The sequence below is a fragment of the Saccopteryx leptura genome, chromosome 6 (genome assembly GCF_036850995.1).
Source record: "Saccopteryx leptura isolate mSacLep1 chromosome 6, mSacLep1_pri_phased_curated, whole genome shotgun sequence".
Taxonomy (NCBI): Eukaryota; Metazoa; Chordata; class Mammalia; order Chiroptera; family Emballonuridae; genus Saccopteryx; species Saccopteryx leptura.
This window is the reverse complement of record NC_089508.1, coordinates 95,056,249-95,128,337: the sequence shown is the minus strand read 5'-3', so window position 1 is coordinate 95,128,337 and position 72,089 is coordinate 95,056,249.

Here is a 72,089-nt window from a genome sequence, read left to right as displayed (position 1 = left end):
GAACTCACCTATCAGGTGCTCTTTTTTTTTTTTCTCTTTTTTACCAAGTGAGAAGAAAAAAGATAGATAGACTCTCACATGTTCCTCAACCAGGATCCACCCAGCAACCCATTTGGGGTTGATGCTCTGCCCATCTGGGGCCATACTCGCAACTAAGTTACTTTCAACACTTGAGGCGGAGGTTCCACGGACCCATCCTCAGCACCCTGGGCCAACACTCTCGAATCAATCGAGCCATGGCTGCAGGAGGGGGAAAGAGAGAGAGAAAGGGGAGTGGGAGGGGTGGGGAAACAGATGGTTGCTTGTCCTGTGTGCCCTGGCCAGGAATCAATCCTGGGACTTCCACGTGCCCGGCCAATGCTCTACACTAAGCCAACCAGCCAGGGCCTTGCTGCTCTTTTTTTTCTGGTCAGCTTCTTAAAACAACACAGTTATTATTCTTGAATTGTCTCTTCTATAATAGTTAGGAGTCCTTCCAGAAAAGTTTGAAGACCTTTGATAATTGATGCCATCTCTGGTCATTTTCTAACCTCAATCCTTGGCAGCTAGAACCATGCTAAAATCACAATTAGTAATTCAATATATGTTTACTGATATTCCTGTATAACAAAGGAAATTATATCTTATCCCATGCTTTCCATTTTATTTTATTTTCTAAAGAGCAAGTTCTTGACATTTGTACAGGATAAAAGCTGAAATCTTTACAACCAGGCAAATTTATTTCAGTTTTTTTTTCCTCTTATTCACTTTCTTTTCTCTTTCACCACTATTGGATTTCTTTTTACATCTACTTTTACAATCCCTTCCTGAGTGTGCCTACATATATAACAAGTCACCTGAGATGTGATGGCTGGGTGATAGGTAAGGCACGTTCACCAGCTAAAGTCTCACTCGTACATCATTGCACCCATGGCTCCAATTGGTTCCTCAGCATGGTGACAAAATACGAAAGACACAGGCTTTAGAGTGGTGAGCTGTGTTGTGCAATCCTGGGTTGCTGTTGTCATTATATATGTAACATAGCAGCTCCACTCTTACTTTCCAATAGTCAAAAGTCACAAACTTCATTATGTGAATTCTAAAGATCTGCTACATAATAAACATATAAGTTATTCTATAGGCCAATATTTATGACTTTTCTTTAGTCCAGTTTTGTCAAAAAAGACATTTGAATTCAGACTTGAAAAAACTGTCTTCTCCCCATAATTCCATTTTAAAAAAATTGTCCACAGTCAAGCTCTGTTTGAACTTTAGTATCAAGATTATGGTGGAGAAAGGAAAAGAAAATCATCTGGGATTGGTGCCAGATTTCCTGATCTAGTTTTGTCACCTACCTAAGGACAGACAGATGTTGATGAATTAGCTTACATATATCTAGCTATAAACATAATGCTCACATTATATGAACCTGGCACTTCTGCACTCTTACTGCTGTGACCTGGCAGAGACTCACTTGGCATTTATCACAGCCAGGTTTCTCAAAGAAGGATTATAATAGAAAATACGTTTTATTTGAACTAAGTTTAATCTCCAATTATATCTAATTTCATGATTGAGAAATGTTGCTTTTTTTGTGATTAGTTATGACCCAAGAAGATTTTCAAGCACATATTTGGACTTAGTGTGAAAATAACTCCAAAATTAACAGCTGGCAGAGCCCACCAAAGACCCAACATTCACGAGACATACGCTTCGATTCAGGCAGAACAGGTCATTACTATACGACAGCTTGGGATTTGTTGATGCCTCCTGGTATGAGGCAAGCAATATTTTTATGTTTCTGCATCAAACTCTATTCAAAGAAATTCATAGAGAAAAAAAATTTATTCCACTGTTTTTAAAATGCAAAATGCCTAACTGACAGCATGATTATCAGTTGAAGGCACAGAATATTTAGGCGTCAGGTTTTCTCAAGGGAAGATTGTGCAGCTTTGCGGAATTCTTACTCATTAAATGCTTGGTTCAAAAATAGGGCTTCCATCTTTAGAGTTCAGGTTTTATCTCGGAATATCTTGGCATCCCATAGGCAACAGCAAAAGTATTTACTGAGAACTGCTAACAGAAAAATAATTACAAAAGATGATGAGCCCAGCACATAATCTCCTGAAGAGATGGAACTAGATATTTTTGACAATGCCAAGTGGCATATTGAAGTAATTAAATAATTCTGTACCAAAAAGTTTCTAAATGAAGAAAAAAAAAAGAGCTTCGGATCGTTATGGTACAAATGAGCTCTTCATAGTATTGACAGTCTCCATTGAGTATTTTCATTTGCATGTGTAGACCTTACTTCTCTATATATATACCTCTATTTTACAGACCATTTTTCCTTTAAGACTTTCTTATTGTGATCTATAAGCAAGATTCTGTCCACATGAGCCAGAGTTCAGTCTACCTGAGTTGTTTTATTTCTGTTTGTTCCACATAAACTTTCTTTTAAGTGATTGTAGATTTACAGAAAAATTACAACAATAATACAGACTATGCCTATATACCATTCACCTAATCTTCCCTGATGTTAACATTTTACAAAACCATGGCACATTTGTGAAAATTAAGAAATTAATATCGGCACAATGCTATTAGCTAAATTACAGATTTTATTTCTATTTCACCAGTTTTTCCTTTAGTGTTCTCTGTTACAGAATTTAGACTAAGATATCACCGTCTATTTAGTTGTCATGTCTACTTAGCCTCCTTTGGGCTAGGACAATTTCTCAATCTTTCATTGTTTTTCAGGATCTTAACTCTTGCGAAGAGTACTGGACAGGGCCCTGGCCGGTAGGCTCAGCGGTAGAGCATCAGCCTAGCGTGCGGAGGACCCGGGTTCAATTCCCGGCCAGGGCACACAGGAGAAGCGCTCATTTGCTTCTCCACCCCTCCGCCGCACTTTCCTCTCTGTCTCTCCCTTCCCCTCCCGCAGCCAAGGCTCCATTGGAGCAAAGATGGCCCGGGCGCTGGGGATGGCTCTGTGGCCTCTGCCTCAGGCGCTAGAGTGGCTCTGGTCGCAACATGGAGACGCCCAGGATGGGCAGAGCATCACCCCCTGGTGGGCAGAGCATCGCCCCTGGTGGGCATGCCAGGTGGATCCCGGTCGGGCGCATGCGGGAGTCTGTCTGACTGTCTCTCCCTGTTTCCAGCTTCAGAAAAATGAAAAAAAAAAAAAAAAAAGAGTACTGGACAGGTATTTTGTAAATTGTCTCTCAATTTGGGTTATCTGATGTTTTCTCGTGATTAGATCAGATATTTTGTAAAATGTCTCTCAATTTGGGTTGTCTGATGTTTTCTCATGATTAGACTGAGGTTATGAGTTTTGCAGGAAAATACCACAGGGGTAAGGTACTATTCTCATAACATATATGAGCTGTTTTTGAACAAGAAATAAAATAGCATAAAGTTCTTACTTTATTCTCTAGCACTAAGATATAAGAGTTTACAAATAAATATTTTTTTTTTTTTTTTTTTTTTTACAAATAAATAATTTAAAAAGTTGTTTAAACACAAAAAAGTAACTGTTACCATGAAGTTTCAGGTTCTGAACCTGGGTCTGTTGGCTTTAAAGCTTTTTTCAAGTCTCTTTAAACAGAAATTTCAACCAAATGATCCCAGCACATTTGTTCGTTACCATCAGTTATTGAGATGTTAAAAGAATTTTGGTATTCATGATAAAGTACTAAAGGCTATACTTGATTAACTATATCTATAAATTGAAGTAAATTTAAGAATATCACCATTATAACCACACTGTTACTGACTCGCTTCTAATATGCTTCCATGAGTGGTATAAGAAGGTGGAGAGTTAGCAATAATATGACCATAAGAATGTCACACATGTATAGAGGTCTAACACATACACAAGCATTAGGATATCATCTGATAGATTCATTTCATTTTAAAAAATTGATAACTAATTTTTTAAACCAGTAATTTTCAAAATGCTTATCTTATACCTTTTAACAAAGATGTTTTAGTGTGCCCCTTACTTGGCCTGGGTTCTTCCAAAAAGAGTCTAAGACAATGATTTCTATGTAGAGACTTTATTTACAGAAATGATCCCACCAAGAACAAGAGTGGGAACTGGAAAAAAAAAAAAAGCAAAATAGGTTCAAAAGCCAATCCAACGGTGTACAATTGAACTAGTTACTATTAAAGGTCAATGAGGTCAATCATGTGAGTACCCTAAAGAAGTCATACAGAATACACTTTAGAATTGACCATCTGGGACATGGAAAAGGCAAATATTTATCCACTGGCTCCCAGTTCACATTGAGTCAAGTTATTTACACTTCCTGATTTGTATGTGCTTGAGAATGGCTAGACAGAAGTAGAGAAGGCCCAGGAAAACAGGAAAGATAGGTATAGAGTAACTGAAGTGTGAGGCTGACAGGTTATACCTGTGCACAGCTAGTTACCACACAACAGAATACAAAAGTGTGTGAGCCAGCCTGGCCTGTGCTGGCGCAGTGGGTAAAGTGTCAAGCTGGAATGCTGTGGTAGCTGGTTTGAAGCCTTGGGCTTGCCAGGTCAAAGCACATATGAGAAGCAATCAATGAACAGCTAAAGTAAAACAACTATGATTTGGTACTTTTTGTTTCTCTCCCTCCACTGAATCAAAAAATAAAATCTTAAAAAATAAATAGAGTGTGTGAACAAGCCTGCCACTAATGTGTACATATTTATATGTGCCATATTTCCCCACATATAAGATGCACCTTTTTTTCTGAAAAATTTGGGGTCTAAAAACTGGGTGCATCTTATACAGTGACTGTAGATTTTTTTTACTTGCATTTTCTGCTTTTTTGCACTTGTTTTGCACTCATTGTTGAAGACAGTGATTTGTCATCAGACATAGATGAGGACAAGCTAATAGATGGGAGTTTGATAGTGATGAGGAGTTGTATGAATTTTATGATGAATAAAACTTGAGTTTAATAACTTTATGTAATACATTTTATGTTTCAAATTTTGGGCCCCAAAATTAAGGTGTGTCTTATACATGGGATCGTCTTATACATGAGAAAATATGATAAATTCATGTGTTACTCTCAACCCATATGAAACATTAGTAAAGTTTTGTTTGTTTGTTTGTTTGTTTGTATTTTTCTGAAGCTGGAAACGGGGAGAGACAGTCAGACAGACTCCCGCATGCGCCCGACCGGGATCCACCCGGCACGCCCACCAGGGGCGACGCTCTGCCCACCAGGGGGCGATGCTCTGTCCCTCTGGGGCGTCGCTCTGCCGTGACCAGAGCCACTCTAGCGCCTGGGGTAGAGGCCAAGGAGCCATCCCCAGCGCCCGGGACATCTTTGCTCCAATGGAGCCTCGGCTGCGGGAGGGGAAGAGAGAGACAGAGAGGAAGGAGGGGGTGGGGTGGAGAAGCAAATGGGCGCTTCTCCTATGTGCCCTGGCCGGGAATCGAACCCGGGTCCCCCGCACGCCAGGCCGACGCTCTACCGCTGAGCCAACCGGCCGGGCCAGTAAAGTTTATTTTTCTCTGACTTTTTGGTACAAGTTAATATAGTTAGAAATCCTATTTCCTTCCAACAACCCAGTGAATGGTCTTGCTAACCTCTGTATTGTACATAGTACACTTTGGAGACCACTGATTTAGAATATGTAACATTCTCCTTGAATGATTTTAAGAAAGTTTTTCCTGGTTGCTTCAAGTAGGAAAACTGAAGTGGAAGAAATTGAAAACAGAAAGTTCAGTTATAAAGCTCAATTAAATTAGACTGTTGACTTCTTACCTCATATGACAGCAGTAACAATTAATTCTGCACCTCTAGTTAAAAATAATAAAGAATTTTTTTTTAAGGAAGCATTGCATAAGCATAGTCTATCCTTCAGTTTCCCTGCTCACAGTCTTCCCCATCCCAGCTGTGGCAACTCCTTTTTGCCTGTTGCTTACACCAAAAATCTGAGTCATCCATGATGTCTCTCTTTCTCTCACATCACATATACAGCTTATACTCTCAAAACAGTTGTTCTAAAATTTAAGCATGTATCAAACTTACCTGTGAAAGATGATTCATAAGACATGTGAAAAACAGATTGCTAGACCCCAACCTCAGAGTTTCTGATTCAGTAGGTCTAAGGTGAATCCAGAAATTTAAATTTCCAACAAGTTCCCAGGAAATGTACATTCTGTTGGTTCAGGTAGATGGTTGTGCAGGTTTGGCAAAGCCAATCTAGAGAGAAGAGCACACTTTGAAAACCACAGGCCTAGTAGAAAGAACATGGCTTTGGCATAAGACCCATGGGTTGAAAGAAGGTGAAGGGAATAAACTAAAAACATATATCTATAACACATAGACGCAGACAGCAGTCTGGTGATAGCCAGAGGGAGAGGGAGATGAGAACTAGGTGGAGGTGGGCAAAGGGGGGAAATAGGGACACAAAGAGACTTTGCTTGAGGCAGAGGGCACACAATGTGATGATGTGCAGATGTTTTATTGAAACTTATACATTTGAAACCTGTATGATTTTGCAAACCATTGTCATTCCAAAAAACTCAATTAACAAAAATAATAATAAATAAAAGTCACCTTCCCCATGTGCTATCATGAACTTCTCTGAGAATCAGCTGTAAAATGAGAATAATTCTCACTGCAGAAGGCTGTCATAAGAAGTAAGGAAGAGCTAACATTAACAAAGTGCTAAGTGTAGTATTAGGCACATCATAGGTTGCAATAAATTATTAGTAGTAAAAATAAAAGCACTAATATCACGGATTATTTCAGCAAATAATTTTAGAATAACAAAAAATTTACTATAACAAACAACAAAAATTTAGCAGAATAACAGATGTTTCTAGTGCAGGTACATTTTTTAAAACTTGAGGAAAATATAGGGCCCACACTAAAATACTGATTTTCATTATCTGTTAAGGATTACCTTAACTTATAGTTTCTCCTTACTTCCCTATGTGCCCTAGACTTTCTACTGTTGTTAGCTCTTGCATGGAAGTGAGCAGAGAGATGACCCTGTAGGCCTGATCCCCAATACATTGAGCCGAGCTCTGCAGCCCTGGGCCACCAGGAAGAATTTCCAGGGAATGGAACACCTCTGTTTGATCTTTCCCATGCTTTTACAAAGATGGGATAATAAAACCTGCCAACTGTCTATGCAGATCTAGTTAAATGTTTTGAATTTCAGAGTACAAAATATTCCAGATAGTCAGCATTATTTTCAACTCTACATTTTCTTTAAAATATCTGTATCCATCTTAAAATTATTTTTACCATATTGATTTGCTCATTTACATATGTAGGCTGCTTAAGTAATAGTTTAAATGTACATTTTAACAAATGCTATGAATCAGTGTCTAATTTGCACATTTTGTTAATTACCTGTGGTTTAGGATAATACATCCAAGATGTTCCCTATTACTCTGGATAATTAAGAGTTGACCTATTTTCAAATTTTTGCAGCTCAGATAGAATGAATTCCAGTCAGTTTTCTTTCCTAATAGAAGACTATCATTTATTTAAATAGTCTAACAGACATAATTGGAAAATGAAATCTTGGGATAAAAATTGACTTTCAAAAGTCATTGAATCCATCCCTATCCTTGGGTAAACTGTCAAACCTGCTAGATGAGAATGTAATTCATCTTCTACAGTATATTTGTAAAAATCTAGCCAAGAATGTGCACCAACCAACCTCAGGAACGACCTGTTACTCTTTCTTCACCATTTGAGCCCTTGACCTAAAGAAAGGTCAGTCATAGTAATTGACACTAATCAAATGTATATATAGTACATATATCCAGATACATCCAGACACATCATGTACACACTCACACTCAGAGGCTTGCCAGTGAAGATTTGTACAACATGGAATGTATTCCTCTCAAAAATTCTCTTCCTTGGGAAAAATTTAGTCTTTTTATGCCTAGAGCATGACCAAATGTTCCCTTATGATATTTTTCCCCACTTAAGACAGGAAAAAAAAGGTAACTTAACTTGTGAGTCATATTCCATATTGACAAGATTCAGGTGCATCCTCGCCATAGACTTTACTGGCGTGGCAATGGGTAATTATTTAAGATTTACAGAAGATATTTAAGAGCCCCTTCAGTTCTTTCTCAAGGTTGTTCTTTCAGTTTCTACAGCACTGTTTCCTGGGTTTTCTTACAAACCTCTTTCAACATTTAATCCTGGAATATGCCTATGGCTTCATTGACTTCTTCTTGTCGTCCATACCCAGAAGGCCTTCTGTATGTATAAGTTTACTTTCTAGAATGCAGAGGCCTTCTCTCATCTTCCTTCCTCTTGAACTAACTACACCTACTTGCCATCCTGTGTTTGCTCAATCTCCCATTTCGAAAACTAGTCCTGGCCTACATTCGAAGACCTTGCCTCAGAAGACCTGTGACTTAATATTAAGCTGCATATGGAGTGCTGATGCACTGAGTCTATCTTTCATTCCCCTAACTTACCCACAGTCTTGCCCATCTCAGTTGTGGCAACTCCTTTTTGTCTGTTGCAAAAATGAAAAATCTGAGTTACTCATGATGCCTCTCTTTCTCTCACATCATACATTCAACCTATACTCTCAAAATACTAAGTAATTTTCTTTATGTATTTTTTTTTGTATTTTTCTGAAGCTGGAAATGGGGAGAGACAGTCAGACAGACTCCCGCATGCGCCCGACCGGGATCCACCCGGCACGCCCACCAGGAGGCGACGCTCTGCCCACCAGGGGGCGATGCTCTGTCCCTCCGGGGCGTCGCTCTGCTGCGACCAGAGCCACTCTAGCACCTGGGACAGAGGCCAAGGAGCCATCCCCAGTGCCTGGGCCATCCTTGCTCCAATGGAGCTTCGGCTGCGGGAGGGGAAGAGAGAGACAGAGAGGAAGGAGAGGGGGATGGGTGGAGAAGCAGATGGGTGCCTCTCCAGTGTTCCCTGGCCGGGAATCAAACCTGGGACTTCTGCACGCCAGGCCGACACTCCACCACTGAGCCAACCGGCCAGGGCCAAAATACTAAATAATTTTAGTGGATTAAAAATATGAATACAGATTTCTACTATCCTTCTATGCAGGTCCCTTTGCAATGTGATTTTGCTGCTTCTCCCAAGAAGAGATAGTCTACTCTTCCTCCAGTCATATCTGACTGCCCTTGTGACTTGTTTTGAAAAATAAAATGTGGTAAAATGATATGATGTGACTTTCAGCCTCCACATTCCTCTACATTCCTTCTCCTGAAATACCACCTTGAAGCTACCACATAAGGAGGCTGTTGGATGAGAGGCCGAGGAGAGGAAAACCAAAGGATCTCTGGCATGTGAGAGAACCCATCATGGAATTTTGACCCAGCCAGCCTTCAGGGGAGTACAGCCACATGAGTAAGTTCAAAAGAAACCATCAAAGGAACCATCTGGCTAACCCACAGAATTATAAAAAATAATAAATTACTTTAAGCCACTACATTTTGGAGTATTTTACCCAACCAACCACTTCTCACCACCTGTATGTACTGCTGCCATTTTGAATGGAACCACCAACCAGAATTACTTCAGTAATATCTTACCTAACCTCCCTAACTTTGCCCTCAGCCCTTATAGTCTCTTATTAACAAAATATTCAAAGTGATCCCTTCAGAATACAAGCCAGATCATCTTACTCCTCTGTCAAATCTGCCAAACTCTCCTACTTTGCTCTGAGTGAAAACCCAGGTACTTATAATGCCCCCCATAGCCCTACATGGTTTAGTACAATCATTACCTCTCTGACCCCATCTCATTGTCTACTCTCCCTTTCCCACTCAGCTTCAGCCACACAGGCCCCCTTGTGTTCCTGAACACACTAGACATGCTCCTTTTGCCTACAGCACTCTCCTTCCAGTTATGCCCATGTCTAACTCGCTTACTTTCTTCAAATCTTTGCTCAAATATCACCTTTTCAATGAAGCCTACCCTGGCCACGTTATTGAAAATTACACTTAACATTTACCTCCTGCCCAGGACTCCTAATCACCCTACCCTTCCTGTATATTTTATCAACTTCTATAATTTTATAGAATTAACTTTTTCACTAGGTTATTGTCTATCTTCCTCTGAGAACGCAGAGATTTATGTCTATTTTGTTCACTGATTCCTGGCATAGAAAAGATACTGGATAAATATTAGTTGAATGAATAGTCATTATTTACAGAAAAAGTCATCAGGGCCTTTGATAACAAATTTTAACAAATTTTAGTGATTTTAGGAAACTCCACAAATGTTTTACTCCAATTTTAAAAATTATGCTTTTGCCATTTTGAAAAATGATATGGAAAACTTATACACTCAAATATAATATTGATCAAATTTTGGGTTAATTGAAACAGACTTGCATCTGTCATATTTTTTTTTCCTCTCCACACTTTCTGTCTACAGCCCCTCGGCTCAGGCAAGCCTCATCTCTGTCCAGTAAGATTCCCACAGACCTGCCCTGGTGCCCACTGTGCTGTGAGCTTAAGTGCTGTGGGTGACTGCTCAAGTCGTTCCTCATGGAAATGAAGGAGAAAGCCAAGAAGAAAGAAAAATCAATGAATAAGACATACCAGTAGTATCTGGAAACCAAAAGAAAACTGAATTCCCAGAATGATGGCAAAGAGAAATACCAAAAGCACCCAGCAGGAATGCACTCTACATTTCACTAGAAAACAAACAAAAAAGCAAAAGAACTAATTAACTGATAGATTTGACCACGTGGAACATTGTATTGAGAGGCATTTTACAAAGTTGTTGGAGGATGTGAAGAGGAACAAGTCTTAGACTGAAGGAAAGTAGGCTAAAGAAAAGAACAAAAACACTCATTAGTTACAGAAAAAAATTAAAATGTTGTACATATATTTAAAAAATCACTCCCACATCTACAAAAAAAAAAAATCTTACAGCAAATATCAGACATAGTGGTAAAGTATTTAAATAATTCTCCTTTAAATTAATAATTAAATAAAGATGGTTGTTATCATCATCTATTGAGTTGTGAACAGAATCTGAGATCCTAACTAGTACAATAATGCAAGAAAAAGAGTAAAAGGTATAAATACCAGAAAGGAAATGATGTGATTGCATTCTTTGCAGACACCATAATTTTATACATAGAAAAGCCAAAAGGGTCTACAAACAAAATATCAAAATAATAAATGAATTTAAGAAAGTCTTTAAATGCAAAATTAATATACAAAAAGTATATTTATTTCTAAACAATAAATAATTGAAAAATAAAAAAATTAATTCTACCCTAGCACAAAAAAAAATAAAATACTAGGAACAAATATCTATATTAGATAAGACTTCTACCCAGAAAGTATTTATGAGGAAAGTTGAAACTTCTATACATGATAAAATATACCATTTGTCATTGGAAAACTCAATATTGTAAAGTTAAAGCTCTCCTCAAATTTCTCTGTAGAGTAAATGCATTTCATCTAAAATCCCAGCAGGGTTTTGTTGCTATTGCTGATATTGACAAGCTGATACTAAAATTTTATGAATATAAAAAGACCACAGAATACTCAAAACAACCTTGGAGAAAAATTAAGTAAGAGGTCTTTCAAATAGAAAAGATTCATGTTAAGTCAACAGTATTTGAGATATTTGAGATAGTGTAGAATATATGTAAGAATAGACAAAAAAAAATGAAACAAAATAGAGTCCAGACACAGACCCACAAATATATAGTCTGCTATATGTATAACAAAAGTGCTAGTAAAATGAAGTGGCATAGAAAGATCTTTTCAATAAATAGTACTGACTAAAATAAAGTAACAAAACATAAAATTATTTTTTAACGAATTTCACAGAATAAACAAGACAAAAAAGAATGTAAAAGAAATATACTGTTTTAGGGTTTGGAGATATGCCATGAACACTGCTTTCATCAATAGCAGATAAGGTAAGTTTTTTGATCCTAAAAAGGAACTCATTATATTTGTTTTCTTTTTAAGCACACCTTTGATTTTTGCAGAAAACAGAGTAGCAGCTATGTAAAACACTCTCCAATAAGACAGGCTCTGGAGACATTTTAGGTGGGCATATCTAGCTGAATTTTGGTAGATGTCTGGGCAAATTTTAACAGTTTTAAAATTTACTCCACTCTCCTTCTAAGCATTCCTGGTTCCTGGTGATATTAGGATACTCTTTATTCTATCATTTTTCAGAATAACACTTAAAGGATAAACATGTACAAATCTGAAATGTTAATGCCTGTGTAGAGAAGACATTTATGTGTCTTTCTAAACACACCATTATTATCTGATCATGTTAGTTCACATTTTAAAATAATATTTTTGTAATTTAAACCATTTATTGAAGTAATATGAACAAGTCCTATGTTCCAAATTTAAGATCCAATAAAGAATGTCTTTTGTTCTTCTTACTCCATTCCTAGGGAGTTCCCCATCAAATTGAACAGTATTTTGAGAATTCATCAAAGAAAATATAGACTTCAAAAAGAATGCAGTTTAAATAATTCTGGTTTTTCTCTATTCAAACTCATACACTTAACTTTGAAACCCTCTTGAACCTCTGCATATTTCAAATTCTAATATCTAGTATAGTGCCATGCTCCCTGCAGGCATTCAAAAACTGTTAATTGAATTGAATTGAAATTTAATTTGAAGTCTTTGAGGAAACTAAATTTACCACTTTTTTTTGTAGCTTTTAGCTTTACACCAAGGAGACTTTTTCCTGGATGTATTATAAATTAATTTCAGGACTTAATGTTTAAATGGAGGCACAACAACTTAATGCACAACTTTACAAAGCTGAAAATAAAAAGTCTCTCTGTGATAATCAAACTGCTTTGGTATCTATGCAATAATTCTCAACAGAAAATCAAGTGGATAATTGTCTATATGTTTAGCATATTTTAGTCATCACAATAATAGATATTTGAAAATGGGTTCCAAAAAGAAATGCTACAGTGTATTTCATAGATTCACAGTAACAATTTTCTTAGAGAATATTCAGGGAACTTTGTGCTATAAAGTGCATTTTTAAAAGGCAATTGCTACTCACATTATCTTTGACTAAATCTAAAATAATAATGACAGAGTCTCAGACCTTTTCACAATGGTCCAGAGCCTGTTTTCTCTACCTTGACTTTACTTGAATATATTTTTGATGAGTAGCTCATTCTTCAGAACTAATCCTATTCCTGATAAAATTAACTGGGAAAAGTTCTACTTATCTAGAGGATTTCCAAAAAAGAAATTTCCTCCTCACTCTTTCTGGTTCTTGTTCTGGATTCTCAAGTCTCTTGTGTCTCCTCCTCAAGATGTTAGAGGATTAGAGGAGGAAGGTAAAGTGGTCTTACATGACAGAGAGGGCTTTGTGAATATGACAAAGAAGAAATAAAAGGGAAGCTTAGAGATATATAGACAAATGAGAATGACAACACAACGTATCAAAACTTCTGGGATGCAGCAAAAGTAGTAGTAAGAGGGAATTTTGTATCATTACCTACAGGCTTATATCAAGAAACAAGAGAGATCCCAAATAAACAACCTAATATTTACATCTTAAAAGTCTAGAAAAAGTACAAAGGCAACCAAAAGTCATCAGAAGAAAGAAAATAGTAAAAATTGCAGCAGAACTAAATGAAATAAAAAACAAAAAAGCTATAGAAGAAATTAATACAACAAAGTCTAGTTCTTTGAAAAGATCAACAAAATTGACAAACCTAGACTCACTAATGAAAAAAGAGAAATTATTTATATAAACAAAATCTGAAATGAAAGAGGAGAAATTATTACAGACATTATAGATATACAAAGGAATACAGAATATTATAAAAGATTATATGCCACTAAATTTAGCTATCTAGAAAAGATAAGTTCCTAGAACTATACAATCATCCTAGATTGAGTCACAAAAAAGTGGAAAACCTAAATAGAATTATAAGCATGGAGGAAATAGAAACAACTATCAAAAACCTCCCCAAACATAAAAGTCCAGTACCAGATGGCTACACTAGTAAATTCTACCAAACATTCAAAGGGAATTTGGTACCCATCCTTTTCAAAGTCTTCCAAAACATAGAAGAAGAAGCAATACTCCCTAATATATTTTATGAGGCCAACATAACTCTGATACCAATACATGGCAAGGATAACACAAAAAGAAAAAAACTATATACCATTTTCTCTAATCAATACAGATGCAAAAATCCTAAACAAAACATTAGCAAATCAAATATAACAATACATTAAAAAAATAATATATCACAATCAAGTGGGATTTATTCCAGGAGCACAAGGATGGTTCAGCATATGTAATCAATCAATGTAATATTCCACATCAACAAAACAAAGGACAAAAATTATATTATTTGATCAATAAATGTCAAAAAGGTATTTGATAAAATACAACATTCATTTATGTTTAAAACACTCAATTAAAGGAGTATAGAAAGAAAGTAACTCAACATAATAAAGGTCATATGTGAAAAACCATTGGCCAATATTATACTCAATGATGAAAAACTAAAAGCTTTTCCTCTAAAATCAGGAACAAGACAAGGCTCCCCACTCTCTCCAGTCTTATTCAACATAGTACTAGATGTCTTAACCAAAGCATTCAGAATAAGATTTGAAACAATAAATTACATAGAAGAAAATATAGGTACTAAACTCATAGATCTTGGCCATATAGAACATTTTATTAATCTGACCCCAAAATGAGAAAAGTAAAGGCAAGAATAAATGAATGGACTATATCAAACTAAAAAAACTTCTGCATAGCAAAAGAAACTGACAACAAAACAAATAGGCAGCTGACAAAACAAACAGGGAGATATGTTTACAAACAACAGTTCCAATAAGGGGTTAATATCCAAAATATATAAAGAACTCACAAAACTCAATAACAAGCAAGCAGACAATTCAATTAAAAAATGAAGAGAAGACTTGAGCAGACACTTCTCCCATGAAGACATACACACAACAAATAGATATATGAAAAGATGTTCATCTTCTCTAGCTAAATAGCTTTAGGGAAATGCAAATTAAAACTACAATGAAATACTACCTCATACCAGTTAAACTGGCTACTAACAAGATAGATAAAAACAAGCGTTGGAAAGGCTGTGGAGAAAAAGGAGCCCTCATTCATTGCTGGTGGGAACGTAAATTTGTATAGCCATTATGGAAGACAGTATGGTGGTTCCTCAAAAATTTCAGAATAGTGGTGGCACAGTAAATAGAACATTGCTGAGTCCCTAGTTTGAAACTCTGGGTTTGCCCTGTCAAGACACATATGACAAGCAAGCAATGAACAACTAAAGTGAAGCAACTATGAGTTGATACTTCTTGTTCCCTTCCTTCTCTCTTCTTTCTTTAAAATCAATAATTAAAACCTTTTAAAAAATTAAGAGGCCCTGGACTCTTGGCTCAGTGGTAGAGCATCAGCCTTGCATGTGGAAGTCCTGTTTCATTCCCTATCAGGGCACACAGGAGAAGTGACCATCTGCTTCTCCACCCCTCCCCCTTCTCTCTCTCTCTTTCTCTCTCTCTCTCTCTCCTCCTCCCACAGCCATGGCTTGATTGATTCCAGCGCATGGCCCCAGGTGCTGAGGATGGCTCTGTGGAGCTTCTACCTCAGGCACTAAAAATAGCTCAGTTGTGAGCTTGGGCCCCAGATGGGCAGAGCACTGACCCTAGATGGGGGCTGCCAAGTGTATCCCAGCCAGGATGCATATGGGAGTCTGTCTCTCTATCTCCCCTCCTCTTACTTGAAGAATGTAAGGCCAGTAGCCACAGCCACCATCACAGCCACCTGGCCAAGGCAGGTTCGCATTTAATTCGGACAGATTGTAGAGAAACAATTGAGCCAAGAACTGATGAGCCATCCTCATTATTCCTGCTCGCAACTGGTGGACAAGAAAATACACACAGTGGGAAAACACTTCCCTTTCCATTCAGGGCTTCCAAACCCACTGACCCTTCTGTTTTTTTCCTAGAATCAAAGGCCCTCACCAGTCTTATTCACATCTGTTCCCCATCTCCTCCTGTACAAACTGGCTTCTCCTTCAGCATTACACCATTTTGGTTGCCTCCTCTCCTCCACGTAGCCTCTTTCTCTCAAAATGGCCTTTTAGCTCTTCCTTTTAAAACTTTTCCCTGGACAACCTCTTCCTCCAGCACACATTAGCATAACAAGCCCCTTCCCAAGCATGAAAGGCAATTAGCTGTATCACGTGAGAGCATCATCACATGAGCAGCAGCCATCTTTAACAGAGTGAGCATAAAACTTACAGTTTACAAACTTATTCGCCCAACAGAGAAGAAAAAAATCATCTATAAAGCTTAATAGTTTCACATTTATTAATACTTTTAATAGAGAAAGAAGAAAGAAAAGTGAAGTACCCATATCCATTTAAATGATTTAAGCAATGCTTAAAGTTATTCACTGCTGGAAAAGTAGACTTTTATATCTGATATGCAGAATATACTTAATTCTAAAAGATATTTGACCTGAAAAAAAGTATCCTAAATACTGTTTATTCAATTTAAGAATTATATCACTCTCTGTTTTAAAAAATATTTCTCCAGAAAGTTAATAAAATTCTAATATATAATTTCTATTTTCTTATTTTCTATGTAATTTTTAGTCTTCTCTTGACTTCATAAAATTAAATATACATTCTAAGAGGGAGCCAAAAAGGACTCCTGGATATTAAAAAAAGTGACAACTCAGCTAACAACTCCTTACAAAGAAAATATCAACATTGGTAGAATAACAATAACCAAAAAAAAAAGATCTCAAGTAAACAATAAATATAAGGTCTACCGGAAAATTCTGTTCGTTTCTATCACAACAAGTTTCGACACGTAAGCACATGTTTATTTGGTGCATGTGTGCCTCTCTATTTTTATCACTTAATGTATACATACTGACATAGCAAATTAACTAAAACAAAGTTGATTCATGTTAGTCTTATGTGTGAAGCCATAGTGTACCCATGGCTACTGATAAAGTTCATTTATGCCACTGTAATTTTTATGAATTTCAACAAGGAAGAAATGCTACAGAAGCATGTCTGTTGCATCCACCATATTCCCGGACTTAGCACCCTCTGACTATCACTTGTTTTTGTCCTTACAAAATTTTTGAAGGGCAAAAAATTCAAAAATGAAGAAGATATCAAACAAGCACTGGTTCAATTTTTTGCATCAAAAGATAAAACATTTTTCAAAAATGGGATGTACAATTTGCCCTCATGCTGGCAAGAAATCATTAATAATAATGGCAATTATATTGTTTAATAAAGTTTATTGACGGTAAGAAAAATCGGTATTTTGTTTTATTCCAAAAATGGACAGAACTTTCTGGTAGATCTTATATTAAAAACACTTATTATTTTGCTTGACTGGTGATAGCACAGTAGAATGTTGACCTGGGACCCTGAGGTTCTAGTTTTGAATCCCTGAGATCACCAGCTTGAGAGAGGAATCATCAATATGATCTCAAGGTGGTTGGCTTGAGCTCAAGTTAATTAACTTGAGCAGGGGGTCACTGGCTTAGCTTAAGCTCCCTGGTCAAGGTACATATGAGAAGCAATCATGAACCACTAAAGTGATGCAACTACAAGTTCTTTATCTCTTCCTCTCTCTCTGCAAAAATAAATAGATAAATAAATAAATAAATAATTTTACTATAAATGTTATAGACTAAAGTGAAAATTTCACACAGCATCAGAAACTGTAAAGCTATGATAATTTATTTTCAGTGAGTGTTTAGCAAAGTGCTTACTTATTCATCTTCAAACTTCTTAATTTTCTTCATAATTTTGCTATCTAAATTTTTACCATCATATTTAGTATGTTACCACTTTGTCCATTAACTTTGCTATTATTCCATGTACTTACTACCCTAATTAACTCATTGTCAATTTTCACAATATCCATACATCAGAGAAAGCCAACCAACTACCAAACTGTAGGATGGTAACAGGTAGTTAGATAAATATGATATAGTTCTTTTATTATGGAGTGCTATGGGAATGAATTAAGAGAATAGATGAAAATAAGTCTTATCTAGAAATACATAATTATCAGCCAAAAGCAACCACACTCTTTAAAAAGGCAAAGCTTTTTAATGACAGGTTAATTTCCCCTTCACACACATGCAAATACAAGACTAATTGGTATATGGGGAAAAAAGTGCAAACATACTTAGAATTAAATAAATAAATAAATTTTAAATTAGACATGTTTCTTAACCTTCAGATTGGCACAAGTCATAACCTTTTTATTAAATTTATTGAAGTGACATTAATTAATAAAATTATATAAATTTTAGGTGTACAATTCTATAATTCATTATCTGTATATTGTCTTGTGTTTTTCTTTTTACCTAGCCCAAGTCAAGTCTCTCTCCATCACCATTTATCCCTCTTTACCCTCTTCTACCTCCCCCCACTCCACTTTCCCTCTTGGAATCACCATACTGTTGTGTCTGTTTATGAGTTTTTTTGCTTTGTTTAATCCTATCACTTTTTTCTCCCAAACCCTCTACCCCTATCCCTTCTGACAGCTGTCAGTCTATTATCTGTATCTATACAAGTTTAGAAAAAGAAATTAGAGACTCTAATATCCTTCTGTTTAGAGTATTAATGTAGTGGCTTCATATTTTTAAACATAACATTTCTTGTCCTAGAAATTTCTCTATTAGAAATGTGCCTTACAGACACAAATTTACGTCATAAAATTATGTCACGGTATATTTATAAGTACGTTCATTTTGTTATCTCTATAATTCAAAAATAGAATCTAGACAAAATCAGTGGTGTCTTATTAATTAATTGTTAAACATATGCAAATTGAATATCACAAGAACCATTAAACAAGAATTGACTACAACTGTTTCTGCTGTAAAAATTCCCTAAAGATGGCATTAAGTAAAATCTAATATAAAAAAGTAAGATTCTATCTGTGTCATTTTAGATCATATGTGTATGTATGTGTGTGTAGAGAAAGAATATAGATATAGTATATAAAAACTATACATGTATACTATATGTAGAATACATTTACTCTATATAGTGTACATCATAGTATAAATATATATAATATATAGTCCTCACACAGTATCTGTGGGAAACTGGTTCCAGAACCCTCTGCAGATACCAAAATCCATGGATGCTCAAGTCCCTTGTATAAAATGGCATAGTATTTTTTTTATTTTGTTTCTTCTTTTTCCAAGTGAGAAGAGGGAAGATAGAGAGACAGACTCCCACATGAGCCCAGACTGGGATCCACCCAGCAACCCCCATCTGGGGTCAATGCTCTGCCCATCTAAGGTCATGCTTTCAACTGAGCTGTTTTTAGCACCTGAGGGGGAGACTCCAGGGAGCCATCCTCAGCATCCTGGCCAATGCACTCGAAGCAGTCCAGCCATGGGTGCAGGAGCAGAAGAAAAAGAGAGAGAAAGGAGAGGGGTAAAGAAGCAGATTGTCGCTTTTTCTGTATGTCCTGACTGTGAATAGAACCCAGGATAGCCACATGCTGGGCAGAAGCTCTACCACTGAACAAACCAGCCAGGGCCAAATAGCATTGTATTTTTATATAACCTATACACATCTCTTCAGATACTTTAAATCATTTCTAGATTACTTATAAGATCTAATACAATGTAAATGGTATGTATATGGTTGTTATGCTGTATAGTTTAGGAAGTAATGACAAGGAAAAGAGTGTGCATATGTTCAGTACAGACACAATTGTCACGGGCCTAATTGCAAAGTATACATTAACAACAACCTAAGCTTTTAAATATGTTTTTCATCCATGGTTGGTTGAATCCACAGATGTAGAAACTGTGTAATATATACATATGGAATATATACTATATATACTATATAATATAATCTACAGTATATATGTATAGTTAATATACAGCTGATATATATGTGTGTATATGTATGTGTGTGTGTGAATAATATTTGTGAGTGATGCCTAAAAATTCATCCAGTAGGTGACTTTAGGTACAGACTAATTCTAATATTTTATGTGTCTTTTTAAATATTTCTTTTAAATATTCAGCATATAGGATAACATTTACTTTAAAATGAAAACTCAGAAACAATTCTGGAAGTAGCAGCAGAACACTAGGAAAATGTAGGACCCACTCACTCATTTAATCTGAAATACAAGTCCTGTGATTACTAAGGGCTGACATAACCAATCTCTCCTTAGTAATAGAGGCTTCCCCAGTGTTTTCTGGGATGTGGAGTTGCCTGGCAATTAACTAATGTCCTATAATGATATATAAATTAGTAGATTCATCACATATGTAGCTTCTGCCACCAAACTAATGGTTTGTTTAACAAATTGGCTGATGTCTTCATTAGAGGCTCTTTTGTTTCTAACCAGCATTTGTTGTGCTTGGCAAGCGCCCCAGCATGGGTGTCTGCTGGCTAGCCCTGCTTGACATTTAAAATAGAAAAAGTGTGCTCTACAGCATGGGGCAGTAACAGGGGACCTTAAAAGAAGGCCCGAGATTCTGAAAGTTCAGGGGGGTTTTATTGGCCTGTGGCTTAACTTCCTTCTCCTCATTGGCCTGCCACTGCCATCTAGCTGGCTGGCCCACCAGCCTGCCAGTCATTTATTTATTCAGCAGGTGTTTGCCGAACACATGCTATGTTCGTACAATGTTCTAGATACTAGAAATAAGTAAAACCTTTGGAAATCCTGCCTTATGGAGCTTATATTCTAGTGTCAATATGGATAAATTAAGAAATTTTAAAAGTTCATTTAGACCATTTGATTGTGTGTGAAGAAAATAAATCTGGAAAAGGGTGCAATTTTAAACAGATGATCTAGAAAATCTTTTCTGAGGTGATCTTCAAGTGAAGGTCTGAAGAAGGTGTTGGAGCAAGACTGAAGATAATGAGAACAATGTTCCAGATGAAGCAAATAGCACAGGGGCAAGCCCTGCCTTGAGAGTGTACCTGGGGCATTTGAGGAACAGCAAGGACGTAGGTAAGCAGGAAGATAAGGTGGAAATGGTATCTAGCTACAGAAGGTAAGCACAGACTAGGTAAGACCTTATTGGTTATTGTAGGAACCTGCAGTTTTTCTCCAGTAAGATGAAATGATATTAAAAGGTTTGAGCCAGGGAGCAACTTGACATGACTTACATAACAAAAAATTATTGGCATCAAAGGTCAATGGTGTAGGTTAAAAAGCCTGTGTTGGCTGTGAGTGGAGCATGGGGCAGGCAGAGAGAAAATAGGGAAGCACACAGGAAGTTATTGATATATAGCAAGCAAGAGAAAATGGCTTAGATCAGCTAGTAGAAGTGATGGGAAGTGGTTAGTTTGTAAATAATGAGAACATAAATTTCATACGACTTATAAATGATTGAATTAAGGATATAAGTGATGAGTCAATGGGGAAGGCAAAGGTTTTGGTCTTACTCAGCCTTTTGAAACTTGTCTTCTCTGAATCTCATTTTTCTTTACTTATCTCATGCTCTAAACCTTCTTATCCTCCCCATTATCTTCCCCACACTCTTCCCTGCCACATCCAGTTCCACACCATGGCTTCTAACTTTTATCTTCTGTGTCACAATGCATCTCACACCTTTGCTGTTCCCCAAACACTGTGCTGGATCCCGTCTACTCAGCCCATGCCGGACTGCTACAGCACCACCTTTCATTGCAGCACATTATTAGTCCAGAGTCCTTTGCTTCCCATATCAAATCCCCAAACAATGTCTCAGTAAAGATTCCCCAGGTTAATTTCTTTTTTTTAAGATTTTATTTATTCATTATAGAGAGGGGAAAGAGAGAGAGAGAAAAAGAGAGAGAGCGAGAAGGGGGAGGAGCAAGAAGCATCAACTCCCATATGTGCCTTGACCAGGCAAGCCCAGGGTTTTGAAGCAGCAACCTCAGCATTTCCAGGTTGATGCTTTATCTACTGTGCCACCACAGGTCAATTTCTAAACCTTCTCTTCCTTTCCCCTTTCACTCCAAACACTCTAACTTTGCTGTCTCCTACATGGACCTCATTTCATTCTCTCCTTCTGGAATTTTCTCTCCCTCTTACATCCAAAATGGTTTTGGAATCTCACCTATCACAAAACCTGACTCAATCAATGCCCTTCCTTCTAAGCCTTGTATGATTTTAAGCCTGGACAGTTCTGTTCACACTTCTGCTACAAAGTGGGATAGATGATTGCTTGGTGGGCTGTTTTGACAATTACTGTTCTCTTGATTTCTCTTTATATGCCAGAATATTCTATAACTTTCATGAAGAAAAATAATCATATCTTCAATCCCTTTGTAACTTCCCTGAAATCTATATAGAGCTGTCTCTACATGAGAAATGAATTAAATGCCTTGACATCCTGACTGATGAAAGAAATGCTGATTTATATTTATCATAGGAGAACATTTTGTAAATACAAAAACTTAAAAAGATATAACCGTCTGGATAAATGACATAAAAATGTGCCTACTTGATCTTGGAGACAAGATGGCAATGGAGTAGGCGGGCTTATCAACTTCCAGAACCAAAGTGAATTACAAACTAATTTTAAAAACCATCATCTGGAAAAACCAACTTTGGACTAAACTAAGAGGACTCTTTAACCAAGAAACACTGAAGAAACCACACTGAGACTTGTAGGAAAAGCAGAAACACGGAGAGGGCTGCACAGCTCCCCAGAGCTAACGGCAGCTGGGAGAGATTTATATGGTGGGAAGTGAGTTTAGCAGAGAGGGGAGGGTCCTGAGTCCCAGGAACAAAGCTCCAGCCTGCAGCCCCAGAGCCTAGAAGAGGTGTATGGATGGTATTTAGCTCAAAACAAGACAGGATACTGTTTGTGAGAAAAAGACTGATTTCTCAGACCCAGGATTCTTCTTAAAGGGACCGCACAGAAAACCTCTCTCACAACCACTCACCTGGGGCTCTGGGGGACAGGGAGAGAGGAGAGGACCGGAGTAGTAGGAAGAGAGTGTAATCTAGGAGGCACAGGGAGAAACATTTTGGGAGATAGCCACCCTAACCCCTGGGAAGAGTCACTCCCCAAAGCTGAAGTGAATATTTCCCCCGGAAACAGCAATACCAGCAAAGGGAAGCAGGACACCAGCCAAACAAGCTCTCCCACAGCACTCAGAGCAGAGTCGCTTAGAAGGAAGGAGCTTTCAGGACTACAGTAGTGAGTCTTAGGGTCTGAGCTGCAGCACCCCCACTCACACAGCTGAGGGCTCGCCCAAGGGCGGGCAGCTGTAGGATGCAAAAGCGTGGTTCTGTCAGCAACGGCGGAAGATGGCTGGCCACCACTAAGTCCCAGGTGTGAGCTCAGTCTTGCCTGGCTGGGGAGGAAGGGACGTGCAAAAGTGGTCAAGCCCAGCTAAGGGTGGCCTGCAATCCAGCCTGCGGGGGAAGGGCAGGAGTTTCGGAGAGGGTGGAGATCTGACCTTGAGCAAGGGAGTAGGAGCATAGCCCTGCCCTGCCCACGTACATAGGCTTGTAGCCTGACTTGGGAGCCAGGTCCTCCTGCAGGCGTGGAGCCAAAAGACCAGAACAGGCGAAGTCCCATGACTAAGTGTGGGAACGCAGTCCCACACTGCCTGTGGAGCCAAGGTTTGCAGCCATCCCAAAAACAGGCTCCTCCTGTAGGGGCCGGGCGAAAGCCCAGAATCAGGCGGAGACCCGCAGCTGAGCAAAGGTGCTCACCCCTGCCCTCAGGGCTGAGCATAATGCCACCTGCAGGGGCGGGCAAAGGCAAAGGCCACTGAGGCTTGTACACCCGAGCACGTGATCACAGCCACTCCCTTGAAGAAGAGGCAGAAACCACAGCAACAGCCCCAGTGGGCAGGCACCAGCAACACCCATACCCGAATGCCCTAGGCAGCAACAGCAGAGGGGGTGGCAGGCCTGCAGACAGACTACACCTAGGGAACACAGAGGCCACACCCAGTGGACTCCAGTGGCCAAAACCTTCTTTTACCGAGACAAAATGGGAAGGCAGAGAAATGCAACACAAATGAAACAAGAGAAATCCCCAGAAAAAGACCGGAATGACTCAGATGTAACCAAATTACCAGATGCAGAGTTTAAAATAATGATTGTTAGAATGCTCAAAGATATTAGAACAACAATAGATGGTCATTACGAACACCTAAATAAAGAGATAGCAAATATAAAAAAGGACATTGAAATAATAAAAAAGAATCAGTCAGAAATGACAAATACAATATCAGAAATGAAGAACACAATGGAAGGAATTAAAAGCAGGATGGATAAAGCTGAGAATAGAATAAGTGAGTTAGAGTACAAGATAAATGAAGGCATGGAAGCAGAGCAGAACAAAGAAAAGAGACTCAAAAAGTCTGAGGAAACTCTAAGAGAGCTCTGTGACAGCATGAAGAGAAATAACATCCATATCATAGGGGTTCCTGAAGAAGAAGAAAAAGAACAAAGGATAGAGATTTTGTTTAAACATATCATAACTGAAAACTTCCCTCAATTAAGGCATGAAAACATCTCACAAGTTCAAGAAGCACAGAGAACTTCATTAAAGAGAAACCCAAAGAAATCTACACCAAGACACATCATAATTAAAATACAAAAGCTAAGTGATAAAGAGAAAATACTAAAAGCTGCTAGAGAAAAAAAGACTATCAACTACAAAGGAGCCCCCATAAGGATGACTTCTGACTTTTCAACAGAAACACTTGAGGCCAGAAGGGAATGGCAAGAAATATTCAAAGTAATGCAGAACAAGAGCCTACAACCAAGACTACTTTATCAAACAAGGCTATAATTTAAAATTGAAGGAGAAATAAAAAGCTTTCCAGACAAAAAACTCAAGGAATTCACTACAGCCAAACCAATGCTGCAAGAAATGCTAAGGGGCCTGTTGTAAACAGATCAAAGGAGAAAAAGAATATAGCAAAAGAGGAATACAGCTTTAAAAAATAAAATGGCAATAAACAATTACATATCAATAATAATGTTAAATGTAAATGGATTAAATGATCCAATCAAAAGACATAGGGTAGCTGCATGGATAAGAAAACAGGACCCATACATATGCTGTCTACAAGAGACACACCTTAAAACAAATGATGCACATATACTGAAGATAAAACGATGGAAAAAAATATTTCATGCAAATGGAAATGAAAAAAAAGCTGGGGTAGCAATACTTATATCAGACAAAATGGACTTTCAAACAAAGACTATAGTAAGAGATAAAGAAGGTCACTCCATAATGATAAAGGGAGCAATCCAAAAGGAAGATATAACTGTTATAAATATCTACGCACCTACTATAGGAGCACCTAAATATATAAAGCAGACTGTGATGAATTTAAAGGGCAAGATCAACAGCAATACTATAATAGTAGGGGATTTCAATACCACACTAACATCACTAGATAGATCCTCAAGAAAGAAAATTAATAAAGAAACAGCATACAAGGACATACAAGATCAACTCAATTTAATAGATATCTTCAGAACTTTTCACTCTAAAGCAGCAGAATATACATTCTTTTCAAGTGCTCATGGCACATTCTCTAGGATAGTCCACATGTTAGGGCACAAAAGCGGTCTCAACAAATTTAAAAAGATTGAAATCATATCGAGCACTTTCTTTGATCACAATGGAATGAAACTAGAAATCAACCACAACAGAACAACTGAAAAATATTCAAACACATGGAAACTAAATAGTATGTTATTAAATAACAAATGGGTTAACAGTGAGATCAATTAAGAAATTAACAAATTCCTAGAAAGAAATGATAATGAGCATACATCAACTCAAAATTTATGGGACACAGCAAAAGCAGTCCTGAGAGGGAAGTTCATAGCATTACAGGCATACCTTAAGAATCTAGAAAAAGCCTGACCTGTGGTGGCACAGTGGATAAAGCACCAACCTGGAAATGCTGAGGTCGCCGGTTCGAAACCCTGGGCTTGTCTGGTCAAGGCACATATGGGAGTTGATGCTTCCAGCTCCTCCCCCCTTCTCTCTCTCTGTCTCTCCTCTCTCTCTCTCTCTCTCTCTCTCTCTCTCTCTCTCTGTCTCTCCCTCTCCTCTCTAAAAAAAATTAAAAGAAAAAAAGAATCTAGAAAAAGCTCAAATAAACAACTTGCCCCTGCATCTAAAAGAACTAGTAAAAGAACAGCAATAAAGCCCAGAGGTAGAAGAAGGAAGGAAATAATAAAGATCAGAGCAGAAATAAATGACATAGAGGCTAAAGAAACAATACAGAGGATCAATGAAACCAGGAGCTGGTTCTTTGAAAAGGTAAACAAGATTGATGAACCTTTAACCACACTCACTAGAAAAAAAGAGAGAGGACTCAAATAAATAAAATTAGAAATGGGAGTACAGAAATAACAACTGACACAACAGAAATACAAAATATTGTAATAAAATACTATGAAGAACTGTATGCCAAAAAAAAACACACTAGACTATGAAGATGAAACGGACAAATTCCTTGAAACGTATAATCTTCCAAAAATTAATCTGGAAGAATCAGAAAACCGAAAAATACCAATTACAACAAATGAGATTAAAACAGTTATCAAAAGAACTCCCCCCCCCAAAAAAAATCCTGGGCCCGATGGCTTCACAAGTGAATTCTACCAAATATTCAAAGAAGAACTAACTCCTATCCTTCTCAAGCTATTTCAAAAAATTCAAGAGGAAGGAAGACTTCCAAGCTCCTTTTATGAGGCAAGTATAATTCTGATTACAAAACCAGGCAAAGACAACACAAAGAAAAAATTATAGGCCAATATCCCTGATGAATATAGATGCTAAAATCTTCAACAAAATATTAGCAAACCAGTTCCAACAATATATGAAAAAAATCATACACCATGATCAAGTGGGATCTATTCTTGGGAGGCAAGGCTGGTACAATATTTGCAAATCAATCAATGTGATTCATCACATAAACAAAAGGAAGGAGAAAAACCACATGATAATTTCAATAGATGCAGAAAAAGCATTTGATAAAATCCAGCACCCATTCATGATCAAAACTCTCAGCAAAGTGGGAATACAGGGAACATACCTCAAAATGATAAAGGCCATGTATGACAAACCCACAGCCAATATTATACTCAATGGGAAAAAATTTAAAGCAATCCCCTTAAGATCAGGAACAAGGCAGGGGTGCCCCCTTTCACCACTCTTATTCAACATAGTTCTGGAAGTCCTAACCACAGCAATCAGACAAGAAAAAGAAATAAAAGGCATCCAAATTGGAAAAGATGAAGTAAAATTATCATTATTTGCAGATAATATGATATTGTATATAGAAAACCTTAAAGTCTCAGTCAAAAAACTATTAGAGGCCCTGGCCGGTTGGTCAGTAGTAGAGTGTCGGCCTGGCGTATGGGAGTCCCAGGTTCTATTCCCGGCCAGGGCACACAGGAGAAGTGCCCATCTGCTTCTCCACCCCTCCCCCTCTCCTTCCTCTCTGTCTCTCTCTTCCCCTCCTGCAGCCAAGGCTCCATTGGAGCAGCGTTTGCCTGGGCACTGAGGATGGCTTTGTGGCATCTGCCTCAGGTGCTAGAATGGCTCTGATTGCAGCAGAGTGGCGCCCCAGATGGGCAGAGCATGGCCCCCTGGTGGGCATGCCAGGAGGATCCCCGTCGGGCGCATGTGGGAGTCTGTCTGACTGCCTCCCCGTTTCCAACTTCAGAGAAAATACAAAACAAAATATTAGACCTGATAGATGAATTCAGCAAGGTGGCAGTATATAAAATTAATACTCAGAAATCAGAGGCATTTTTATACACTAATAATAAACTCCCAGAAAGAAAAATTAAGGAAGCAATCCCCTTCACCATTGCAACCAAAAAAATAAAGTACCTAGGAATAAATTTAACCAGGGAGATTAAAGACTTGTACTCGAAAATTATAAAACATTGATAAAAGAAATCAGGGAAGATACAAACAAGTGGAAGCATATACTGTGCTCATGGTTAGGAAGAATAAACATCAATAAAATGTCTATATTACCCAAAGCAATTTATAAATTCAATGCAGTACCGATTAAAATACCAATGACTTACATCAAAGATACAGAATACATATTCCAAAAATTTATCTGAAACCAAAAGAGAACATGAATAGCCTCAGCAATCTTGAAAAGGAAGAATAAAGTGGGAAGTATCACACTTCTGAATATCAAGTTATACTACAAGGCCATTGTACTCAAAACAACATGATACTGGCATATAGATCAATGGAACAGAATTGAGAACCCAGAAATAAACCCACAGCTCTATGGACAACTGATATTTGACAAAGGAGGTAAGAGCATACATTGGAGTAAAGACAGCCTCTTCTACAAATGGTCTTGGGAAAATTGGAAAGCTACCTGCAAAAAAGTGAATCTAGACCACTAACTTAGACCAATCACAAAAATAAACTCAAAATGGATAAAAGATTAAATGTAAGCCGTAAAACCATAAGCATCTTAGAAGAAAACATAGACATCTCTATCAGCAATATATTTGCTGATTTATCTCCACAGGCAAGTGAAATAAAAGACAGGATAAACAAATGGGATTATATCAAACTAAAAAGCTTCTGCATAGCTAAAGACAATAAGAACAGAATAAAAAGACAAACTACACAATGGAAGAATATATTTGACAATACATCTGATAAGTGGTTAATAACCAAAATTTATAAAGAACTTATAAAACTCAATATCAGAAGGACAAACAATCCAATCAAAAAATGGGCAAAAGAAATGAGAATAGACACTTCTCCAAAGAGGACATACAGATGGCCAATAGACACGTGAAAAAATGCTCAACATCACTAATCATTAGAGAAATGCAAATTGAAACCACAATGAGATGTCATCTCACACCAGTCAGAATGGCGCTCATCAATAAAACAACACAGAATAAGTGCTGGCGAGGATGTGGAGAAAAGGGAACCCTCCTGCACTGCTGGTGGAAATGCAGACTGGTGCAGCCACTGTGGAAAACAGTATGGAGATTCCTCAAGAAATTAAAAATGGAACTGCCTTTTGACCCAGCCATCCCACTTTTAGGAATATACCCCAAGAACACCATAGCACTGTTTGGAAAGAAGAAATGCACCCCCCATGTTTATGGCAGCATTGTTCACAATAGCGAAGATCTGGAAACAGCCCAGGTGTCCGTCAGTGGATGAGTGGATTAAAAAGGCTTGGTACATATATACTATGGAATACTACTCAGCCATAAGAAATGATGACATCGGATCATTTACAACAACATGGATGGACCTTGATAACATTATACTGAGCGAAATAAGTAAATCAGAAAAAACGAAGAACTATATGATTCCATACAGAGGTGGGACATAAAAATGAGACTCAGAGACATGGACAAGAGTGTGCGGGTTACAGGGTGGGGGGAAGGAGAGGGAGGGGGTTGGGGGAGGGGAGGGGCACAAAGAAAACCAGTTAGAAGGTGACGGAAGACAATTGGACTTTGGGTGATGGGAATGTAGCATAACCAAATGTCAAAATAACCTAGAGATGTTTTCTCTGAACATATGTACCCTGATTTATCAATGCCACCCTATTAAAATTAATAAAAAAATGTGCCTACTTAAGGTTTGTTTTCTCTATTAAAACAAAGAATTTCCCATCAAAAGAAATAAAATAAGGACACAACACCAACAGAATTAAAAACATACTTAATGAGTGGAATGTTGGAGACAGGAGATGGAGAATATTGGTGGGAGAAAGTAGTACTGAATAAATGTATAGACACTGTATTAATTCTCAGGTTAGGTATTATATGGCTAATGAGAAGGGCCTCGGGCACAAGTCAACCAAGGAAAAATGCCAGTCAGCTCGCTCAGGTTCTTTTTCTTTTTTCTTAATTGAATTTATTAAGATGACACTAGTTAACATAACCTTCTAGGTCCTTTTTAGTGACCGCCCTCAGTGTTTTCTGTAGGTCCAATGACAGTAGGCATCATACTTTATGTCACAGCAAGTCTTATATAGTCAGTCTCCCAAACAGGCAGCTTTTAACCTCAGACACATAGAAGATCCCTCTGACAACCTGGCCTTCTCTCCTTCAGTTATCTCGTCCTTGGCTACTTCTGCTTATCCCTCCTATGGTCACACTTCAACATTGTCATGATCAACTATGCCAGTTTTCTATCTTCAGAGCCTCTGACTTGGTTTCCTTCCTTCCCTGTGTTCTGCTACAGTCTATGCAATGTGGCAGACTAAGCAATCAAACCAAGTCAGATTATGTCACTCCTGCCCAACCCAGTAGCAACCATCTCACTCAGAGAACAAGCTTCCAAGGTCTTACAAGTTCCAGATTCCTTCTTATGTCCCTGATCTCAACTATCACTCCCCATCACTCACTCGGTTCCTACCACCCTGACCGTTGTTCCCCTAGCATGCCCAGTGTCAGAGCCTCTGTAATTGTTGTTCTCTCTGCTTAACATGCATTTCCCCCACATAACTCACTTCAGTATGGGTCACTTCAGCTTTCCCTGTTCATCCTATTTAATGTAATTGCACCTCCCACAATATTCCTTTCCTCTGACCCTGTCTTATTTCTGTTTATAACACATTTGACAAGCAATATAAGGTACTTATTATTTTTATTATTTACTGTATTTCTACCTCCACTAAAATATAAGGTCTCATAAAGGAGGGATTTTTGTACGTTTTCTTCACTCCTGTTCCTTCAGCATTTAATGTCTCGAAGGTACTAAATAAATAGTTGTTGAATAGATGTCGCCTATAGTGCCAGAACCTGTGCCCATGCTTGCGCATTTGCACATGCACTTATGTGTGCACAACCACATACATGCAGCCACAGACAGGCACACATATATACACACACATTTACACATTTAAATTGGGATTAGAACTGCATCCATGAAAGTTTTAGAGCCTTTGAAAACCTCGTATTTTTTTTACCATTCTCAGCATTGCACCAAGGTTGTGCCTTCATTCAAAGGCTACCTACACAGAGAACAACATGAATGACTCAAACTCTCTCTATTGATTCATTTCTCTAAGCAGACTCCACTCCTAAGATACCTGAGTTTTCCACTCACTCACACACTCACATCTCCTCTAACTTTGCAACACCTGAAATTTCAAACCTTTGCAACTAGAGATCCAAATAGCACCCCCATCTACTTGATAAAAAGAAATAACTGGCTTTATCTCCGATAGGATATGAAATTGACTTTTATGCATTAGTCATTCAACCTTGAATTGAATTTTGACAGGCTCTTCAGTGTATTAAATTGCTCCCGCAAGGATGAGAAGTGTGCATTCCTTATTAGATGTGTAACAGAACTCAATAATGACTGTCATTTTCCACGGCAGAGATCAAGTTGAATTAAAGCAGAATTAATTCAGCTAACTTAAGCAGAAGTCTAATATCAAGTTTATTTCAGTTAAGGTATAAGACAAATAAATCAAATTCTTATGCAAAGCTCTGTGGTAGTTCAAAGAATAATCTCTGGTTCAAAATGATAGCTAGAAATATGTCAAAATTAAGAATTTTATGAATTCTTTTCAGCCTACTAAAATGTTTAAATGATTGGCACATGTTAAAAAGAAATTAACTATATCTTTAGAAAGGACATATAGGTGCAGAAATTAGCCTGTCCTTAAGACAGCTCTGCTCTATTTCACAGGTAAGTGGACAAATGAGGTGTATGTGAAGCGGGCATCTAACACTGAGGACCTACTATGCACCACGGACGGTCTTAGACAACTTACACCTCACTTAGACCTTGTAAGAAAAAACAATGAGGTAGACCTTGACTCCATTTTACAAACAAACTGACTCACATTTAATTATTTGCATCCAAATTTGAACCCAGAGCTGTGTGAGTTCAAAGTGACATCATCTTCAGTTGTCTCAATAGTCTCACACTACATGGAATATCTCAGAGAGAGGAGATATCTGATACTATTGGTGGAAAGTGAGTGATTAGGGAGTTGCGTGGGAAGAGACCGGAGCTAGAAATCAGGCATAGTGTGCTAAATGACTTTGGACATCGTCGTACTTTAAGTTTCCATCTATAAATTAAAAGAGTAATTTCTTACTGTATACAATGAAGTATTATAAAATAACACTAAGACAATATGGAATTAATTTGCTTGAGATGAGCTTCCTGCATAGGTGTAGGATCTTGAATCAGGTTTTCCCCACACTCCTGCCAGTTTTAAGAGATAAGTCTCCTAAGAATGCAAAAATGGTTCACTTTCTAAAATTGCCAGTCAATCCTGACCTATTTATATACACAGGTATATAGTCTTCTGTAATTAGTTTTCCTCATACATTGTACACTTCTATTTCATGCAGAAAAAATTACAGCAATGATGTGGGTTCAATGTTTTCATATAAGCCCCTTGCTGCTATAAATGTTTCATAAAGTTTATAACCCCATATTCTGAATTTGTGGTTACTAAATACCTCTTCAATTTTCTATTAAGTTCTCCTTAGGTCATTCATTACAACCCTTTAATGAACACCTCATTTTATCCTTGTAACACATGAATCCCTTTAAGTGTCTCTCATCTCTCTTTTTACATCTAATCATGCCTTTTCCTTTTTTTATTGGACTCTCTAGATGAATGACAACATGCCTTCCCAAACAGACCTTATTCTCCTCTTTAATGCATTTCACTATTTACTATGCCCTGTCATTTATATAGTTCACTCAGATTTCATCATTTTTGTATTTTTGTGTACCATATCACACACATAAACATAAAAGTCCTTACTTTTCTTTCCTTCATGAATGAACATTTCTTAACCTGACAAATTATTGTTGCACATAACTGGTCTGGGGTAACATATTGAGATAGCTGCTTTTTGCTTTTACTAAATCCTTGATTTCCCTTATTTGAGTATTTCCCCACTCCCCCACAGCACCAACAGACTTCACAATCCCCCAGCTGTCCAGCACTATCAGGCCTTAACTGAGGTCTTCTGCAAATACAAATCGAAGTCCTTGATCCTTGTCTTTCTCTTCCTCCTACTCTATGCAAAGCAGATCTGTCCATGTCTTGTTCTCTCTGTACCTAGGTCTCTGATACACTAAAACATATCATCAAACAATTACTATCTAAGCAAAATATCTGTATTTTACAGGCAATCAGCTAAACAATAAAGAATTCTTTAGAGAAGAAAAGAGATTTGAAAATACCAAGTGAAACAGTAGGCCAATCAAGATGTCATTTTGGAGCAGCTGAGTTTCCTTTTAGTCATCAAATGACATCTTCAAATGATTGCCACTCCACCTCCTTACAGGGCCAGCATTGGTAAACTCTCATAAGTGCTCCTGTTAGTACCATTTGAAACATTTCTCTGTCTATAGCTAACTTTTAAATGCCTAAAGTTCTAATCTAACTCAACATGTCAACCCTTCAGAAGCACATGTGGTGAACAGCTAATGTTGGGGGAATGTCACCATCAAATTCATTCTAACTTTAAACTGTTACTTACTTTAAATGGGAGTAGATTAGAATCCTAACCTTATTATCTCTCCCTGACTGTCCTGCTAGACTTGTGAGAGTGAATTATTACTGGATTCTCAATTTCTGGGCTTTGACTATTTTGATCTTCATTGCTCCTTTCTGAGCCCTAATGCAACTGTTTGACTAATTCACTCTACCCTTTGGATGCTGAATTCTGTTTTTACCTTATAATTCCTACTAGGTAGTCTCCTTACCCCAATCATTCCAAAACTTGCCCTTCGCTTAATAGGAAACTCTGTTTGCAGTTCCTAGTCACTGCAGATCTGCCCTCTCACTGTATTAGGGAAGCTCTTCAACCTGCTAGCTTCCAGACAGAATGGTTTTGTCAACTTCCCTTCCAGGCTTCCATTGCCATCTCATCACAGATTATGACCTCTGAACCTACATAGCACCTTCTTCCACTCTGTTCATCCTTTCCCTATGATTTCTCCTGAATGCTTTACTATGGATTACTTGACTGGAAGTATAAATCAGCCCTTTTCTTCTGATACAATGAATCTGAAGATTATTCTAGTAGCCTGGGCACTTTGCCACACTGGTGTTAGTTCTTAGATACAATTTATGTTTAATCTAGCCAGCCTTGGTCAACAACAGAATATTGCTAAGAAGAGATAAAGAGGGGGGAAATCTTATAAATTTTTTAATGTTTTAAAATTGATTTTAAAGGTTTATTCAAAAAGTTACTCAAGTTATAGGAGTGGTTGAGCATAGTTAAAACACTCACCCACCTAAAACAAAAACATGTAAATCACATATACCTTACATTCTGTGTATATTTTGTATTCTTCCAGGTATTTTCACATAAAACTGAAGTAAAATTTTAATCTCTACTCATTGATATAGAATATATATATGATATGACCTTGAGAAGAAATGTCATGGACTAGGACCCTAGGACCCTTCCTAATACATCTCATATCCTAGAGCTGAGCCCATAAAGCATGTTTTCTCCTCTGGGTTTGCTGGCTCCCAAGAAGTGCAGGTGATCATCAGCTATTCATCTTATTTCCAAAGCACTCTGGGAGATCAGAAGAGATGAGAATTGATTAATGTTCTCTATGAAAAGTTCAATAACTGTTTAATCACAGCTTGGAAATAAAGCAATGATTCTGATCTTTTACAAATTAATTTAACATTGCATTAAAAATAAAATAGCCTGTAAATTGTGCTGTGCAGGGATAATCAATGGCTCATTATCTTTGCTTCTAGCAAAATGCACTGGTTCCTTTAAAGCCATTAATGAGCAATATTGGGCAGTACATAGCTGCAAATGTGTTGAAGTGTCATTGATCCTACATCTATAAAACTAATCTCATCTGGGCAGAATTTATGACCAATAATAATGCAAACTGTTCTGCAGTCCATACTAAAGAAATAAAGAAGAAAATTCATGTACATAAGGCATGATGATAAGATCACTAAGGGAAAACAGTTGCTGAGCCCTCATTCTACTTTGCTGCCAGCATATCATGGCACTTAATAACTGTTAAGTATAAATCTAATAAACAGAGATCATCAATGGTCACCAATGAAATGGTAACAGAATATATATATATAACCAAACTATTATGACAATTCTCTGATTTGGATTGATGTTACCACTTTTCCTTAGACATTCCTTGTAGATTAGGCAGAAATTATCAATAAGGTTACTTCTACACTATTTTATATTTTTTGACATAAGGCTTACAAGTATTTTGTTACTGAAACAGAAACATTGAGAGATCATTTTTATTGTTCAAGTTTTGAACAATTGTAAAATATATGTGCTGTCTTTGTGCCCAACTATCTGTTAAATATCCTCCCCCTTTGAATGTCCACTAAACCCCTGAAACCTAACATGCCCTAAATCTAGGGCTATCTCTTAGGGAGATGGAGCAGCAGCAGTCTTGGGACCTCGTTTATCCTGGATTCCAGAGGGTGGAAAAAAGGAAGAACATAGCTTTGCAGCTTCTTTAGAGGGAGAATGAAAAACTCCCCAGAAATGGAAAAGGAGGCTGGAAAATGAAAATCTAACCACTCCAATGTGTATCAGATTTTTATGTTCTATTTTCATTCCATAAAATAGAAGTAAATATTAAATTATTTTCAGGCAATAGCAAGGAGTATCATACAGAGAAACTCTAAGTAATCACTAAAGTGAATCATAACACAGAGCACATTTTACTGAAAGCTGCCAGTTCATTCACTTTCATGCTTTTACAGGACTTTACCAGCTCTGTTGATCTGAGTTCTGAAATGCAGAGGTTTAATATCCTCTCCTTTTACTACCTACCCTCATCTAAAATAGCAGAATAAGAAATAACATTAATCAAGATTATATAAATGTGCAGAAATTGCCAAAATTTGTTGTCTATTTAAAAACTATATCTCAAAATTTCTTACAACTCACCATATTGCACCTTCAAGGTTCAGAATAGCTGTCTGACCAATGGCAGCCTACTGACTGAAAGCTCATGGAGAGAAACCAGAACTCGATTTTTCCTCTCAGCATTTCAAGTCTAATGTAATGTGAATAATTAGGTTCAAGGCCAAAGGTTTAAGCTAGTTAATAATTTTAAATTACATCTACAATTCCTTAAACTTCAATGTGAGTAAAAATCACTCACAAATCCTATTTTTAAAATGTAAGTGTGCATGAAAAATGCTTAGTATCATGCCTAAATCATTAAGAAAATTCAAGTAAAAACCATAAGGAGATACCATTTCATACCCACTAAGATAACAAAAAAAAGAACCCACAAAAAAAACAGCCTGACCAGTGGTGGCACAGTGGATAGAGCATTGATCTGGGACACTGAGGACCTAAGTTCAAAACTCTGAGGTCACCAGCTTGAATGTGGGCTCATCTGGCTTGAGAACAGGGTTGGCAGCTTAAGGGTGGGATCATCAGCATGATCCCATGGTCACTGGCTTGAGCCCACGGTCTCTGGTACAACTGGAGCTGTCTGGTCAAAGTACATATGAAAAGAAACCAATGAAAAACTTAAATCCACAACTATGAGTTGATGTTTCTCATCTCTCTCCCTTCCTCTCTCTCCCCCACATGTTCTCTCTCTTTCTCACTAAGGAAAAATAGACAATCACAAGTCATAAAAAATATATAGAGAATTGGGTTGTTAAATGTTAAATACTGAGTTACCAGTTGACCAAGCAATTCCAGTCCTAGCTGTATGCCTGTATTATTCTGCAAAGGCTGACATAACAAAATGCTACAGACTGGATAACTTAAGAACAGAAATTTATTCTGTCACAGTTCTGGAATCTAGAAGTTTAAGACCAAGGTGCTGGAGAGACTAGTTTCTCCTGAGATAGCTCCTCTTGGCTTGCAGATGCTGTCCTCTTTCTGCCTCTTTGCAAGGTCGTCCTTTGTGCGATCTCACTCACCCCTAGTGTCTCTCTGTGTGCTCTAATCCAGTGTTTTTCACCTGCCAGTCATGGAATGGTGCCAGTCAACCAGAAATTTTGGTCCATGAAAGAGTTAAGACTCTGAAGTTGTATAAAGATTATAGGCCCAATGATCTTACTTGAAGTTGCCTATGTTAAGCATGATTGCCACTTACCAGCCTGTATTACTAATGAAAATACTATGAGGTTGTCTTAAATATCTTTGGAACTTGAAGGTTCATTGGAACAGACTTTTACACTGGGCAGAGCATTGACAAATTACGCAAAACAGACAGAAAATATTGTAGGATTCAATGCATCGTACATGTGGACCCGAAAATCAAGTACCATCATGTATCGTGTTGCACTCTAATGCACAGTAAGATAAAAACTTTATTTGCTGTATGTTTGCTTTTCCAGTTGGCTGGTCACTTGTCTCCAAGTGTAAAAAGGTTGGAAACCACTATTCTAATCTACTTTTTTTTGTAAGGACATTAGTCAGATTACATTAGGACCCACCCTAATAGCATTAATGTAATCATATATTTAAAAAACTGATCTACAAATACAGTCCTATTCTGAAGTACTGGGGGTAGGGGTTAAGACTTCACCATGTGATTTTGAGTGGCAGGGAGTCACAAATCAGCCCATAACAATACCCAAGTAATTGAAAATATATATCAACACAAACCCTGGACATGAATATTCATAGCAGCATTATTCACAATAGCCTACAGTGGAAGCAAACAAAAGGCCCATAAATTGATGAATACATAGAGTTGGCTATATTCATACAATGGATTATTATTGATCAAGAAATAGAAATGAAGTGCTAATTTATGCTATCACTGGGATAAATCTTGGAAGCATCATGCTAAATGAAAGAAGACAGTCACAAAAGGCTAGATATTACATTCCATTTATATAAAATGTTCAGAATAAGCAAATCCATAGAAACACAAAGTAGAATAGTGGTTTGCAGGAACTGGGAAGAAGTGGGTAGGAGGTGTTACTGCTAATGGGTTCAGAGTTTCTTTTGGAGGTGATAAAATGTTCTGAAATTACTGGTGAAGGTTGCACAACTTTGTTAATATACTGAAAAACATTATATTGTATACTTTAAAATAGTAAACTTTATGAAATTATTTTACATAGCTATAGGCAACTAATACAGCAAGCTGATACTGTTTTCTACACTACATTGTTTTAATCAGTTCTGTCTTATACCTATTGTCTGCTAAAAAGACAACAAAATATATAAACAAGTAACTAATGCTATTAATACAAAAGTCAGAAACTATGATCTATGCCATGGGGAATAACATGGCGGGAAGAGGTTTATAGTCAAACAGACCTGGATTCAATTCAGGTTCCAACACTGTCTTGGTGAGCAACTTTGGGAAAGTTTCTTAAATTCTCCTAAATTTCAGTTGGAAACAATGCCTTCCTCATGGTGTTTTTAGAAGTTTTAAATAAATAATCATAAGTGTGAAGCACTCAAAGCGTAAGAAATATTCAACAAATGTTGATTTCTCCTCCAACTTTTTTGTTAGCTTACTGCAATTTTTATCATAAGTAATTGAATAATAATCATGTTTTCTTTTAGCTAAAGTGTTTCTATTTAGATATTATGAAATAAAATATACTTATCTTTCCTAACATTTTATGAAAAAGAAAAAAATTTACTTATAGCAACACAATTTGAATTTCATGAGAGTAAGTAGTAGACCCTACAATTTACTTGGAATATATAAGGTCTACCAGAAAGTTCTGTTCGTTTCTATCACAGCAAGTTTCAACACGTAAGCACATGTTTAGTTGGCACATGTGTGCCTCTCTATTTTTATCACTTAATGTATACATACTTACATAGAAAATTAACTAAAACAAAGTCAATTCATGTTAGTCTTATGTGTGAAGCCATAGTGTACCCATGGCTACTGATAAAGTTCATTTACGCCACTGTATTGTATACGAATTTCAACAAGGAAGAAATGCTACAGAAGCATGTAGAAATTTATTGAAAGTGTTTGGTGAAGGTACGGTTTCTGATAGGACATGCAGAAGATGGTTCAAAAAATTTGAAACAGGTGATTTTGACCTTTCTGATAAGCCATGTTCTGGGCGACCATCTTTGATCGATGACGATGTTGTTAAGACCATGTTGGAGCAAGATCCTTTTCTGACAACATCGGAAATTGCAGAAAGGCTTAATTCAGCTCAGCAAACCATTTCAGACCATATTCGGAAGATAGGATTGGTGTGGAAATATATTATTTAATAAAGTTTATTGATGATAAGAAAAATTTGTATTTTGTTTTATTCCAAAAATGGGCAGAACTTTTCGGTAGACCTTATATATAATCATTTATTAATCATATACATGTGACAGAAATAAATAACATTATTAAAATTATCTCCTTAGCATATCAACTCCCTTTCCTATCTCCGTCTTCACTTATAACCAAGTTTTGTGTGTGGGTGTTTTCCAATTTAAAAATTTTTTAATTTCAACTATAGTTAGCATTCAATATTATTTTGTATTAGTTTCAGGTATATAGTATAGTGGGTAGATAATCATATAAAGATGACCAAGTTTAAAGTGACATTCTATTCCATATGCTGAAGGACAGATAACACATTTAGATAACATTCAAGGGAGTTGTATCCCAATTTCATAATTGAGAAGGCTTGCCCTTACCGATGCAGAGGAGGAAAGAGTCAAGTTCAGTAGAAATTTAGTAAGTCATAATAAAGTCACACCCAAACCAGTCAAAAAGACAAAAACTTTCTTCTTTAGAGAAATGTTTTTGAAAATGTTACCTTGCAAAGCATGCTTTCTTGAGTTGTAATACTCTGGAGATCCTCATTAGAATGATGAAAGAAATATAGAGGTTCAACCTTCCAGTTTCTGCTATGAGAAAAGATTCCCAGTGGAAATTCTTTGGATAGTTAGTTTCCTCCCACCCACCTGCACTGACTGTCTGCTCTTCCATATGTATGCATAAGATGCTGTCTAATTCAACCATAGTGAGAGACAGGTGCCATCTGCCTCATCCAGCTTTATGACTCACCTTGTGACACATCTAACGCTGCCTAGACAATGAAGATTGCAATGGCACTGTAGGACTCAAGCTTATTAATAGCCCATCTGTTCAGCCAGACATTCACCTCTTTCTCACCTAGATGAGAAAACAAGATGGGAAAGGCCTAGCATATACTTTATATACTATAAAGCAGGCTGATTTTAGAGTATTGATGGTAGTTTCACTTATTAATATGATACTTGTTCATCTTAAAATTAATTTTTAATTCAGAAACTAATATAATCTTCTCAATTTTAAAATTTTTATCTAAACTATAAACTTGTGATATACACAATGCTTGGACCCTCCCTCAAGTCTTTGATCAAACTTCAAAAAATATAAACTTCTTACTATAGCTTTCTCAGACAACCCTATTTAAAACTGTAGGTCTCGGCCCCTTGAACATCTTATATATCTTACTTTCTTTATTTAACTCCTTATCATCATATAATCTACCATCTGATTTGTCAGTGTGTTTTATTTAATGTTTAGTTCCTGCCGGTAGAATGTAAAGTCATAAGGATTTATAGCCAGTATCTAACACAGCAACTAAAGTGTAATTAGGTACTTACCAAATAGTTGTTGAATACTAATATTTTGTTCTCTAATATTCATGTATAAATAGTGTCTTAAAGTTTTGTCTTTACCTCCTAACTCCACTGCCTTCTCTCTACTCATAATAGAACTATTCAAGTGCTAAACACAGAGTTAAAGTGCAATGAATATTAAGAATACTGATCAATTAGTTAATCATTTATTCCACTAGAGAGATATGAGAGAACAGGGGAAAGTAGAGAAATAAATCACCTGGGTTAAAATATCATAATATTTGCTATTCATCTGTTCACTGGACAAATATTAAGAACCTTCTATGCTATCTTTGCTTTCACAAATAACTTTGCCACAGTGAAAGATTGAACAATGAAAATATCTACACTCAATGTAGTCAATATGGTATGCTGTTAGAATTTGTGATTCTGCTTTTGTACAGTTTTCCTAAAGCAATAAAATATAAACTTAAATATATAGTGAGCTGTCTAAGGGTCTGGCACAATTATATATCCTATTCTCTTAAATCAGTTGCCTGGCAAGTGACAGATAACCCTTCTGATTTAAGAAGGAATTTTCAGGACCCTATTTGAAATGCAGAAATAGTTTAAATTAAGCTTGAAAGCATGGAACAGACTGGTTGCGTACATGAGGAAAAAAGAAATATGGGGAAAATTAAACTTAATTTTAAAACTGAACCCAGAAAGGGCAGGTAGAGAGAAGATAACAAGAGGAGAAGAGTCATTGAATCCCATATCAATGGGGCTTACATTCTCCATGAAACACCACAGACATATGGTCATTCTGAGGTTTCTTGAGATACTATTTAGTAAATTTCTTTGTTAGGGTGCAGATGGTGTATTGTTAACTTGCAAGGACTAGCCCAAATGCTAGAGAGTACCTAACTCAGCTACCAAGCAGTGTTTTAAGCACTGGAGGAATTCAGTTTACAAAGTGGAAGTGGAGACGTTTAAAGTGCTCTCATGACCAAGCATCCATAACACGTATGCTCTTTGAAGTTAAAGGTTTCCCACAGTTACAGGAATTATTTAATTCATTTATTTAACAAACATTCATTGAGCACCTACTCCATAATTTTCCAAGGATATATGAGTGATGAATCAGACAATGAAGTTTCCTGACTTCAGAGAGTTGACATTTGAGATGATGGAAAGGCAGTCAGAAACAAACAAACAAAAAAATTAGAAATTAAAATATCTATAGATTGTGATAAGTTCTGTGGAAGAAGTACATAGAGTGATGACAAATAGAATAACCAAGAGAGAGGCCACTTTGAGGAAGGCTCTGAGGAGCTGACACTGAAGTTATGACTTGAAGGAGAAACCAGCCTTGAAACAAAACAGTAAAAGGATTCCGAGCAGAGGAACTGCCTGGAGCCAGGAGAGGGCCTGCCATGCTCTGTAACAGAAGGGGGGCCAGTGCACCGAGAACAAGGGAAGGAACTGTGTGCGATGAGGTTCAAAGTACACCCAAGCCCATCACACAGAACAATATGGGCCAGGTTTAAGGAGTTGAGATTTTATTTTAGGTGTGATGGGAAATAATCTTTTCCTATGACTTCCAATTAAGACCATATAGTAAGTAAGATAAATGAAAAACTTCCAGCTACAAACAAATTTAGAAATGCTAAATAAAATAGCACTATTTTTTCAAAAACTAAGTACAGATCTGAACTTATGCTATATAAAGGAAGAGTCAGGTGCAGGGGAAGGAAAAGGGTGAATATTGAAGGGATCATTCTAGATGCTGGAAATGTTTTAAATTTTGATCTAGCAGTAGTGAAATGAATGTGTGTTTATGTAAAAATTAACTAAGCTGTACACTTATGATTTATGTACATACTGGCTTATTTTCTATATCAATAAAAGCTTAAAAATAGATAAAAGAAACTAGAGAGGAAAAACAGCAATTAGAAAGACAATAAATTTTTCACCTACAATAACAGAAGCTAGCATCCAAAAAGATATTTAATATGCTAGAGAAAATATTTATCTAGAACTCTCTATACTCTATCAAACTATCATTCACCCACCAAAAATGTAGAAAATATATAAAGATAGTTTTAGAAAAAGAGTAGGAAAATTACCAATCACAGATCCTCATTGTGGGTAGAGTTTAAAAGGAAACTGAACTCAGTAAAAAAAGAATAAGAGGCCCTGGCCGGTTGGCTCAGTGGTAGAGCATTGGCCTGGCATGTGGAAGTCCCAGGTTCAATTCCCGGCCAGGGCACACAGGAGAAGCGCCCATCTGCTTCCTCTCAGTCTCTCTCTCCTTCCTCTCGGTCTCTCTCTCTTCCCCTCCCACAGCCAAGGCTCCATTGGTGCAAAGTTTGTCCAGGCGCTGAGGATGGCTCTGTGACCTCTGCCTCAGGTGCTAGAATAGCTCTGATTGCAGCAGAGTGTTGCCCCGGATGGGCAGAGCATCGCCCCCTGGTGGGCGTGCCAAGTGGATCCCGGTTGGGCACATGCTGGAGTCTGTTTGACTGCCTCCCTGTTTCAAGCTTCAGAAAAATACAAAAAAAAAAAAAAAAAGTATAAGAAACAAGAAATAATAGTCAGTGGAATATGTGTTACAGACATAACAATTTGCAGTCCAGTATTTGAAGACCACAAATTAGATGAGAACCACAAATTAGACTGTTTCTTGTTGTGGGTTTTTAAACAGAAATTCTCTCTGCCTTTGTTTACTCTTCTCTAATGTGGAGATGATAATAGTACTGACTGCACATAATAGCTATAAAGATGGTTTCTACACGTGCGTGCATGAGTACGTGTGTGTGTGTCCTTGGAGCAGTGCCTGGCAATGGTGAGCTATTATTATCACATCTTATAAAGCTGAACCCTTGACAAAAAGCCTTGCTCTGTGTCTCCACCAAAGAAAATTCTTCCAGATGCATTATGAGTCTTTTTTTCCTTATACATATATCACAAATAGCTTATTTTCTATTTAAAGTCTTCTTGATGTTCAGAAAACTATTTTTAAAAAGAATATTAGAAAAAATAGAGTATTAGGAATCTGTTTAAGGACTTCAAGCAGAAGAGTAAAAGACTCTGTTTTATATTTTCAAATGATCAGTGAGGCCATTGTATGGAAAATAGGTGAAAGGGAAAAATGGAACTGATAGTGCCCTAGTCTGGGCATAAGTTATTTTAGGTGAAAATGTAGAGAAAAGTAATAAAAACAAAAGCTATACATAAGATCATAAAAATCTGTTTCTAAAGAATATTGAGAACATTGGAGCAAAAAGTTATAAAAAGATACCTAGATTCTCAAAATAAGAAAGTCAGCTCTGAAAACTCTCCTGTAGTATTCTAGTATTCTCTTTTGTTTATGCAATAATTTTAATAATCTGATATTTCCATCAAAATTTATTTCCAATTATACAATTGAAAACTATGGCCTGACCAGGTGGTGGTACAGTAGATAGAGCATAGGACTGGAATGTGGAGGACCCAGGTTCCAAACCCCAAGGTCACCAGCTTGAGCGTGGGCTCATCTGGTTTGAGCAAGGCTCACCAGCTTGGACCCAAGGTCACTGGCTCGAACAAAGGGTCACTCAGTCAATCAATGAATAACTAAGGTGCCGCAACAAAGAATTGATGCTTCTCATATCTCTCTCTTCCTGTCTGTCCCTATTTGTCCCTCTCTCTGTCTCTCTCTCTGTCTTTGCCACAAAAAGAAAAAATAAATAAAAACTATATACAATTCTCACTCCCTTGCCTTTGATCATGTGTTTGCATCTGCCCTAAACATTCCCCTCTCCCTCCTCTGCTCTGCACAGAGGAGTCTCATGTGTACTTCAAAGCCTTGCTCAGATTTTAGCTTCCCCACCCATATTTCTGCAGTGGAAATCAATATTTTTTCCTTTATTTCCAAAAGAGCTATGTCTATGGTATTAATGAACCTTTCCTTGTTCCAATCTACTTTGTCATAATTACCTGCATTATCACTTCCCCTGGATCACAAAGCCCTAATAATTAAGAGTAATGTCATATTTAAACTTCATCCTTCACATCTTCCAGCAGAGTATTTTTTTTTAATATTAAAGGAATTGAGATTGAAGTGAAAAGAGAGTCATTGTCATTGAACTGGGTCAGCTGAAACCCCTGCTAAGAAGGACGAAGCTGACCAACAGGAGACAGACTTCAGCAGCCAGCACTGCTTACATTCCTCTGGCTGCATCTTCCCGAAATGTTTGCCTCTTTGTGTGTCAGTCCTGACTTCTAAAACAACTTAACGATCAAAGAACACATTCCTACCACCAAGTTCCAGAAAAGAGGAGGATCAGATGCGGATTTAACGGCAGGCATACCAGACACACACCCTGGATCCCGATTTCTGAAGGGCTCCACAAAACCCCAACTTTACACGTTTTTCTAATTTAAAGGGCCAAATATTTTCTTCTGTGCCCAGGGCCTCAACCAACCTTAATCTGGCTCTGTGGGGGAGGTATATAATAAATATTTCTTTCCCAGCACTGCCTTGAGCACCTTAATCTGGAGACATTATTCTTATTTAACAAGAAAGTATTTTTGTTTGGTAACATCTTGCTAGTCTGGATTTTATGCCTACATTTTTGTGATTGACCCATACAGTGCTTCATGAGCACCAAACTATGAATCAGAAAGCATCTGTGACGTAGACGAAAAGGTCTAGCTCAGAAACAAAAGGATGGCAATTGGCTTTCTTACAGAGTGAAGCAGCTTATGTGCTCTTGGAGTTCTTGGAATTATGTGGCAGCTTCACCTGAGGACAACAGAAATTGTAGCATCTTGGACAGAATTTGGCAAACCTTGTCTGCCAGTGGTTACATCCTTGCACAGTGGCTGCTTTGAGACTTCTCTCTAAATCTGTGGACATGCCCTCTTCCAAATGGTCTGAGGCCTAATTTAAAATGTCAGAATCTAGATGGGAGAAGGTTAGGGGGCTGGGTAAAAAAGGTAAAGGGATTAAGAGGTACAAATCAGTAGTTATAGAATAGTTATGGGGATGTAAACTGAAGCATAGGGAATATAGTCAATAATATTCTAATAACTATGTATGGTGTCAGGTACTAGATTTATTAGGATGATCACTTAATCACTGGGATGTTTAATCACTGGGATGTACACCTGAAACTAATATAATATTGCATGTCAACTGCAATTAAAAAATTAAAAAGGGTTTATTTTTTTTTTTTTAAATAAATTTTTATTAATGTTAATGGGATGACATTAATAAATCAGGGTACATATATTCAAAGAAAACATGTCTAGGTTATCTTGTCATTAAATTATGTTGCATACCCCTCGCCCATAGTCAGATTGTCCTCCGTCACCCTCTATCTAGTTCTCTGTGCCTCTCCCCCTCCCCCTAACTCTCTCCCTCCCTCCCTCCTATGTTCTCCCCCCCCCCACCCCTGGTAACCACCACACTCTTGTCCATGTCTCTTAGTCTCATTTTTATGTTCCACCAATGTATGGAATCATGTAGTTCTTGTTTTTTTCTGATTTACTTATTTCACTCCGTATAATGTTATCAAGATCCCACCATTTTGCTGTAAATGATCTGATGTCATCATTTCTTATGGCTGAGTAGTATTCCATAGTGTATATGTGCCACATCTTCTTTATCCAGTCTTCTATTGAAGGGCTTTTTGGTTGTTTCCATGTCTTGGCCACTGTGAACAGTGCTGCAATGAACATGGGGCTACATGTGTCTTTACGTATCAATGTTTCTGAGGTTTTGGGGTATATACCCAGTTGAGGGATTGCTGGGTCATAAGGTAGTTCTATTTTCAGTTTTTTGAGGAACCACCATACTTTCCTCCATAATGGTTGTACTACTTTACAGTCCCATCAACAGTGGATGAGAGTTCCCTTTTCTCCGCAGCCTCTCCAACATTTGCTATTACCCGTCTTGTTGATAATAGCTAATCTAACAGGGGTGAGGTGGTATCTCATTGTAGTTTTGATTTGCATTTCTCTAATAACTAATGAAGCTGAGCATCTTTTCATATATCTGTTGGCCATTTGTATTTCTTCCTGGGAGAAGTGTCTGTTCATGTCCTCTTCCCATTTTTTTATTGGATTGTTTGTTTGTTTGTTGTTGAGTTTTATGAGTTCTTTGTAAATTTTGGATATTAGGCCCTTATCTGAGCTGTTGTTTGAAAATATCATTTCCCATTTAGTTGGCTGTCTGTTTATTTTGATATCAGTTTCTCTTGCTGAGCAAAAACTTTTTATTCTGATGTAGTCTCATTCATTTATCTTTGCCTTCACTTCTCTTGCCATTGGAGTCAAGTTCATAAAATGTTCTTTAAAACCCAGGTCCATGAGTTTAGTACCTATGTCTTCTTCTATGTACTTTATTGTTTCAGGTCTTATATTTAGGTCTTTGATCCATTTTGAATTAATTTTAGTACACGGGGACAGGCTGTAGTCGAGTTTCATTCTTTTGCATGTGGCTTTCCAGTTTTCCCAACACCATTTGTTGAAGAGGCTTTCTTTTCTCCATTGTGTGTTGTTGGCCCCTTTGTCAAAGATTATTTGACCATATATATGTGGTTTTATTTCTGGGCTTTCTATTCTGTTCCATTGGTCTGAGTGTCTATTTTTCTGCCAATACCATGCTGTTTTGATTATCGTGGCTCTATAATATAGTTTAAAGTCAGGTATTGTAATGCCCCCAGCTTCATTCTTTTTCCTTAGGATTGCTTTGGCTATTCGGGGTTTTTTTATAGTTCCATATAAATCTGATGATTTTTTGTTCCATTTCTTTAAAAAATCTCATAGGAATTTTGATGGGAATTGCATTAAATTTATATATGGCTTTGGGTAATATGGCCATTTTAATTATATTTATTCTTCCTATCCAAGAACAAGGAATATTTTTCCATCTCATTGTGTCTTTTTCTATTTCTCTTAATAATGCCTTGTAGTTTTCGTTATATAGGTCCTTTACATTCTTTGTTATGTTTATTCCTAGGTATTTTATTTTTTTTGTTGCAATCGTGAAGGGGATTTTTTTTTTAGTTTGTTTTCTAATATTTCATTGTTGGCATATAGAAAGGCTATGGACTTTTGTATGTTAATTTTGTATCCTGCGACCTTACTGTATTGGTTTATTGTTTCTAATAATCTTTTTGTGGAGTCCTTCGGGTTTTCGATGTATAGGATCATATCATCAGCAAAAAGTGATACCTTTACTTCTTCTTTTCCGATATGGATGCCTTTTATTTCTTTGTCTTGTCTGATTGCTCTGGCCAGAACTTCTAGCACCACGTTAAATAAGAGTGGAGAGAGTGGACAACCCTGTCTTGTTCCTGATTTAAGGTAGAAAGTCCTCAGTTTTATGCCATTTAATATGATGTTGACTGATGGTTTATCATATATGGCCTTTATCATGTTGAGATATTTTCCTTCTATACCCATTTTGTTGAGAGTCTTAAACATAAAATTGTGTTGTATTTTATCAAATGCCTTTTCTGCGTCTATTGATAAGATCATGTGGTTTTTGTTTTTTGTTTTGTTGATATGGTGTATTACGTTAACCGTTTTACGTATGTTGAACCATCCTTGAGATTCTGGGATGAATCCCACTTGATCATAATGTATTATTTTTTTAATATGTTGTTGTATTCGGTTTGCCAGTATTTTGTTTAGTATTTTAGCATCTGTATTCATTAGAGATATTGGTCTGTAGTTTTCTTTGTTTGTGCCATCCTTGCCTGGTTTTGGTATGAGGGTTATGTTGGCCTCATAAAATGTGTTTGGAAGTATTGCTTCTTCTTCAATTTTTTGGAAGACTTTGTGTAGAATAGGAACCAAGTCTTCTTTGAATGTTTGATAGAATTCATTAGTATAACTGTCTGGGCCTGGACTTTTATTTTTGGGGAGGTTTTTAATAGTTTTTTCTATTTCCTCCCTGCTGATTGGTCTGTTTAGGCTTTCCACTTCTTCATGACTCAGTCTAGGAAGGTTGTATTGTTCTAGGAATTTATCCATTTCTTCTAGATTGTTGTATTTGGTGGCATATAGTTTTTCATAGTATTCTACAATAATTCTTTGTATATCTATGATGTCTGTGGTGATCTCTCCTCTTTCATTTTGGATTTTATTTATTTGAGTCCAGTGCCTTTTTTCCTTGGTGAGTCTTGCCAAGGGTTTGTCAATTTTGTTGATCTTTTCAAAGAACCAGCTCCTTGTTTTATTGATTTTTTCTATAGTTTTTCTGTTCTCTATTTCATTTATTTCTGCTCTGATTTTTATTATCTCCTTTCTTTGGCTGGTTTGGGTTGTCTTTGTTCTTCTTTTTCTAGTTCCTTAAGGTGTGAAGTTAAGTGGTTTACTTCGGCTCTCTCTTGTTTGTTCATATAGGCCTGAAGTGATATGAACTTTCCTCTTATTACTGCTTTTTCTGCATCCCAGAGATTCTGATATGTCGTATTTCATTTTCATTTGTCTGTATATATCTTTTGATCTCTGCTCTTATTTCTTCTTTGACCCATTCATTTTTTAGAAGTATGTTGTTTAGTTTCCACATTTTTGTGGGTTTTTCCCCCTCTTTTTTGCAGTTGAATTCTAGTTTCAAGGCTTTATGATCAGAGAATATGCTTGGTACAATTTCAATTTTTCTAAATTTGCTGATATTGTCTTTGTGGCCCAACATATGGTCAATTCTTGAGAATGTTCCATGTACACTAGAGAAAAATGTATACTCTGTCGCTTTGGGATGAAGTGTCCTATAGATGTCTATCATATCCAGGTGTTCTAGTATTTCATTTAAGGCCACTATATCTTTATTGATTCTCTGTTTGGATGACCGATCTAGAGCCGTCAGCGGTGTATTGAGGTCTCCAAGTATGATTGTATTTTTGTTAGTTTTTGTTTTAAGGTCAATAAGTAGCTGTCTTATATATTTTGGTGCTCCTTGGTTTGGTGCATATATATTAAGGATTGTTATGTCTTCTTGATTCAACTTCCCCTTAATCATTATGAAATGACCATTTTTGTCTCTGAGTACTTTTTCTGTCTTGTAGTCAGCATTATTAGATATGAGTATTGCTACACTTGCTTTTTTTGGGGTGTTGTTTGCTTGGAGTATTGTTTTCCAGCCTTTCACTTTGAATTTGTTTTTTCCTTGTTTCTTAGATGTGTTTCTTGTAGGCAGCATATAGTTGGATTTTCTTTTTTAATCCATTCTGCTACTCTGTGTCTTTTTATTGGTAAGTTTAATCCATTTACATTTAGTGTAATTATTGAAACTTGTGGGTTCCCTATTGCCATTTTATAAATTGCTTTCTGTTAGTTTTGTAACTTGTTTGATTCTTCTCTTTTGTTTTTCTATCATTTGTTTTTGTTTGTTTGTATTCCATTCTTCTTTCCTCTGTTGCTACCTTTTTTAAGTCAAGTGTTTTTGTGGTGGTTTTTTCAAGGGTGGTTACCATTAAGTAATGAAAAGGGTACCTACTATATTCATTGTAGTACCCTATCTTATGAGTATTTCTGCACTTCATCGTCCTTTGCTACTGTTAATCTCCATCCTCTCCCCCCTTTTTTTTTCTTTTGTTGTCACAGTTTAAGTTTGGTTTTATTGTGTTCTTGGTGGAGCTGTTACTTGTAGTTTTGTTTTCTTTTGTTCTTTGAATCTGCTTGGAAAACCCCCTTTAGTATTTCCTGGAGTGGGGGCTTTCTGCTGATAAATTCTCTCATCTTTTCTGTATTTGTGAATGTTTTTATATCTCCTTCGTACTTGAAGGATAACTTTGATGGGTATAGTATTCTTGGCTGAAAGTTCCTCTCTTTCAGGGCTTTAAATATTGGGGTCCACTCTCTTCTAGCTTGTAGAGTTTCTGCTGAGAAATCTGATGATAATCTAATAGGCCTTCCTTTATATGGTGTACTCTTCTTTTCCCTGGCTGCCTTGAGAATTTTTTCTTTGTCATTGGTTTGTGTCATCTTCATTATGATGTGCCTTGGAGTGGGTTTGTTGGGGTTAAGAAAACTCGGTGTTCTGTTTGCTTCTTGAATTTGAGGCTTTAGTTCTTTCCACAGGCTTGGGAAGTTCTCGTCTATTATTTGTTTGAGTATATTCTCCATTCCATTTTCTTTCTCTTCTCCCTCTGATATACCTATTATTCTTATGTTATTCTTTCTGATGGAGTCAGACAATTCCTGTAGGGTTTTCTCGTTTTTTATTATTTTTGAGTCTCTTTCTTCTTCTCTCTGTTGTGCCTCAAGTTGTTTGTCTTCTATTTCACTAATCCTATCTTCTATCTGGGCTGTTCTGTTAGCTAAGCTTGTTACCTCGTTTTTCAGCTCGTAAATTGAGTTTTTCATTTCTGTTTGATTTGTTTTTATAGTTTCAATTTCCTTAGTAATATATTCTTTGTGTTCATTGAGTTGTTTTCTGATCTCCCTAAAGTGCCTTTCTGTGTTTTCTTGTATATCTCTGAGTATTTTTAAGATTTCTATTTTAAATTCTCTGTCATTTAGCTCCAAGGCTTCCAATATGTTAAATCTTTTCTCCATAGATTTTTCCACATCTATTTGTGTTACCTCTCTATCTTTTGTATCCATAATATTCGATTTCCTCTTTCTTATTGGCATCTGAGGGTGGTCTTGTTGATAGCACTAATTAGAATTAATAAAGAGTAAAAAGTAAAAAAAAAAAAAAAAAAAAAAAAAGGTAAAACACCCCACAAAAAAAACAGTAATAATTTATTATTTCCCCCTTTTTTTCTTTCTTCTCTTCCCCTCCTCTCCCCTCCTCAGGGAAATATCGTGATGACCTGTGAATTATATTATGCTAAATGGAACAAAAACTGCCTATAACGGAGGGCCTGATTTGCGGTGAAGAGTTCAAGGGGCAAAAAAAGGGAGTAGGGACCTACTAAATGCAAAAAAAAAAAAAAAAAGGAGAAAATCTTAGACAAGCATAAGATGATTTGCTTGTAAGTGATGGTCGACTAAGAGATATAATGAGAGGGATAAGAGGGAACCAGAAAAAAGGGGGAAAAAATAATAAAGAAGAAAAAAAATAAAAATAAAAAGTAAAAATATATTGTAATAAGTGGAGTGAAGACTAAATACAATGGAGACCTTGGGTTGGGAGGAATGCTAGTGAGTTAAAAAGCAACGTAAAAAGTACCCAAAATGCCACAAAAATAAACAAACAAACAAAAAAAAACAAACAAAAGCGAAAAAAAAACCAAAAAAACTTGAGTCCCAAATTAAATAATTTGTTCGTGATTGAGGATTAAATGGGAGGAAAAGTTAAAGGAGAAAAGAAGAAATGAATAGAAAGGAAAAAATAAGAAAAAGAGAAAAACAAAGGAAGAAAAAAAGGAAGAGAAAAAAACAAAATAAAGCAAAACAAAAAAAACAAAAGGGGAGAGAGTGAGAGTTAAGTGTTTTGGAGTGTAACCTTTAAGGGGAGTGAGGATGAAGAAAAGAAATAAAATGTAACACTCATGGGTAGTGTAGTTCAAGAAAAGGGAAGCATAAGATGGGCAGAGAATAAATGGACCGAGGTGGAGGAAATAGAAATAATAATAATAAAGGCAATAAGATAGAAGAAACAAACAACAACAATGAAAAATTAGTGGAACAAGTTATAAAGTCTGTGGATTTTTCTTGATTTTGAGAGGTTAACTTCTTCCTTTTTCTTTTCTCTCCCTCTTCCTGGTCGGTGACTCTGTACCCCAGGCTCTGTCTCTGTGTCACACTTAGGTAGGGATTTGCAGTTGATGGGATTCTATGGCAATGTCACATAATTGGCTTTAGTCTTGCTGGTAGTCAAGGCTTGTTGGCGTTTGCAGGGTCCAACAATGAGAGAGTTTGCTTTCCTGGAGTCTCTCTCCTAGTCTCCCCTTCCTGAATTAGCAGCCTGGTGATCCAGTATAAGGCTGCTACTGCTTCTGCCTGGGGAGTAAGAGGCTCAAAGAGCTAGGAAATCCCCACTCTATCCCCACTCAGCGCAAGGCTTTGGGAAAGGCTCTGGCAGTCAGAGCCTCCAGCGTAATCAGGCGGGCTGGGAGTCAATTGTTGTCAAGGTGACTGTTCAGCGCCTAGCATTCAGTTGGACCACTCAACCCAGGCTTTCCACACTTTGTAGCCTGTTTTGGCTGGGAAGAAGAGGCACTAGTCGCTGCTTGCGACTATTGTATTATAGATCTTATTATCTGCCAAGTCCCTCTTGTTAACAAGTGTTTATTCCTGAATATGGAGGCTCTATCAATCAGAAGTTGCCCCCTCCCCTGTAGCGAGAGGCACTAAAAAATATCACTCCTCTTGTCTTGGATCGCTGAACTGATAGCGATCTTATCAATTAGAGCCCCATGGGTGCGCAGATTTCGTGGGTTAAGCTAATTTCAGTGATTGGATCCGCAGCTGTGCTCCAGAAAGTATTTCAGGCTGCCCGCGCCCCTACCCCAACGCTTGATTGTTAGCTTGAATGGCTGGGTGAGGTGCCCCGCCCACGCAGAGAATCTCCCAAATAGGAAGACAGCCCTGGCGCCTCTCCCGCTTGCCCCGCCGCTGGCGGCTGGGGCGCACCAGGCGCGCGGGATAATGGGGCACCCTGGGTGTGCAGGCCAGTGGGGCGCTCTGGGCTCGTGGGATGCCCAGGGCACGCGCGCGAATGGGGTGCTCTGGGCACCGGTGGCTGGGGACTCTCACTCGCAGTGCGCGGGCCGCTGGGGAAGCTGGCGGTGTTCGCTCTGCGACCGGACCGCGGCACTGGGCGTGCGCCGGTGGCTGCTCGCCGCTCCCGAGTGTGGGCCGCTTACCACAGGCGCACTCCCTCCGCAGCTTGAATGAACATCCCTGCGGTAGTTAGCTTCCTCCACACCCTCGTCTCTCAGATTCAAGTGATAACAGTCCTTTTGCTTTCAGTTTGTGTGGAACTCCAGAATGCTCCGAGGATAAATTTTTCTGTTTCTAGTTGATAAATTTGTTGAGATTTTGGGGAGATCTGTCAGACGCGCTGCTCACAGCGCCATTTTCGTAAAAAAAGGGTTTAAATTAAAAAATAAAACATAACAGCTGTAAATCATGAGGTTAAAAGTAAACTAGGCTTGGCTCTGGCCAGGTAGCTCAGTTGGTTAGAGGGTTGTCCCAATATACCAAGGTTGCAAGTTCAATCCTTAGGGCACATATAAGAATCAATTGATGAATGCATAAATAAGTGGAACAACAAATCAAAGTTTCTCTCTCTCTCTCTCTTTCTCTCTTTCTCATCAATAAATTTAAAAATAAATTAAAAGTAAGACAAGTTTTTCCCAAATGGCACAAACATCATTTTGCAAATTGGCAGGTTTGAGAAGTTCCTCTGTTTACCTAGAAAAGAACCTATCCCTATTCGTCTGGGATAGTTAGCCTCTAAGCATGGAAAGTTTAATTCTACTACCCTATAAAAGGTGCCTAAAATAAGATGCAGAAAAAGACAGATCCAAAGTGGGTTTTTTTTCTTGAGGCTGAAAACAGCAAATGTTCCTGTGCCCGAGCTCTATGCACGCTGCGTGGTGCAGTGGCAGCAACAGGCCATGGCGACCTCATCTCCTCCACTGTGAGTGAAGGTACCTAAGCTCTTGGATTCTCACTTTCCTCATCTGTAAAATGGAAATAATAATATTTAACTCACAGGGCAGCTGTGAATAAAATAATGTAAATGAAGCAATCTCATTGCCAGCTCTGAGGAAGGTGTTCCTTCTACACCCCCAGAGTGTGTCCTGTTAACGCTCCTTATCCCATAGCCTGAGCTCTGCAATAGCTATACTTTATCTCCCCATTGGAAGAAAGAAGAGTTGCTGTAGAGTTAGATTAAATATCAAACCATCTGCTCAGCTATACTGGATGAAAAACACTAAAGGCTTATATAGCTCTAGGAAAAATGACATAATTCCATACTCAGCTGGAAAAATGTAAATGACTCTCCTTCAATCCATATATTTTGAATTTGAGTATTAACAGTTAAAAGAGTATTTGTTGTATATAATCTCTTGGGGACTTCTTAGGAGGATGAATTTTGGTAGCAAGAGAATCTTTTTTCTTTTTTCTAAAAACAATAAAAACTTTCATTCTTCTTTTAATGGCTATTGACTACCTGAAGGCGGTGTTAAGTAGTAAATATTGGCATAAAAACTTGGAGATAGAAGCCAAAAATAAAAAATGCTCTGAATAAAAAGAGTGCCAAAAAAGCAGCAGGGAAAGAAAAGTAAATCAGATATATCAATTGGTGGAGGGGAGAGAGAAGGAGAAAGAGAAAGAGAAAATACAAGGCTGTGGGGTAAAGAATGAGATTGGTAAAAAACAAGATATACATGAGAATTTCTGGAAATGCTATGTACCCTCAGATGTAAACATTCCCCTTATTCTTTGCTATGGAATTTTTATTAAATTCTACATTGCTTATAAATGCTCTTAGACATATGCATTTTTTTGTTTTAAGAAAGTTTAAAGATGAAAAAAAAGGTAAAAAAAATTATAAATACAGAGGCATACTACATTTGTATTAATAGAAAAGTTGTTTCACTCCACCCTTCACTACATAGATGTTGAAAAAATATTCAAATATATGCTTGAAGAGGTATCACACTTCTTGGATGCCAACTGGCTTCCTCAATTCAGTTGGTACTTGGAGAATAAGAGAAATCAGATCAAGAAAACACAGAGAAATGTTCAGAGGGCAGACAAGTGTCAAGAGAGAAGAGAGCTGAGGAAGTTGGGTATTTGTTTATCTGCTGGGATTAGTATGAGATTTCTAAACTATATCTACAGGAGGGAACAACAAAGGAAACTTCACAGAAGCAGTGAGACAGGGGGAAGAATCTCACGTCAAAGAGGAAGGAGCTTCAGAAAAGCAAAGAGAATACTGTTAATATGAAATGCTGCAGTGAGGTCTGGTGAGATCAGAAAAAACATTTTTATTTGGTAGCAAAAAGTTATTCCAGTGAAGAAATGCGACCTTGAGTGACAGCACAGATTAACCCAGAGACCAATTTACAAAGAGACGTCTGTGAGAGAGCCTTCATCTAAGACTCTCCTCTCTCACCCTGCATGCTCTCCCCAGGTAGGTGCATCCATCTCTATGCTATCAATGACCTTCTAAACAACTGTTTACTCCAAATCTGTTCTCTCTCTCAGAACTCCGCCCTCCATTTCCCTCCCTCCTTTGCCCCCACCCAGCTTCAGGCCAGTTCCAACAACAGCCGACCAGGCATTTCCACGTGCGTGCTTTCTACTTGAATCTCCATTTCACTGCACGTAAAATAAAACTAATACCTTCCTACCAAACTGTTCCACCTTTTACTTTCCATCTCTCAGTGGATAGTGTCCACATTAACACCTGAGAGAGCCCGGTTTCCTCCCTTTTCCATGCTTTCCACATAAACCACTAACCAAATGTTAATGATACCTGTAAACTATTGATTTCTCTTTATTCATTATTTTCTTTCCTTCCTCTATTCAATTGTTCTTCAGGTCTCATTTCCCACCTGTGTTATTCTACAAGTTTTCTAACTGGTCTCTCTGTCTAACCTGGCATTGCTCTACATCCCTGCCAAAGTGACCTTTCTGAAACACAAACCTAATCATGCAAATATCTGAGGTTCCAATTCTTTCCTTAGCATCAATAATTAACATGACTATATCATACTAGAAAATCCCTTCAACTCTGTGCACTAACTTTCCTTCTGCACAAAGGAAATCATTCTAAATTTCTTTACCTATAGCAGAAGGATTTTTGTAATGATTAAATCAATATTCTTTTCTAAAAACCAAGTTTAAGGGATTATAAATGTCAGAAAATATAAAGCTAAATTTTAAAGTTTTAACAACAGAATACTAAATTATAGTTTATACTGTGATACCATCAATGTAAAATGCATAGTAAAACTCTAGAAGAAAATTGTTTAAAATTTTAATGGTGAATGTCTCTTACTAAATGTAGTTACAGACAACTATTATTTTTTTATAACACATTTTCTACATTTCTCACAATGAGCATACAATTCTTCTATAATAGAGGCAAGATATTCACTTTCCTAAAACCTTGGCTGTCTGAAAGACACGCTGATACAAAAGAGAATTCCTAATATTTAAAACCACTGTCACAGCTCCTAGGAAGGCTGCTGGACTTGATTAGTTACTGAACTGTTGTTATAAGGAATCGGTCCTCTCTTTGAGCTTCTCCTGGTGTTACTGTCTAGGAGACGTGACCATAGACAATTCTAAACCATCCCCACACTACCAGCTAAGGGCAGTGAGAAAATACAGAAGGTGACAGTTAATTACAGGAGGTTGCTCCATGGCCAGCAGGTCTAGGCTGCAGTGTAGAGCAACTGTAGTTTTCTAAGGCCTCAATAAAATTCTGAATACAAAAGCAGGTAATAAATATAGTGTAATTTATATTTGGGTTTTAAGTGAAAATTCAGCCAATAATATTCTCTATGAATTTTATGCATACTGTCAAGGGAGCTGAAGAATAACCCCCAAAAGAATCATTTATTGATTCCTTCTTGGCAGCTGAATTTTCACTAAAGAACTATTTTCCTACCTGGCTGTATTTTCAGCTTCTTGGCTTATCCCTTTCAAAGAGAAAATTCCCTTTAAATGTTAAATGTTTCCTTCAAGCAGGAAAGTAGACCCATGCTAATTACTGGGGCACAAGTAGATTTATGCAGTTTAGTTCCTCTCACTTCTTACAGAAAAATCTGCATAACAGTGTTTTTTAATAGAATAGACTTTGGTGCCCTGGCAAGTGGTACAATGGATAGAACGCTACCCTGGAGCACTAAGGTTGTGAGTTTGATCTTGAGGTCACTGGTTTTAGCGCTGGTCAGGGTATATATGAGAAGCAATCAATGGCACAACTAAAGTGGAACCATGAGTTGATGTTTCTCTCTCTCTCTCTTTCTCAAAAAAAGTACAGTGTTAGTTTAAAAAATAAAGAAATAAAATAAAATAGACTTTGTAAAAGTGGTCATTAGAAAAACGTAGAAGTTTTAAATCATTGTTTCTCAACCAGAGGTGATTTTATCTCCAAAGAAACATTTTTCATTATCATAATTCAGGATCTCCTACTTGCATCTAGTGATTAGAGGCCAAAGATGTTGCTAAACAACACACAATGCACAGGACAGCCTCCCACATGAAGGAATTATCTTCCCCAAATGTCAAAGTGTTAAGCTTGAAATACCTTTAAACAACAAAAAGGGTAAAATTCTGTTGCCCAGCTTTCAAGAGTGAGAAACCAATTCCCTTTTTTTCTTCATTAGATCCAAGGTTACCCATTCTTTTTCCTAAGGGTCTGTCCAGAACATGGGACTTTTTTTCCAACTTCTCTCCCCAATACCCAAGCAACAAGCCTCTCTTTATTAATAGAAATCAGAAAGAGTTCCTTTTAAATCTCATATATACCTAGTCATCACATTAACTATCGTCATCATGTTGATTATCATCTCATACTTGACAGAGACCATTTAACAACGTGGAAGCAGAGAACAAGGATTAGGTACAAATTAGGTCCTGGGGTTGTATAGAAGCCTAGGATGGAAGTAAGGGGATGGATATAGGAGAATATAATTAAGACAAAATCCAATATCCTCCAAATCCACCTAATTCATCATGTCAAAGTACATCGACTTTGGAATCATGATACCTGGGTTTGAAATCCAACTCTACCATGTAATAATAGCTGTGCAATATATGACAAGTAATTACCTTCTTTGAGTCTTAATTTCTTCCTATCTTAAGTGGAAATAATTACTCCTACCTCCCACTAATCTTTTTGATCCCCAAAGCAGTAAGTGATCAATAACCATTAGTTCCTCTATGGGACTTTGGGCAAAAAGAACCAACATAATTGTGAGCTCATGATGCTTGCTGTGCCACGAGAAATAAATTTCTTTGTCTCTGATCCAAGAATCTCATATTTTCTGCCAGCATCTATGAAAATATAGTAGGCTAATTTCTTAGCTTAAAAATAAGATAAAATCTCAAACTCTTCACAATTCTTGACACCATGTACTTTAACAATTGGTAGAGCTGTCAGGAGCAGGGTGGAGGCTGAGGTGCACCTATGAAAATTGAGAAGTCTATCAAGGCAATATTTCAATTGCTTGTGAATTAGAGATTCTCCTCAATGGGTATTTTGGGATGACTCAAAAAAATAGAGAATCTTGGTTCCAGATTGCATAACTATCATAAAATATATCATAAAATATTATTAACTAAAATGTAATCCTTAGAGCACTTCCAACAGAAATGCCTGTGCTTAAAATAAATACACTCCTATCCCAAGACTATTAAGTCAGAACTATTTCCATAAAGTTATTTTTCTAGCTGGCAAAGCAAATTTGCCCAAATCAATTGATATTTACCCCATATCTTCTCAAAACCAAGAGCATGCATTTTCTTTGAGACATTTTGTATAATATACTATAACTGTCCTTGTGTAGGTTTAGGCCTAAATACAAAGCATATAATACCTGTTCTATACGCCAGAGTCTTAAAAAGGGTTATAGTTATGCCCCTAGATAACTCTCATTCTATCCTCTCTGTAATAAGCACACTCATTTCTTTCAATTCTATCTATATATCAATTGTATACACTAGGTAGATGATTGATAGATAGATAGATAGATAGATAGATAGATAGATAGATAGATAGACAGATAGATAGACAGATAGAAAGAGATAGCATATCCAAAAAATAAGGTAAATAGAATATACTAAAACTTCTTTATTTGGTATAGGGCAAGTCTATAAGGCAGATAAAAAAAGAATTTATAAAGTTTTACTTTGACAGAAAATGATTTGATAATCTTCTGTTTAAATCCACACATGCAAAGTTAAATGACATCTAGCAAATAAAAAAACTCAATATAAAATAGTTTTAATTGCAATGGAAAGGCCTGCACTTTCTACTTCCCTATATTTGACAAATAAGCTCCAAACCTTGCAATATCCTATGTAAAAAGTGCAACTTGCTCAACTGCCAAGAATAAAAAATCTAATTACTGATGGAAACTCACCTGAGAGCATAAGCCAGCAAGCGTGGCTGGAGGGGCTCAGTTAGACTCTTCTAACGGTTTTGTTGCAAAGAACTCCCTGAAGACTGAACTGATTACATCAGAATTTCTGGCTTCAATGGTCAAAAATAATATCCACAGGATATGACAGGAATTATGATGGATATCGGAAGTTCTGCAAGTTGAAGAGTAAAATCACTTTTCTACCTGAAAGTTCTATTCCATATAAAATTCAGAATGTATCAACAGTGAAAAGTTTATCTCTTCTCAGTGTAAGTAATAAAGATATATAATACAACCAGAGAAAAGGATAAGAATTCTTTCTGCATGAAGGTTTTCTCCTCACTTAATCTAATTGGAAATTAGTATATAGTACTAAATAATTCATCATATTATTAAATGTCCACCAGATTAAAATGGAAAAAATTCAATGAGGCTTCACAATGTATATAAATTTATTGTTGAAATCATTCCCTTTTCAAATTAATGTCATCCAGATATGTATTAAGATATGTCTTTCAAAGTGACCTAAGGTAAATACAAAAAATTGACATTAGGTGACAGCAAAAATAAGATGGACAAACTAATAAGGTATAAATTCAGGACTAAAATTACCTTCTATTTAAAAAAAATAAATCTTTCTATACAGGGTGACTGAAATTTTTTTCCAAGGGCATTAAGATTCTCACAATGGCCTTGGCTGGTTGGCTCAGTGGTAGAGTGTTGGCCTGGCGTGCAGGAGTCCCAGGTTCGATTCCCGGCCAGGGCACACAGAAGAAGCACCCATCTGCTTCTCCACTCCTTCCCCTCTCCTTCCACTCTGTCTCTCTCTTCCCCTCCCGCAGCCGAGGCTCCATTGGAGCAAAGTTGGCCCGGGTGCTGAGGATGGCTCCATGGCCTCTGCCTCAGGTGCTAGAATGGCCCTGGTTGCAACAGAGCAATGCCCCAGATGGGCAGAGCATCGCCCCCTGGTGGGCATGCTGGGTGAATTCTGGTTGAGCAATGTGGGAGTCTGTCTGACTGCCTCCCTGTTTCCAACTTCAGAAAAAAAAAAAAGAATCTCACAATTACAGAAACTTAATTATAAATTTTTTATAATTTATAATAAACCTAAATTTTTATTCAAGTCTAAATGACTAGAGGGTTTTTTTGCTTCCATAGCTTGGCAGTGGCTTTTCTTGAAGACATAATTGAGATGAGAGAGAAAGGAGGGAGAATGGGAGGAGAGGACTGTACTATTCATACTATATCTCATCAATTCAGCTATCTCTCTCTCTCTCAACCTTGGTGCACAGGGATGACATTCTATCCACTGAGCCACTCAGCCAGGACCTGCTGTAATGTTATAATTGGTATTTAGATTCCCAATATGTTTCATGAGCTAAATGGAGATTCTAGATATATTGGAACCCAAATACCAATTAGATCATCATTTCAGTACAAAAATATGTACTAATTATCAAACACTGAATTATAAACAACTGATTTTGGAACCTAGACCATATGTAAAATGTTTCCTACTGATATGCATTCATACCATAAATTTTACAACTATTTTTAGAGTATGTAAATAACAGTATATCTATCCTCATCTTCACAAAAGCCTTACTAAATACCAACACTGTTTATCCTAACAGGAAACTTGAGATAAACTAAACTCTAGTGCAGAGTTGTTTCATGGTAATATTTCTAATAGAAAAAAGCTGATTTCTAACAAAAAGGAGACTACTTAAAGGAGCATGTACATCTGTATACAGGTATATTATACAATTATTAAAATGGCTATAGAAAAATATTTCATGTCGGGGACAAGTTTTATGATACATTGTTGGGTTCAGTTGCCTGTTTATCCTCAGACCATTTCTCCTCATTCTGTGCTCTGTTTTGTCTTGAAGGACACATTTCCTTGTCTTGTGGCATCCAGTAGTTTCCGACAAGGAAGGGCACCAGCAGAGCACTGAAGTATGTTACAGTCAACAAAGTCAGTACTGTACTCTGATTACCTGGCATCCCCTTCTTTATGGTTTTGTGTGAACCTCACCCAACTTCTACCAATTGGCATGTGACTTCAATTTCAAGGGAACAACTGCAATTATTTTATGGAAAACTGTTTTTAGGCAACTGGAGCCCACTTTGCTAAGAAAAAGCTGAAAATGACTGCATATTTACTTGGGTAAGTAGGGATTACTCTTTTTTCTTTTTCTTTTTTTTTTTTTTTTTTGTATTTTTCTGAAGCTGGAAACGGGGAGAGACAGTCAGACAGACTCCTGCATGCGCCCAACCGGGATCCACCCGGCACGCCCACCAGGGGCGACGCTCTGCCCACCAGGGGGCGATGCTCTGCCCCTCCGGGGCGTCGCTCTGCCACGACCAGAGCCACTCCAGCGCCTGGGGCAGAGGCCAGGGAGCCATCCCCAGCACCCGGGCCATCTTTGCTCCAATGGAGCCTTGGCTGCGGGAGGGGAAGAGAGAGACAGAGAGGAAGGGGGGGTGGAGAAGCAAATGGGCGCTTCTCCTATGTGCCCTGGCCGGGAATCGAACCCGGGTCCCCCGCACGCCAGGCCGACGCTCCACCGCTGAGCAAACCGGCCAGGGCCAGTAAGGATTACTCTTAACCAATGACTGAGATGTGTTAGTGGGAGTAAAACAACCCACTTCTTTGCTTTAGGGTCAGAAAACCAACGCACAGCTGGCACTCCAGATGTTCCCTGCAGGTCCTGTCTCTGGGAACTTTGCCTAGCTTTTACCCTTCTCTTGTCCTTCTTCTCCCACTCCTTTATGATTTTCCCCTAGGCACACTTCTGCAATTGTTTCTTGCACACAAATTCTTGCCCCAGGGGAACTCAGTTTAATGTAGCAGATGATGGAGAGAAGCCAGGGTATTTCTTCTCCTTCCTTCTTCTGTCTAATGGTCACCCCAGTTGGCCTGCATCTCCTCAATGCCTCCAGTTCCTGTCATTGACCCCCGCTGTGATAGTTCAACACAAGAACATTCAAGTCTCTTATGTTAAGGTTGGGACATTATTCATAAGAGTGAAGCTATGAGATTTGGGATATGGATATTTATGTCTCTCAAATAAAACTGAAAATAATCTTGAAGCACCGAAACCCTTGGGCCTCCCATGCCATTTCAGAGCAAAAGGGCTTGTACCCATATTCCCTCATTTTGTGTAGCCCATGACCAAGAAGCAGCTGGCTTAATGGACTAGGAGGAATGGTTTACAAAAGATTCACTAAGGTTGATGTACCTCCAAGATGTTGAATATATCTTGCACTAGAGATCAATATAAGGTGTTATTTCTCCCATCCCCTGAACACCTAGGCCTGAAATTAAAAGATGAAAGTAGAGGGGGGCCCTTGAAACTATTATATAATATTTCATCATTGCCATCTCGAGATCTTGGGTTCTCATGGTTTGTAGATCTTTGTTTCCAAAAGAGGAAGGTTTCACAATTTTCCTATTAAATTATAAGTTAAAACTATAATCTGGTCATTCTGGGCTCTTCATGCATTATTCGGCAGGCAGAGGAGGAGTTACTGTACTAGTTGTAATGGTATATACACACCTATCAAAGGGAAATTGCGTTGCTGCTACACAATAGGGGCAGAGAAGGCTGTTGGAACCCACAAGTGTACCAAGGCACCTTGCTGTACTTCTGTGGCTAGAGTAAAAGTCAGTGGAAGATTACAGCAACCTAATCAAGGCAAGGCCACTAAAGATCCATAAGCTTCAGGAAGAAGGATTCAGATTACTCTATCACCACCAACAACAACAAAATGCAGGTAAGTTGTTCCTGAGTGAAAGATGACATGAAATGGACAGTGGAAAAAAGAAAAGAATGTGTCAACTATGGTGTCATGGTCAGTTAGAGAAATGGAGATTTTCAGAGGACCTACTCACCTTGAAGTTGACTGGTTTAGATACGGGCTTGTGAGGTATTTGTGTTTAATGAAACATGAAGAGAAACCTGCTGTCAGGAAAAGGTTTTTTTCCCTCTTAACAAAACACACATGAGAAGAGATGGTATCTTCTAGATGTGGTCATAGCTGGCTATGACTCTTAGAACTGTTCCAGCCCTCTCACAATAAGAAGGGGAGCATGCCTAAGGACTAAACCAAAATGCTGAGGTTGTCATAGCAGAAAGACAGAAAGAACATGGAGTCTAAAGATATAATTTATCCATTAAATTAGCCAGAGCTGCCACTGCCCTATATCTTTTGTTTTCCACATACTAAATATTCTGTTTAAGTAGATCAGATTTGGAGTGTCCTATTGCTTGTAGCCAAAAGCATTTTAATTATTATAGGAAGCATCTCAGACCTTTTCCTGATGGGTGGTGTTTTAGTTGAAAATATGAATGCTAGTTACCTTAACAAACACCACCAACATATCTATTAGTGGTTTAACACAGTAAAAGTCCATGGCTGGGAGGACCTGAAGATGGCAGCAGAGTAAGCAGATGCACAGACACCCAGCTCTCACCACCAAACTGGAATACAAATCAATTTAGGAAAAATCAGCATGAAAAACCAACTCTGGACTACAAGAACAGCTCTCAAAAACCAAGGAGCAAAGAAGAAGCCACAACAAACCTGGTAGGGAGTGCCTGAATCCCCCCTGCTTACAGAAACGAAGGGTTGGGAGGTGAGGCTGAGAGCCCAGAGGGGATCTCACTCTAAGGAAAAGAGCAGAAAATACTGCTCACAGCTACTTGCCTGGCAACCAGGGAGTCAGGCGTGTTGGAAGGACTTATCTCCCAAGTGGAAAGGAGAGAGAGAGGGACAGACTGTGAGGGGAAAAAGAATGCTGCAGGAGATTACATAAAAAAGCTGACTCATCCATGCTAGAGGCAGCCATAGCTGGGGGAGGGACTGATCCTTCCACAAAACAACTGAATTGCTTTCAGATCACAGATCTCCAGACATCTCTCCAGCTCCAATCAGTGCAACAAGACACAGTTGAAAACAAGAAGTGAGGAGGAGGGGCAGTAACACAGGTCTCCATGGAGATCTGAGATACACCTCCCCCTACTGAAGCTGATAAAACACCCTGCCCCCAGAGAGATTAGTTGGTGGAAGAGGCCTTCAGAGTTTCAGGTTACACCCATCGCATTCCTGGATACAGTTTCAAGGAAGCCCCATTGCTGAGATCAGTAAACAAGACTATCACCTGTTAAGAAAACAAACAAATCAAAGCTGCTCAAATCTGAAAGTGTATTACAAATAATAGCTGATACCAACCCAAGACCTAAAAATAACACAATTGAGAACTGGAGGCAGACAACACCAAGCCTAGACTCAACCAACTCTACAAACAAAACACATAAACACAGATAATGAGAAGACAAAGAAGTGCAATCCAAATGAAACCACAAGAGAAACTTTCAGGAGATGAACTGAGTGATATGGAAATAATCAAACTTCCAGATGTGGAGTTCAAAATAATGATTGTAAGGATGCTTAGGGATCTTAGAACAACAATGGATGGTCATTATGAATACCTAAATAAAGAAATAGCAAGTATAAAAAAGGATATTGAAATATTAAAAAAGAATCAATCAGAGATGACAAATAAAATATCAGAAATAAAGACCACAATGGAAGGAATTAAAAACAGGATGGATAGAGCTGAGAATCAAATCAGCGAGTTGGAGGACAACTGCAATAAAGGCAAGAAAGCAGAAAAAAAAAAAAGAAAAGAGACTCAAAAATTCTGAGGAAACTCTTAGAGAACTCTGTGACAACATAAAGAGAAATAACATCCGCATCATAGGAGTTCCTGAAGAAGAATAGAAAGAACAAGGGATAGAGACTTTGTTCAAACATATCATAGCTGAAAACTTCCCCAAATTAATGCAGGAGAAACTCTCACAAGTTCAAGAAGCACAGATAACTCCATTAAAGAGAAACCCAAAGAAACCAACACCAAGACACATCATGATAAAAATACCAAAGCTAAGTGATAAAGAGAAAATATTAAAAGCTGCTAGAGAAAAAAAAAAGCTATCACCTACAAAGGAGCCCCCATAAGGATAACATCCGACTTCTCAACAGAAACACCTGAGGCCAAAAGGGAGTGGCAAGAAATATTCAAAGTAATGCAGAACAAGAACCTACAACCAAGACTACTTTATCCAGCAAGGCTAAAATTTAAAATCAAAGGAGAAATAAAAAGCTTCCCAGTCAAAAACCACTCAAGAAATTCATTACAACCAAACCAATGCTGTAGGAAATGTTAAGGGGCCTGTTGTAAACAGATCAAAGTGGGAAAAGAATATAGCAAAAAAAGGAATACAGCTTTAAAAAATAAAATGTCAATAAACAACTACATATCAATAATAATCTTAAATGTAAATGAATTAAGTGATCCAATCAAAAGACATAGGGTAGCTGCATGGATAAGAAAACAGGACCCATACATATGCTGTCTACAAGAGACATACCTTAAAACAAAAGAGGCTCATAGATTGAAGGTAAAAGGATGGAAAAAAACATTTCATGCAAATGTAAATGAAAAAAAAACCTGGGGTAGCAATACTTATATCAGACAAAATGGACTTTAAGACAAAGGATATAGTAAAAGATAAAGAAGACCACTATATAATGATAAAGGGAGTAATCCAACAGGAAGATATAACTATTATAAATATCTATGCACCTAATATAGGAGCCCCTAAATATATAAAGTAGACTTTGATGGATTTAAATGGTGAGATCAACAGCAATACTATAATAGTAGGGGATTTCAATACCCCACTAACATCACTAGATAGATCCTCAAGAAAGAAAATTAACAAAGAAACAGCAGACTTAAAGGACATACTAGATCAACTCGATTTAATAGATATCTTCAGAACCTTTCACCCTAAAGCAGCAGAATATACATTCTTTTCAAGTGCTCATGGTACATTCTCTAGGATAGACCACATGTTAGGGCACAAAAGTGGTCTCAACAAATTTAAGAAGATTGAAATCATATCAAGCACTTTCTCTGATCACAATGGCATGAAACTAGAAATGAAACACAACAGAAAAGCTCAAAAATTCTCAAACACGTGGAAACTAAATAGCAGGTTGTTAAATAATGAATGGATTAAGAATGAGATCAAAGAAGAAATTAACAAATTTCTAGAAACAAATGACAATGAGCATACAACAACTCAAAATTTATGGGACACAGCAAAAGCCATACTGAGAGGGAAGTTCATAGCACTACAGGCATACCTTAAGAAACTAGAAAAAGCTCAAATAAACAACTTAACCCTGCATCTAAAAGAACTAGAAAAAGAACAGCAAGTAAAGCCCAAATGTAGGAGAAGGAAGGAAATAATAAGGATCAGAGCAGAAATAAATGACATAGAGGCTAAAGAAACAATACAGAGAATCAATAAAACTAGGAGCTGGTTCTTTGAAAAGGTAAACAAGATCGATGAACCTTTAACTAGACTCACCAAGAAAAAGAGAGAGAGGACTCAAATAACTAAAATTAGAAGTGAGACTGGAGAAATAACAACTGACACAACAGAAATGCAAAATATTGTAAGAAAATACTATGAAGAACTGTATGCCAAAAAACTAGACAACCTAGATGAAATGGACAAATTCCTTGAAACATACAATCTTCCAAAAATCAATCTGGAAGAATCAGAAAACCGAAAAAGACCAATTACAACAAATGAGATTGAAATAGTTATTAAAAAACTCCCAACAAAGAAAAATCCGGGGCCTGATGGCTTCACAACTGAATTCTACCAAATATTCAAAAAAGAACTAACTCCTAGTCTTCTCAAGCTATTTCAAAAAATTCAAGAAGGAAGACTTCCAAGCTCCTTTTATGAGGCGAGCATAATTCTGATTGCAAAACAAAGGCAAAGACAACACAAAGAAAGAAAATTATAGGCCAATATCTCTGATGAATATAGATGCTAAAATCCTCAACAAAATATTAGCAAACCGGATCCAACAATATATGGAAAAAATTATACACTATGATCAAGTGAGATTTATTCTGGGGAGGCAAGGCTGGTACAATATTTGCAAATCAATCAATGTGATTCATCACATAAACAAAAAGAAGGAAAAAAACCACATGAGAATTTCAATAGATGCAGAAAAAGCATTTGATAAAATCCAGCTCCTGTTCATGATCAAAACTCTCAACCAAGTGGGAATACAGGGAACATACTTCAACATGATAAAGGCCATCTATGACAAACCCACAGTCAACATCATATTCAATGGGCAAAAATTAAAAACAATCCCCTTAAAATCAGGAACAAGGCAGGGATGCCCCTTTCACCACTCCTATTCAACATAGTCCTGGAAGTCCTAGCCACAGCAATCAGACAAGAAGAATAAATAAAAGGTATTCAAGTTGGAAAAGCAGAAGTAAAGCTATCATTATTTGCAGATGATATGATATTGTATATAGACAATCCTTAAGTCTCAGTCAAAAAACTACTGGACCTGATAAATGAATTCATCAAAGTGAATCAATACTCAGAAATCAGAGGCATTTCTATATGCCAACAATGAACAGTCAAAAAGAGAAATTAAAAAAACAATTCCCTTCATTATTACAACCAAAAGAATAAAGTACCTAGGAGGAAATTTAACCAAGGAGACTAAAGACTTGTACTCAGAAAATTATAAAGCATTGATTAAAAAAAATCAAGGAAGATACAAACAAGTGGAAGCATATACCATGCTCATGGTTAGGAAGAATAAACATCATTAAAATGTCTATATTACACAAAGCAATCTATGAATTCAATGCAGTATGAATTAAAATACCAATGACATACTTCAAAGATATAAATAACATATTCCAAAAATTTATATGGAACAAAAAAGAACACGAATAACCTCAGCAATCTTAAAAAAGAAGAATAAAATGGGAGGTATCACACTTCCTGATATCAAGTTATATTACAAGGCCATTGTATTCAAAACAGCCTGGTACTGGCATAAGAACAGGCATATAGATCAATGGAACAGAACAGAGAACCCAGAAATAAACCCAGAGCTCTATGGACAACTGATATTTGACAAAGGAGGTAAGGAAATACAGTGGAGTAAAGACAGCCTCTTTAACAAATGGTGTTGGGAAAATTGGACAGCTATCTGCAAAAAAATGAAACTAGATCACCAACTTACACCATTCACAAAAATAAACTCAAAATGGATAAAAGACTTAAATGTAAGCCGTGAAACCATAAGCATCTTAGAAGAAAACATAGGCAGTAAGCTCTCCGACATCTCTCGGAGCAATATATTTGCCGATTTATCTCCACAGGCAAGTGAATAAAAGACAGGATTAACAAATGGGACTATATCAAACTAAAAAGCTTTTGCGCAGCTAAAGACAATAAGAACAGAATAAAAAGACAAACTACACAATGGGAGAACATATTTGACAATACGTCTGATAAGGGGTTAATAACCAAAATTTATAAAGAACTTGTATCTCAACACCAGAAAGAAACAATCCAATCAAAAAATGGAAAAAAAGAAATGAATAGACACTTCTCCAAAGAGGACATACAGATGGCCAATAGGCATATGAAAAAATGCTCAACATCACTGATTATTAGAGAAATGCAAATTAAAACCACAATGAGATATCACTTCACACCAGTCAGAATGGTGCTCATCAACAAAACAACACAGAATAAGTGCTGGCGAGGATGTGGAGAAAAGGGAACCCTCCTGCACTGCTGGTAGGAATACAGACTGGTGCCGCCACTGTGGAAAACAGTATGAAGATTCCTCAAAAAATTGAAAATCGAACTGCCTTTTGACCCAGCTATACCACTTTTAGGAATATACCCAAGAACACCATAGAACTGCTCCAAAAGGAGAAATGCACCCTCATGTTTGGGGCAGCATTGTTCACAGTAGCGAAGATCTGGAAACAGCCCAAGTGTCCGTCAGTGGATGAGTGGATTAAAAAGCTTTGGTACATATATACCATGGAATACTACTCAGCCATAAGAAATGATGACATCGGATCATTTACAATAACATGGATGGACCTTGATAACATTATACGGAGTGAAATAAGGAAATCAGAAAAAACTAAGAACTATATGAATCCATACATAGATGGGACATAAAAATGAGACTCAGAGACATGAACAAGAATGTGATGGTAATGGGGGTGTGGGGGGAGGGGAGGATGGCGCAGGGAAGGAAAGAGGGGGTGGGGGAGGGAAGGGGCACAAAGAAAACCAGATAGAAGGTGACAGAAGACAATTTGACTTTGGGCGAGGGGTATACATCATAATCAAATGTCAAATTAATCTGGAGATGTTTTCTGCAACATATGTACCCTGATTTATGAATGTCACCGCATTAAAATTAATAAAGAAAAAAATATTTAAAAAAAAGTCCATGGCTGGCTAATGATCAGATATTTGGCAAATGACTTTTCTTATGTGGTTCAGGAATTCTTGTTTTTTCTGTCTTATGTTTCCAGTATCCTTTGCTGCTTTCTTAAAGTCTTTAGTTGGACTGAAGCTCTATGTTCAACTCATTGACAAGGGAATTGAGAATATAAAAAATGGCAGAAGACATTTAGGGGCCAGATCTGCCTAAATGGTGGGATCATCCACACATTTTCTATGTATGTCAATGTATTAATCATGTTTATATTTGTCTATAAATAACAGAAAACCAAGCACACTACCACTAACAAATTGGGTTCATTTTCTACACACGCACACACACACACAATAATAACAATAACAATAGGGAACAATTTTTTTTTTCATTTTCTGTTGCGTGATGTTTTAGAACTGTTTCTCTATATATCTGCAACACTGATTCCAAATATGAAATCCATTTTTTGGTGCATGCTCTAGTTCTTATGCAATTTTCATTTCTTTTTGTTACAGTTAATGGAATGCATTGGTTTTTAAGTTGGAGTTAAAGGGCGACGACTCTTGGATTGAACATAACCACAAGGCAATTAATGTTTTACAAAAATCACTTTTACATAATTGTAGTTGTTTTTAAATGTAAAAAATTATTATCTGATAAAAATACCCTCTTATTTTGTTTTAAGATTGAATCATGGCTTCTTCGAGTAGGTGTAAATGTAAGAATAGTCCTGATACCTTCTGTTATATATGTGGCTGTTACATACTTCAACATCAAAGGCACAATATTTCATCATTTGTGACACGTGCATATATTGCCTATTTTCAAGTTCCCCTTGGCGATCAAGACAAGAATTGGGCTCCTCATATTGTGTGTCATAATTGTGAGGAAATGTTTCATGACTGTACAAAAGGAAAATGAAAAGGAATGCCTTTTGGTATTACCATGGTTTGATATGAACCTAAGGACCACAGCAGTGACTGTTATTTCTGTCTGATCCATACAAAGGGCACAGGCAAGAAAAAACAGCCTATGATCGCATATCCTAATATTCCTTCAGCAATATGACCTATCCCATACTCTGAAACACTCCGGGTTCCAGTTTTCAATGGTTTTATTTCTTCTAAGGATGAAGAAAGTGAACATAGTGATCAAGTGTATTTTGATAAGAAGTATCCTTGCTTTCTGTGTTTGTGGGACAGCCAAGCTCGGGAGAAACACTGGACACAGAAGAAGATGCTAAAACATGAAGCTCTGGAAGTAGGGATGCAAAATATTGTGAATGAAACTGTAGTTAATCGAGACAGGATCATTTTTCCCCCATTTCACATCAAACTTGGCTTAATGAAGCAGTTTGTTCAGGCTTTGAATAGAGAAAGTGAATGCTTTTCCTGCCTTGTCTTTTGAGAAGATAAAAGCAGGTGTATTTGATGGACCTCAAATTCAAACCCTTGTATGTGATGAAGAATTTGCCAGGAAGATGAATAAGGAGGAGAAAGCAGAATGGCAGTCTTTTGTGGCAGTTACAAAAAACTTCCTTGGCAGCAAAAAAGCAGAAAACTATGATCTTCTGGCTCAAAGGATGCTGTTGGCTTTCCACGACATTGGATGTAACATGAGCATTAAGATTCACTTCCTGACCAGTCACCTTGATAAGTTTCCCAAAAATCTTGGAGCTGTTAGTGATGAGCAGACTACTGCTGGAGCATCAAACAAGATTGTCCTCAACAAATACACAAACGCAAGAGCTACAAATGCAAATTTTTGCCTGAATAGAATTTAAATAAGTTTTGCACAAATTTTATGATTAAAATAAATGTTTTAATATGTTCTATTTTAAAATTGTAGATAAATTCTGATGCAATCATATCTTTTAGTGTATTTACTGCATTATATAAATTATTATATTTTCACAAAGATGATGCCCAAGAAGACATTCTACTTCATTATGTTAAACTAAATGTTGAAAATTTTACAATAAGATGAAAACCTAAAATCTTAAATTGCAAAAAAAACTTGTAGCTTATGGAGAAATACTAATGTCAGATTTGGGATCAGCACACTTGAATTAGGTAAGAACAAGTATTTTTGTGGATTCAACAGAAATTTTGTTCCCCAGTGTAATCCAAAGAGAACACTTTAGCATA